At 42.6% G+C, this 72,089-nt stretch overlaps 2 protein-coding genes across 2 annotated transcripts; both read left to right on the top strand.

The window, feature by feature from the left end:
* Window positions 1–4,026: 4,026 nt before the first annotated feature.
* LOC147439527 (uncharacterized) lies at window positions 4,027–31,202 on the top strand. The gene is made up of 7 exons (XM_086485343.1): window positions 4,027–4,202; window positions 4,426–4,513; window positions 29,427–29,478; window positions 30,329–30,403; window positions 30,512–30,574; window positions 30,663–30,719; window positions 30,817–31,202. Exons 1-7 carry the CDS (start codon window positions 4,106–4,108, stop codon window positions 30,889–30,891), a joined length of 507 nt encoding a protein of 168 aa, XP_086341469.1. The 5' UTR covers window positions 4,027–4,105; the 3' UTR covers window positions 30,892–31,202.
* A 30,909-nt stretch (window positions 31,203–62,111) lies between these two features.
* Window positions 62,112–67,063, top strand: LOC147439528 (importin subunit alpha-1-like). Its single transcript, XM_086485344.1, has 11 exons — window positions 62,112–62,601; window positions 63,978–64,074; window positions 64,157–64,248; window positions 64,344–64,475; window positions 64,931–65,116; window positions 65,225–65,388; window positions 65,478–65,556; window positions 65,870–65,998; window positions 66,072–66,199; window positions 66,280–66,658; window positions 66,746–67,063. Exons 1-10 carry the CDS (start codon window positions 62,392–62,394, stop codon window positions 66,647–66,649), a joined length of 1,587 nt encoding a protein of 528 aa, XP_086341470.1. The 5' UTR covers window positions 62,112–62,391; the 3' UTR covers window positions 66,650–66,658; window positions 66,746–67,063.
* The last annotated feature ends 5,026 nt before the right edge of the window (window positions 67,064–72,089 follow it).

A 72,089-nucleotide genomic window follows, 5' to 3' on the forward strand; every position in this document is an offset into this window, starting at 1 on the left:
TGACGCCTTGCATACCTCAAGCTCTGCTTGATAACTGCCTTTGAGACATGTGTGTATGCCCTGCACACCTTCATGATCTCCTAGGCATGCTTACTGCTGCTTAGGCAAACATGGTGCCTACTAGGCACACTTTTTCTGCCTCCAAGACATAGGGGTTACCTCGAGGATGGCCCTATCATCGGTTAGGCATAAGGGTTACAACTTGCCTCAAGCAAGTGAACAACATGCTCTACAGATATGACACATGCATGGATCGAGTAGACGAGAATATATGCAACTACTAAGGACATCCCCGCATCATGCTACCAAAGCCATACCCTCCGCAAGCACACATGGTTATGCCCCCTCCGCAAGAGCCATGTCCATGTCGTACATGTAGGGTAGAAGCCATGACACACTTGCAGTGTATTCCAAAGTAATTCCAAGTGTTCTATCGTAAGCATACCATATCAAGCATACAAGGTCGTATGCCTTCTCTAGGGTCATTCCTTGTCATGCATGATATCAAAACATCTAATGTACACTGTACCCCAAGCAACACATAACTGTCTCTACGACTACTCAAGCATAACTGCTTGTGTCAAATGCATACGTGAAAGAAGAAAACATAACTTGAAAAAGTTACCTTGGCTTCCAGTCCATCAGCTTCGGGTTTTCTCCAGCAATCAAGCATGTCGAAGTGTGTGCATATGACTGACCCAAGCCTAACCAGACATTTGCCATCTTTGGATGCTGCCATTGCCCCATGCATGCATCTATGCATGGCAATATCCTTGACGTTCCATCTTTGCATGCAACGTCTCGGTGTGTGAACTCCCCGCAATACCAACAGTCCGCTCGAAGAGCCTATGACGCCTCCCGGCCCTGTTCCTCGAGCCTGCGAGTCCTCGAATGTTTGCCTCTTGATTGTATTCGACAACTCCTCGGTCCCGAATCTCCGAGTTGGGGAAAACAAGAGGTCAATCTCGGAGGGTGTGTGCCCGGGGTGGGCATGCCCCCCTTCATTGTTTTAGTTTTCAAAGGCCCCCCCCCCTTGGGCGGCTGCATGTGAAAGAACGGGGAAAAAAAAAGAGCTAAAAACCTGCACTGCCATGGCGGCTCTGCGCGACAGCGAAACCCGCTCACCACAGGAGCTCGGCATCGAAGTGGGGCTCGGCCATCTGCTCCCATCCCAGCCATCTGCGGGCTGTTTGGTGGAGGTGGAGCTTTGCTCCCTCCCCGCTCCAAGCGGTCCTTCCCACTATGCTTGGGTCTCGGCCCAGCCTTCCCCACCTGTCAAGAGGCCGATTCCACTGCCTGCTTGTCAGACCTTGCCAACAAGGAGTCGGGTCATGCCTTCCTCGCCCGTGAAGTCGTCCTTCCCACGGCCTGAGCGCCCTTGAGAGGCCATGCTGAAGTCGATTGATTGAGAGAGAGAGAGAGAGAGAGAGAGAGAGAGAGAGAGAGAGAGAGAGAGAGAGAGAGAGAGAGAGAGAGAGAGAGAGAGAGAGAGAGAGAGAGAGAGAGAGACGTTGCATGCTCCATGAAACCTTCCCCCCTTCTCCATGGCTCCTTCTCACCTAGCTCTGATACCAATATAAGGACATGGGGACTGACATGCTAATCTCCACCCAGCCATGCCCTATATAGACCCCTGGCCTTCTAAATATAGGGACCCCCTTGACTGCATGTCCGTCCTGGCCCTTGGCCCGGACCCGTGCCCTGACACCGACTCTCTACCATACTTTTGTAGGCGCTCACATAGACCATGCATTATCTACTTTTTTGATAATCTAAAATTTTCATGGTAGGGAAAGTTTAGCTAATGTTCTACTTTTGTTCGTAGTTCATCAAAGGAAAGCTTTTTGAAGTGCGTTTGAGTGCTTTTCATTTTGATTTATTATTTGTTGAAAAAAGTTCTCCAATAGTATTTTTACTATATCTTGAGAAAACAAATTGTCCCTACAAGGCCAACCAAGCAAGAGGCCATATGGGCCAACAGTCTGACAAGGTGTTGTTTGGCCTGACTCGGATACGGTCAATATATATGCCAAATGTGGTGCACTTCAAAAAGCACAAAAAGTGCTTGAGGAGCTTCATGTCCCGAATGCCGTCTCTTAGAGTGCATTGATTGCCGGACACGTGCAACAGGAGCAGGACCACAAAGCTCTCGATTGTTTTCAGTGGATGCAAAGCGAGGGACTCTCTCCAAATGCAATCACATATGCGTGTATCTTGAAGGCATGTGGCTCTACGTAAGATGTTGATATGGGCACAAAAATCCATAATTATATTGTTAGTCTGAGGCTATGGGAAAGATGTCGTGCTTGGCACTGCCTTGGTTGATATGTATGCCAAATGTGGTGTGCTTTAGAAAGCACAAAAAGTGCTTCACGAGCTTCTTGTTCAGAACGTTGTCACTTATAGAATGCAGGATCTGCGCAACAGGAGCAGGGCTAGAAAGCTGTAGGCTGTTTTTAGCGGATGCAAAGTGAGTGTAGACATATTGGGTTGGAAGAAGGTTTCATTTGGTAAGGCATCCACATTTGATACATTCAAGTTTATGCTTTGATGTGGTAGATAATCAACGCACATACTAGTGGCTTGGTGGTGGAACAATGAAAGGAACATTTAGCAATCGATCCACATCAGATTTACTAAAAAGATTGTAAAGGAATGTGACAAGGATTGAAGAACATTTTGTGATGTCTAGTACACTACGACATGGCAATTTAGAATATCACAAGCCAACATAAATCAGTGGTAATGAGTTCTTCCTTGTGCAACCGCAAGATTTTTGAAATAAGAAAGTCCTTTTAACACTGAAGGAGAAACATAAGTCCCACTTCAACACTGTAGGAGATAAAAGTGGCAGAGGAAGGGCACATTCCCTATGGTATCATTATAAATGTGGAGAATGGTGCCAACTCCACACCATACGTATGTATGGTTTTTCTTTTTTTGATGGGTACAAGCATCCCAATGTATAAAATGCATATTTTTCCATCTTTAAAAATTATTATTTGCAAATTTTCTCCTCCACACATCCATTAATGCCAAATTTTATTTGTCTTGCAAATTCATGGAACTTTCGGTAAAAATTTCGAGGAGAGATGCTATGAAACCTCCACAATAAGGAGGTGAAAGGTAAGCCTCCACAATAAGAGACACAATACTGCTACTCTTTTTGGCTTGCCCAAAGGTCTAAGGCCATAGTGATGTGTTCCCTTTTTGTTAGTGAAAAATCTCATATGTAGGTTAAAAAAATAAAATAAAGAATGTATGTTTGATTGGTGAGTGCACTACAACATTCAAGAAAGAGTTATGAGTGCTAGTGGTGGGTTGTTGAGAAATGTGAAGGATCCAATGTGTATAAGTGGACTAAAAAATATGAGACTATTTATTGGTTCACAAAGATAAAAGATACTTCTTGCAAAGAAAAGCAAATATCTCCAGACCAAAGGGAATCATTAATTTAGAAGAGCACAATAGAACTTGCAATTGAAAAATTGAAAGAAAAAATTGTCTCGACTTCAAAGGTGTTATGATTCTAAAGGTCAATGGTATCAAAATAAGATATGGCTCTGTAGATCTTGCTTCTCTGAGATTTTTCAGCTCTCTCTCTCTCTCTTCTTTCCCTCATGTCATACCCTGCTATTTGAGGCTTCGCTGGGAATAGAGTGGTACAAGGGAAATTTTGCACAGTGTCGAGCAAGGACAAGACCGCAATGCATAGAGGGAACAACGGAACAATAGTCGGGACCTTGTGGTGGAAGAGCTATGAAGCAAGGGACATCAAAAAGCTTGTTGTTGTGCATGCAGGCTGCTAGAGGGCACCGCAGGAGGCGGCATGACAGGGGGCTAGTTATGGGTGGAGAAGACCTCTTTTTCCCAAATACCGGTTCTAAACTAATACATATAACTCACTTCTAAACTAATACAACCTTGCCCTTGTTACTTGGTGCATCTCATCACCATCGGCAGACCTTGTGATTTTATCACTTGTATTTTTTTATAGGCACAAATCATTTCCATGGCAGGCCTCGTGATTTTATCACTTGTTCAATGTTAATCAATCAAGGCAAAGTAGTTGTGGAAACTCACCGTGAGGAATCGCTGCAATAAAATGGCAATGGCGCACTCAGCTCTTCCGCAGCAGCAACACATGATGGTGTGTGAGCTGGGATATAGAAGGCCCTGTACTGTCATCCGCTGCTCAGAAGGTGCAGCCCTTTGCTCGTCTGCATAAGCTCGCTGAAAATGGTACTCTCCATCGTTAACCACCGCAGTTCGCATATCTGTTTCCTCAACACTCAGACATGCACTACCACCCAATTAATGCAGTTTCGTAGTCTCTTTGTGTATGGCGAACTGCTTGTACCACCACGAAGCAAGGATTTTCGTGAGCCTTTAATACCTTCTTGTTTTTCATATTTCCACGTTCAGGTAGATTTGCAAGTAGTCCTAAAACAGGTGCAGTAGGTGCTCAGCGGCTCAAGGAGGGTGCTCTTCCTGGCACTTACTGGAATAGCAAGTAAAGCTCTCACCTTATCTTTTTCTCTCTCTTTCTCTTCTATTCCTGTGCAGGGGTTTAGAGGTGTTTATTGTGCATGAGAAGGTGTTTATTGAGTCCCGTGGTGATGTCTTTTGGTGTTCTAGCATGCACTAGGTACATTCTAGTGCTCAGAGAAGGGGAGAATTGGCTTATTGCATTTTGCGATCAAGTAATTCCTCCTTGTTACATCTCTACTGATGGGAGACTCCTTTTCTACTTTTCATGCTTCCATCAGGTGGTCAGGGAGTGCTTACATGGGGCTAGTTCTTTACAAGGGAGATCCACCTTTCTTGGTCATATAAACTCTCTGTAATGTGTTTGCATTGATGCAGCAAAGATTGCAGCCAATAGGAATTGGCTGATGTTGAGCAACTATTCCCTCCCGACATTAGCGATGTATATAGGTCATGGCAGGAAGGACTCACTTTTCTTCTCATAGGTAATCACTTGATGCTGTCTCAACGCTTCAACCCATTATTGAAGGTTGCAGGAGCGAAAAGGGATCGCTAAAAACTCACACAATCTAAAAGTCTTCCTGAAAGCTTCCAGCCCATAGATGTCATTGACAGGCACGAGACTGAAGCACAGGTGGAGAGCATTGCATCGCATACGATTTTCGGGTCAAAATCCACAACAAGATGTATTGTTATTTTCCAGCCCCTAGGCGTCTTAAGACGGAGCCGGAATCTAGCCATTTCAATATTTGCTGGGCTTTTTCAACACTGAGCATTCCTGTTAGAAGTTGGATATCATATCCCTTTGTAGCATTTGCCAATGAGCTAAGTATTGTTGTACTTGATAGTTTGCCTGTCTAAAAACTGACAATTCCAGTTAGCCTTCTCATGTCTTATGTTTTTCACCTTAAGGGACGATTAAAAGTTAAGAGAGCCACTGTCAAGGTTGCATACTTCCTGAAGATAGGACCTCCTGTAACATCTAAGAGAGGGTTCATACTGTCCATTGACAAAACTGTGATAGGGACCTGTGGCCTTCGTGGCACATGCTGGTCGAATGCGGAGGCAAAAGCTGGATGGCACCTCTCTTGAAAACAGGGAGTCGTGACTACCTTTTTAGTGCAAAACAAGGAGGGAGGTCAATCTTTGATGCACAAAGCGAGCAGCCAACTCTGTGACCTTAAGCTCCAAAAATTAATTGCAGCTTGCGCTTTCAGATTTCACTCTGTGAAAGTGTGAACAAGGAAATTAGGGTCTGATTGCACTCTTTTGTGCAATCTCTAGCCTTAGTCCCTACGCTTGTCTGGAAGGATAGGTTTATTGAGTAGTTACGCATAATGAAGCATGGGGCCATGAGAGTGGTACAACCAAGCTTGAAATCCAAGCACAAAAGATTAAAGCCTAAAAATTAACCTGGCAGTGAAGGCACCGAGGTTTGTCCTATTTGCTTAATGTATACTCAAGGAGTTGCAAGCTTGATCACTCTCAACAGTTCCATTTTGGCCTCTATCTTCCATCATCTCACCTGTGCATAGAGAGCTTGGCAAAGGATTGAGCTTGTAAAGGCCTTGCTGCTTTATTGGCATGTAGGAAAGCTTCCAAACTACTTCATTTGACTCAAAAACAGTCGATTGTTTCCAATTGCAGCAACCTGTAAAGGATTAATGTTTTGAACTGCATGCAGCCTTGGATATTCAACAGCGTACCGTTGATGCAACAATGCAGCTCTGAAATAGGGGATTGAACAAAATGAGGACTGTTGCATGGTTTGTAAGTTCTTCCACAGTGGTTACCCTTTTTGAAAGGCTATATTTTAGGACTTGTGAAGGCAACCCAAGAGTGTATCTCTCCCATTGATCTTCCAGAGGTGAATTTTTGATGAAGTAGACTGCTAGATACATATCTCAAAATCTCTGGTTATAGTTCTCTAGAGTATTGTTGAGAACCATCTTTATGTCACGTGCACATCTAACCCTATGTGTACGTGGACAAGCTACTTCATGACAAGGGTTCAGACTTCAGTTAGCTTAGGAAGTGTTCTTGCACTTTTGTGAGGCTGTTCGTAGACCGTGCATGTCTAGACACTTAGAGTAGATGCATATCCTCTGGTTGCACACAGCATGTCACGTGACACATCCAACCCTATGTGTCGGTGGACAAGCTACAGCACGACAAGGGTTCAGTCAGTCCAGTCAGTCTAGATTAAAAGTGATCTGGCACTTTTTGTGAGTCTATTCATAGACCGTGCATGCCCAGTCACTTAGTGTAGATGCATATCCTCTGGTTGCACACAGCATGATCATCAGTATTCCCATCAGAATTCATTGGAATCAGTTAGGTGATTTTTCCAGTGCATTTAGCCTATTTTTCCTATTTTTGACATTTTTCACTTATTAATTTAAGTGACTTCCCAACAAAAGTAGGTAGGGCAATTTTGCTAAGAAAATATATAAGCAAACCAAAGTTAGCACTCAATGGCAGAAGAGGTAGCAGGAGCTCCACGCTCAACAGGCAACTTCTCAGCAGACACCCCCCGGAGACCTAGCGTTTTGCAGATCCAGCATCACCTAGGGTTTTCCCCCATCAGATCAGCCTCGACTACCGCAGATAGCAAGAGCCCCAGCGTTATTGCATTTTGCAGAACCACGGCAACAGCAGGACCAAAATTCAGCCCTAGCGTTTTTGGTTGCAGATCAGCCCCGGCGTTTTGCACCTTTACCGCGACGGAAAATCAAGGAACATTAGCATTTTCAGTTTTCAGCAGTTAGTACCCGCAGATCAAGTCCCGAACCTCGCAGATCTCACCTTCTCGCAGCAGTTCCTTGCCGCACGGTCAGTTTCCGCAAGGTTTACAGTTTCAGCCCGGAAAACGCAGATTTCAGCATCTGCGTTTTCAGCGCGTCGTCGTGGCATCGACATCGCCATCGACATAGAGTCAGAATTCAGCAAATAGAAAATTTGCAGGTTTCAACCCATAGCGTTTTTGGACAGCAGTAGAAAGATTTTCAGCCCTTAGGTCGACTTCGTCATCACCGTCGTCATCGTCGACATAGCCTAGACTTGCATCAGTCCCATTCATACCATTTGTACCAGATTGTACAATCATAAGTAGACCACTCTTGCCGATGAGAGTGGGGCCTTCGGAGGAGGGTTTTTACAACGTCTCTGGTGTCGTATCTCTCTTCTCTCTCTATCTCTCAGTCTCATACACTTGCACGCACAGTGTCCATTCACTTTGTTTGTGATCATAGCATTCTCTCATTAAGAACGGAAGGCTCTCCCTTCCATAAGAACAAAAGGAACCTTGAGCACAGTTCGGAGCACTCATCTTGAGCAAAGCGCAAACATTCATTCCGCTGCACCTAACACACATGATCATCAGATTACAGTCAGAACCCATCAGGAGCATTTTTAGAGTGCACAGACCTATTTTCACTATTTTAGCCATTTTTCACTTATTATTAATAAGTGATTTTGTTGGGAAACTGGGTAGGGCAATTTGGCTAAGACAAATATAAGAAAAGCTAGCACTAGCACTTTCTGGCAGAAGAGGCAGCAGGTACCATCTAAAGAGCACCTTCTCAGCAAGACCGGCAAGAGAACATAGCGTTTTCAGCCACCAAGACCAGCCAGCGTTTTTCATCAACTGCAAAACAAGCCTAGCGTTTTCAGCAGTTGCAGATCAGCCTGGCGACAGCAGACCCCTTAGCGTTTTTGCATCAAGCAGCAGATCACCCAGAGTTTTTGCATTGCAGACCAACCTCAATGTTTTGCAGATTCTCGGCGAGACAGATTCATCATTAGCATCAACGTTTTCAGTTTTTAGCAGTCAGAATCCGTACCGTAGCCTCCAAATCTCGTAGATCTCACCTTCCCGCAGCAGATCCTCGTTGCAAGATCAGATCAACCAACGTTTGCAGATTCAGCCCGCTTTTCGCAGATTTCAGCATCTGCGTTTTCAGCGCGTCGTTGTCGCCGTCGTCATCAACATAGAGTCAAAATTCAGCAGATACAAGATTTGCAGATTTCAGCCCTTAGCGTTTTCAGATTTCAGCCCGTCTTGTCGTCGTCCTCATCGTCGGCAAGTCCATTGCATTGTAGAGATTTGTGCAATCAATAGTAGACCGCTCTCGCCATAGAGAGTGGGGCCTTCGGAGGAGGGTTTGACAACATTCTGGTGTCGTATTCTTCTCTCTATCTCTCAGTCTCAGCACCTTCATTCATAGTGTTTACCACTTTGTTTGTGATCATTTGCACTCCCTCACTAAAAGAACGGAAGGCTCTCCCTTCTGTAAGTAAAAGGAACCCTTGAGCACAGTTCGGAGCACTCATCTTGAGCAAAGTTCAACATTCACTTCCGTTGCACCTTACACTTTAAATCCCCCAATCCGCAAGTATATGTACTTCGAAGAGAGAGGTGAGATAAGTGCGAGCAAAGATTGTTTGGAAGTCTTGCCATGTCCTCGGAGCGTGAGATTTGGTAGACAGAGAACTTCACCACTGTAGAGCATCGTCCTTGATTAATGCTGCCGAATAAGAAATTTTCGATCGCTCCATGTAACGTTCGAGAGAATATTTGTTAAACGGGTGTAGAAATTGCAAAAGCTTTCTTTGTGTCTTTAACTATGGGAAAAAAGCAGAGAACTTGATTGTGCGATCACCATCCTTATGTTAGAGTTCAGGCATCTCTCTGGAGTTCAAGCATCTCTCTAGAGTTCAGGCTTTTCTTGCAGTTTTTGGACCAAGGTGCTTTTGGAATATTGTGCTTTTGAGTTTATGGCTTTTGGGGCTCTGCTTTTAGCATCCCTTTGAAAGAATAAAAAGGGTCCAAGGGCCTCACTTCTCAGAGCATCTGGACGCAGAGTTTAAGAGCAGAGGACCCGCGGGAGTTGCACTTTGATGATTGATCAAGCATTAATATAAAAGAAATACCGAAAGGGGGCGCCAGCCTTTGGGGCCAATCTCTCTGGACACGAAACTACGCCGGGCCGTGTCGACTCAATGTTTTAAAGTTGTGAAGTATTTTTAGTGAATCTCTCTCGTGTCGCGAAAGAATCTAGACTTGGGGTGTCCAAGTTTGTTACATAGGGAGTAAGGGTTTTTTTGTGGTTGTGTCCGGCCAGTTTTAAGTTGTTTTCTCATGTGGAGTTGTGTTTAGCATGTTTAGCTGAGGGTTTTGGCTTTGCTCCATGGTGAGCAAGCTGTAGATGGCTGAGACAGTCTCACTGGGTGGGAACCGGCTCCTATGAGACGAACGGTGGATCAGTTAGTAATTACCACGGCAGTTACCACAGTAATTCCCAAAGTATATAAATAGGACCCATTACATTGTAATCGGATTGGCATAGGTCGTGGGCATGAATTGAGTCATTTGTCGGCTATATCTTTGTTTAAGCTTTTGATTCCTAATCCTTAGCCCTGAGTTGTTCTTGAGCTACATCATCTTTATTGTAATCTTTTATCTGTAATTCTAAACACAGCAGTACAGTATACTCCAGTCATACATACTTTGTACTCATTCTCTCTGAGTCTGAATCTGAATCTGAACATCATTCTAATTTCTCAGTACTTCAGTCTGGTTCTCATTTCAGTAGATGTATTCCAGTTCAGTTTCTATTTCCTTGTCCAGTCTACTGTTTGAACTAACACATCACCAGTAGCTGTAAACTTCTAACACTCGAATCAGCTATTTAAAGAGATCAGCTCCAATTCCATTTTGGCGATCACGGTGGCTAGAGCTGTTGCTCGTTGACTAGAAAACTCATCTCCCAGTTGGAAGTTTCTCAGCGCAGTAATGGTACCCAAAACCAATCGTGGCTGGAAACCATCCTACCGTGTTGACCCTATTCCTGAGGAGTCAAAAAGAGACTCTGACCCCAAGCATGAGCTGGTGACTGACACTGAGGTTCAGGAGGAGCACAGTTAGGCTGATGAGGCGCAGGACTCATAGCATTCCAGTCAGTCCAGACGCAGAAGAGTAGAAAGGGAAGCACGCAAGGCTAATAGTTCTCGGTCCAGGCAGGGGGACGAGGGTGCCAAAGGCAATAAAGGAAGTCGCCATACTTCCAGTAGACATGCCAGGAAGGACACAGAAACTGAGACAGAAGCAGATATTAATTGGGATGCAGATACAGACAAGTGTAAGAAAACTCCAAAGCGGCGTCCAAACTCTAAGATGAGAAGCGGAAGGACCAACGGTGATCGGCATGATTACACATCCTCGTTGAAAATCTCTTTTCCAGTATTCAAAGGAGGCAAGAAGGATGATCCGGATGTTCACATCCAAGCTTTTGAGCAGTATGCAGAACTGAAAAATATTGATGAGGATGACTGGGGTGAATACTTTCCGCAAACGCTGAAGTAGGCAGCGAGATAGTAGTACTACCATTACTTGGCTTGCCAGCTTAGATCCTATAATAAACTACTTAAAGCCTTCAGACTGGAATATTCCGACAAACAGAGGTGATGAGGATATTCTTTGTGAACTGGATAAGATTAAGTAGAGGAAATTGTCAGTCCGAAGCTATGTTGAGAAAATCATGGAGCTGACAAGGCAGCTGCAGGAACCACCATCAGAAAAGCGACTGCAAGCATGGTTCTTGAATGGCTTTCGCAGCAAGAAGCTTAGGGAGCAGGAGGTGCCAGCACCGACGAAGAAATTCAATGATTTGGTACAGCGAGCCCTGAAGCTGGAACAACAAGCTAAGAAGGAAAAAGGTCATAAGAAGAGGAGGTCCAGTAGTAGCAGTTCTTCTACTGATAACTCTGATTCAAGCGGAGTTTCCAACAGTTTTGAGAGTAGCCCCAATGAGAAGACTAAGGATAAGCCTAAAAAGGGGTCTTGGACTAGGAAGATTGAAGAGATGGCTCGACAAATTGCTGAGATTAGCCAGACCAGACAACCAGTGAGAAGAATGGAGACTTGGTGTTCAAAATGTAAATATAAGGACCATGTTTCCAACGAGTGCCCACAGTGTACTTATTGTAAAGCCTATGGCCATTTATGGAATAACTGTGGCATTAGGATTCATCATTTCAAAAAGGGCAAAGACTTGTCAGTAGTGGCATATACCAATGCCGAACCAGTAAGAGTGGAAACTGCCAACGCTTCTCAGGAGGAGAAACCAGGTACCAGTGGTACTGGTCCAGGGCGCGGCAGATACCAAGAGGATACTGGCCGGGGCCGGGGGCGTGGTAACTTCCAGAGCCGAAGTCTGAATTGCTATACTTGTGGAAAGTATGGGCATTTCGCAGCTCAATGTCCAGACACACTTGGGACTGCGGCTACTGAGGTGAAGGTACCAGAGCCAGTTCCAGTATGAGCAGTTACACGAAGCAAAGGAGTAGTGATTGAGGAAATCCTAGAGATTCCAAAAAAATCAGCACTACTGAAAGCAGCAAATAGGCTCAACAGAGAGACGTATGGAAGGCCAAGTGTAAAGAAAAGGTGGTTGATGAATGGCAGGAGCAGAGAGAACTCGCGACGAAAATCACAGAGGATTTAGCCAAGAAGCTGCCAGAGCAGCAGAAAGTTCTGAAGCATGGGTCATTCAAAGATACCAGCCCAATCTACTGAGACAGATCAGTCAAAGCCCGGCATACTTGAGACCATGCTGGCTGCAGTACAAGGGATGATTAAAGAGTTGGGAGTTGATAGAGGAACTAAAAGCACTACAATGAAGGAATGGCATTGTGAAGATATTACCAGTTCTTTGATCTCCGACAACAACTCTGACCAGGAGAAAGAGGAAATTGTGTCAAAATCTGTGATAGAATCCAGAAACTCACTGTGGAGTTGGAAGACATTAGAAGAACTTTGCCTGAAGCAGCGAAATTCATCAAACAGCGAAGGAAGGCTGAGGCGGAGGCCAGGACAGTTGACTTGACGGTTGTCCGAGATGATGAAGTGCCGCTAACTCAAATAGATTACAAAGTTTGGAAACAATGAGAATCACTTTCGAGTGTCATCTTGGATGGAGGAGCAGGAGTAAACATCATGGGAGTACATCTTCAGCAGAGGATTGGCATTACAAATTTGAAGCCAGCACCTTTCAAAGTGCGGATGGCAGATCATCGAGTAGTGCAAGCTACTGGTATGATCGAAAATATGCTGATACGAGTGGGCAAGAAGTTCAAGACGAGTTTTCTAGTTCTCAATTTGCAAGGAGCATATGGAATGCTACTAGGGCGTCCATGGTTGCGAACGGCATAGGTTGTTCATGACTATGCTAATCAAACTCTGATTCTACAAGGGGCCAGTGGCAGAATGCAGATTCAAACAAACAATACTAGAAGCTGGAGAAAGGAGCTGAGACCTAAAGAACTATGCCAGAAGTCTAAGATCAAGAAGATTGAAAGGATGTTAGCAGCTCTAAATATTTTTCCCTTAGCAGAAATTAATCTCAATGCAGTTCTACTGAACAAGGAGCAAGCTGACAAACAGAAGCAGCAGTTTCCAGACCAGTTTATTGAACTCAATTCAAGAAAACGATGAGTTCAGTCAACTGGAAGGCCGGAAGGATCAATTGAATCCAGTACGCCAGATGAGCCAGCACATTCTGGGGAGGACACGGCAAATCAGAACAGTAATTTGGAACTCAAAGGGCCGTCTTGGGATTACGCTGAAGAGTCAACCAAGAGAAAAGGCGACGGGCCTAACTGGTTACTCCCAAATGACCAAGAGATCGAGGAATGGAATCTAGGCTCTGAAGACAACCCTAGAATGATCAAAGTTAACAAACATCTCAACCCAACAATGAAGGAGAAAGCACGCAAAATGTTCCAGCATTTCAAAGATGTTTTTGCCTAGGAACACATTGATCTGAAAGGGGTGGATCCAGAGGTCTGCCAGCACAGGATACCACTGAAGCCAGATGCCAAGCCAGTAAGACTGCAGCGGTACCGAATGAATCCCGATTATGCTAAGAAGGTCAAGGAAGAGATTTACAACCTTCTCAAAGCTGGGTTCATCACTGAAGTAGCCAGTAGCGATTGGTTGTTTCCTATTGTAGTTGTTTCCAAAAAGAATGGGAAGTTGAGAGTATGTGTGGATTATAGGAAACTCAATGCTCAAACCATCAAGGATCCATTTCCATTACCTTTCACAGATATGTTGCTTGATGAGATTGCAGGGTATGAGATGTACAGTTTTATGGATGGATATAGTGGCTACAACCAATTACAAATTGCTCCTGAGGACCGGGGGAAGACCACTTTCATTACAGAGTGGGGAGCATTTATGTATTTGGTAATGCCATTTGGCCTATGCAATGCACCAGCCACTTTTAAGCGGTGTATGATGGAGATATTCAATGAGTTTCTTCATCTGTTCCTCGCCATATTCATGGACGATTTCACTGTATATTCAGTTGCGGGACAACATTTACGATTCCTAGAAATGGTTTTAAAGCGCTATCAAGAGAAGTGGATTTGTCTGAATCCATTTAAATCTGTTTTCCTAGTCTGGAAAAGATAACTACTGGGACATGTAGTATCCCGCAATGGAATAGAAATAGCCAACAACAAGATCCAGTGTGTTCAGCAGGCCAAGGCGCCCAGGAATGCATCTGAGTTAAGTTCTTTTTTGGAATATAGTAACTTTTACAGAAGATTTGTGCATAAATTTGCCTCCCAAGCTTTACCCCTGTATGAGCTCACAAAGAAAACCAGCAGGTTTAATTAGACTGCCGAATGTGAGGAAAGTTTTCAGAACTTAAAAAGTGCCATTATCAGTAAACCAGTACTTCGGCAACCAAATTGGGATGTTATCTTCCATGTACATGTGGATGCTTCGGGGCTGGCGATGGGGCAATACTAGCCCAGCCATATGGAAGGACTGACTATCCTGTCTACTTCGCGAGTCGCAGATTCAGTCAAGCTGAACAAGGTTATACAACCACTGAACGAGAAGCTCTAGGGATGGTTTTCAGTGCTACAAAATCGAGGCATTATTTACTAGGCAAATTGTTTCATTTCTATGTGGATCATCAGGCTCTCTTATTCTTGATTAATAAAGTCATTATTCAAGGCAGGCTAATACGGTGGATGATGTTCCTTATGCAATTTGAATTTCGGATTTTCCATAAACCTGGCAAGAACCACTGTGGCGCTGATTTTCTCTCTAGGAGTACAGAGGGCTATTTTGAAGTGTCTTTAAGAGATGAACCAGTGGATGCTGAATTATTTCAGCTGGAAGCGGCAGAATTAGTTGATCCTGAATAATATGAAGTATATCAATTTCTTTCTCAAGGTGGTTTCCCAAATGATTGGAAGCAATACCAAAAGAAGGCTCTGGTCATCAAAAGCTTAAAGTTCACTATCATCGGGGGCTCACTCTACCGATTAGGTGTTGATGGTATTCTTCACCGATGTGTGCCTATGGAGGGGAGAATGCAAGTTATCTCAGAGGCGCATAATGGAGAATCTGGTGGACACTTTTCTACTGATGTCACTTACAAGAAGATTCTGCAGGCTTGTTTATGGTGGCAAACATTGATATCTGATGTCAGAAGCTTTTACAAAACTTGTGACATATGCCAAAGAATGGGTAGACCCACAGTTGCAGACATGACTCCCTTAACACGAGTACAACCACTGGGGGTTTTCATGAAATGGGGTTTGGATTTTATGGGACCTTTCAAGAAGGTTACTCCCAAGAAGAATAGGTATATAGTGATAGCTACCTGCTATGTAACCAAGTGGGTAGAAGCTAAGGCTCTTCCTGACAACACAGCCAAATCCACTGTAAGATTTTTATTTGAGAATATTGTCTATCGCTATGGATGTCGTGTGGAGATTGTGTCGGACCAAGGGACACACTTCATCAATGACACTATGGAGATCCTTTTGGATATGCTTTCAGTCAAGCATCGGAAATCCACACCTTATTATCCTAGATGCTATGGACAGGCCGAAAGCAGTAACAAGACCATTAAGACTATTCTCACTAAGATTGTGCAGAAAAAGCAAGACCAGTGGGATTTGAAGCTTCAGACTGCTTTATGGGCATACAAGACAGCGTATAAGGTCACTACAAGATTAACACCATTCCGAATGATATATGGCACTGAAGCTGTTGTCCCTATGGAGTTCGTTATTCCAAGTCTCAGAATGGCTGTAGAATATGGGTTAGATTTTAATCACAATCTTAAGAAGCGACTGGAGGAGCTTACCCAGCTAGATGAACTGAGACAACGGGCTATGCTGGAACAGGAGATTGTTCAGCAAAGAAGGAAACACTGGCATGACCGAAGGATTAAGGTCCGGGAGTTTCAGAAAGGAGATTTGGTACTCCTTTATCAGTTTAGATTGGGTCCTAAGAAGTCGGATCTAAAGATAGCCTGGGCAGGACCATTTGAAGTGGATTGGTTTTCTCCAACGGCACGGTAAGACTGAAAGACTTATCTGGATTACTGCTGCCAGGGGTGTATAATGGAGCTAAAATCAAGCTCTACTATTCAGAAGTTAGAGCCCCTTGCCAGGAACAGGGTACTGAGGATTTGGGCACTGAAGACCAAGAAACAGAATCAGCTATCTTGGGGCTTTTTCATGTGCAGCTAGTTCCAGTTCCAGAACTAGTTTCAGACCAGTACCAGCGCGACCAAGCCAGACTTATACCAGGACCAGAACAGTGGGGACAAAGTTATCAGTTTTTAGGGGACCAACGGTCAGATGGAATATCAGTGGTAATCGTTTCAATGACAGATGAAAGTCTTGTCCAATGCATGTCTGCCACGTCAGTTGCGATGCACGGAAGTCTAGGAACGGTAAGTGGTGGAGCTTTTATGACGCGAACGCGTATAACAATAAGACGAGTAGGCGTTTTTCCTCGCAAATCCCTTGCGCTACAATTAGTAATTACCTCATGTTGTCCACTCGCCATCGCTGAGCTCTGAAGTATCTTCATTGCAGCCGCAAACCTCATCCTTTGAGGAGACCGTGGATTGTCGTCTGACTTTGCCAGCCACACCTGGGTACGGTTTCGAAGAATCAAGTTAAGTCATCTTCTTCTTCACTTGCTTCATCATCTTCACGGTGCATGGGTAGGAGGAAACTGTTAGAAAGAATGCAGGACACTATCGACGAAACCCAAGCTCTTATTACTGCTACAAAGGCAACTCTTCCACTCATCCCGTATAGCAAAATTCAGCGTTATGTGTTTACTGAGCGAGCTATGGCTCTACTCCAACTGTGGCACTTGCGTGTGGTTCTGCAAGCCACAAGGATTGAGTTTGACACAGCCATCATAAGGCAAGTCTTGGACTCTTTCAATGCTAAAGATGGCAATGCTGTGATTTATGGCCAGAAGGTGTCTGTCACACCAGAAAGCATTGCTTTTGCATTCCGTATGCGAAACGGGGCCAAGCCGTTTGTGGCAACTGCAGAGCAGATCAGTGCAGCTTTGAAGGAGGATGATGTTGCCAAGGTTGTTCTCGTCCGTCGGACGGAACAATGCGTTCGGTGGCGTCCGGTCCGGTCAAGGCATCCGTTGCGTCCGGTGGTTTTTTAGTACGTTTGACCAGTTTTTTAGTCCGTTGACTGTGCTTTTTTTTGGGAGGTTTTTGGGTTACCTTTTGGCATAGGATTCCTCCCACCTAGCCTAGGATCCCCCTCCCCCCACCTCCCACATGCCCTGAGCCTCCTCTCTCTCTCTCTCTCTCTCTCTCTCTCTCTCTCTCTCTCTCTCACACACACACACACACACACACACACACACACATTGCTTTGGATTCCATTAGACTGCTCTCTCTCATTGCTTTGGTCCTTCACCTTGGATTTCATTAGGCTCCTCTCTCTCTCTCTCTCATCCATCCTCTCATCTAGCTCTCTCTTGTTCAAGGGCAAGTATCTACACTCTAAATCTATATATGGATGCCCTCTTTTTGTTCTTCTCCATTATGTTCCAACTCAAGGCTCAAGCTCACGAGTCATTCACAAGCTCTCTCATGAGTCATGAGAGATTGCTCAATGGCCCAACGAATCCAGGATAAGCCCAGATTCACCCTTAAAGGAAAGTGCAAGGTATAGACCCATGGTAGTCACCCACAAGACAATATAACCATCAGCTCCATCATGCATAGTATTGACTAAATACCACGACATCCCCACTGTGATAATCAATTGTCTAATTGTCCCAAGTGTAAAATCTAGGGTTAAGAATTGCATGTTTTTATTTTTGAACGTACGTAACCATGTCGTACGACATAAAATTTTCTAGTTCGATGAGTACCATACGTCTTCGTATGTGGACAAAACGTACGTGACCGTACGAGACCATCCTGGATGCTGCTAAGAAGAAAAGGAAAGCCAGTGCGCAAGGGATTCCAGTTTTGCAGGACTGGAAGCTCCCGCTGCTTATCGATTTGTGGCTGAAGCTGTGAGTATGAAGAATAACCCGACATATGTGTCAGAGAAACTTTTTGCCATGCTTTTAGCAAAAAGACTGGATTGCAACGTCTTCATCAACCTCTGTCAGATATTGTCGCACAATGTGCTTCAGCAAACTGCCAAGCTGAAATCTCAAAGTGTATTCAAGGCTTGGTATGTTTGGCAGTTTCTGTACTGGGCAACTACTCCAGACACCCATGATCAGGTGAGAATGGCTTGGAGTTAGAAGCCGTTTCCACTATCCAAAAATATCGACTTGTCATCGGATGAAGAAGAGCGAGAAAGTCAGTCAACTTCTACTGGACTGAAAAGGAAGGCTAAACAAGATGAACCTGGCAGTTCAAAGAAACCAAGGACGACACTGACTAAGAGCAGTGCTCTCCTGAAGCAGCTGGAAAGTCAAGTCAAAACAGTGTCTATTGAAAGGACTCCAATTAGCCAGACTGAACAACAGACTGACCAGACCACTGGTGGATTCAACCAGTCAGCAGGTCAAATTTCAGCAACCATCAGTACTAGCCAAGATCAGACAGAAAAGGCTAGTCCTGAGCGATCAGCAGACCAGGTTGATAAGGGCAAAGGCCCAGCTTCTCCAAATCCACTTGGCCGAGTCTCCATCCCATACAGTGAAGAAGCTCTGCAGTTGACCAAGAAGGACAGGTTACAGCAGCTGTAAACTCATCCACTCAAGGGGCGTCTCCTATTGGAGAAATATGATTATGTTGTATTACCTTATATGGCTCCTGTCACAGTCTATGAGCCAATTGATTCTGACCCAGCAACAGTTAATGATGGCTGTTCAGTACTCATTTAGTCATCCTGGAATACTATTGTCAATTGTATGGGACAAATGCTGGATGCTGCAGGGTCAGAAGATTAACTAATTAAGGTAAAAACTGAATTGAGAGAGACTGAGGAGTAGATTGAAAAGCTGGAGCAAGGGAGAGCAGCCCAGAACTTGCGCCACACTCTCCTTGAAGCTCACTCAGATAGGACCATTCAACAGTTACAAAGTAAGCTAGCCAATGTAGAGTCTGAGATGCAGACCATGCGGGAAGAAAAGGCTGAAGCACAACGAGCTGCTGAAAGGTTTAAAACCATGTTAAGAATGAAGCGAGTTGAGTTCAACTCTTTACTGATCCGCCACAATGCTCTGAAGACCACATTAACAGAAAGATATATCTATAATAATCTGGCCGAGATCTTGAATCCAGCAGGCAATGTTGTTTTCGACATGGATAACTTGAAGTCTCTTATGGAGACGATGCAGAGTGATTTGCAGGATAAAGTTATTGATAACAGTGCTCTGATAAATCAAGCTATTCTTGATTACATTGAACAGCAGACTACCATTGAAGAAGGTGAAGATAAGGAAGAAGTAGAGAAGGAGGAGGATGAACCATACGAAGGGCATAATGATGATGATGATGATGCCTCTTCTCCATCTCCACCTCCACCTCCAGGACCTGGTACTTGTGGTACAGGGCCAACTGGAGGAAATCAGTCACAGGCAGACCAGCCAGACCAGCGTGAAGGGCAGCGGTCGAGCAATCAGAAGCTAGAAGAGCGACAACCCAGCAACATTGGGAATTCACCAGCACACCAATCACAACACAGCAGGGATGTTAAAGGGAAAGGCAAAGCTGTGACTGAGGGACCAGCAGGTGATGAGCAACATTCATTACAACTCATCACGCTAAACAAGAGATTGAGACATCAGCAGGCTCCTATAACCAGGCGGTATCTGGAGGATGATGATCTAGAACGCTTCCAACGACTGTATGTCGGAGCCAGGGAAATGGTTGAGCATTGGAAATCAGCTGCTTTCTATGATCAAGAGGCCTGCCAATTACCTGCGCATCCCAACACAATACAGCTGTTGGAAAGGGTGCCTAAATGGATACTAACTGCTGAAGAGAGAGTAACCAATCCACATTGGCAACGATAGTCTACTGCAGATTGTCGCTCTCTGGCTATGGAATTAGAGCTTCTGCCGGGAAACAAGTCAACATATAGATGCATGAAGGATGTCAGGAATCAATTGAAAGAGGTCTTAATGCAAATGCAGATTGCTAGGGGAGTTCTGGATCAAAGGGTGCGGACCATTCTTGAAGACCAAACTGCCACCAGCAAGGGACCTCAAACTCGAATGTCAGTGGGAGAACATGCAACTGCTCTTCGACGACTGTTTCAGCTGGTTAGAGTAACCAAAAAAATGATGCAGCAAGAGAACCAGGCTGTCCTTAACTTCTTAGAATTTGTGCCTGATTTCCCAGTTCTCTTGTATGCTTTACCAGCAAGAGAGGTAGAGTTGCCAAGATTTTTTCGAGCACTTTACCCTCAACATCTAGAACCAATCGATCGGCTCACATATTTCAAGATTACTGATGATCTGCAGGATTGGTATGAGCGATCGACTGTGGAATGGAAAACTTCGCAAACACTGTTCAACGACGCTCTCCAACTGAATGATCTCCAGGAGCTGAAAGAGGAGGTACAGAGGATCAAACTGTGTATGGGTCAGTGGAAAATTCAGATAAGAGGCCTCACTAAGATCACCAACCAACTGCTGCAACTCACTGTTGAGTCCTCTAAACTGCCTGAAAAGGACATTACGGCTAAACCAGGCTTAGGACCACAATATAGAGAGATGGTTGAGATTCTTTTTGAAGCTCGGATCAAAACCAATCAGCTTCTCCCAAAAGGATGGATCCATACAGTCTCGCATTGTCACAAACTGGCTAGAACTCGGATCACCAAAGGCAGACGCACGCTCTATGATCCCGACACCAAAACATATCATCCACCAAAACATATCATCCTCTCACGCCTTATGAAATGGAGATGACCACAGAAAGGCGGGATCAGCTTAAGCAGGAGGCCATTTACTGTTGAGCGCAGGGAGTGTGCAAGAGCAGGAGGAAATGGGCACACAATGCAGGAAGAAGGATGCGCAGCAGATCGAAAGAGAGAGAGAGAAGGCTCAAACATAAGAAACCCACGATTGTGTTTTGTGAGGGTTCTTTGTTTTATTAAGTACACTTATAAGTTGGACCGGACACTTAATAAAAATGTGTGTACTCACTTATAAGTGAGTTTTGAGTATAAGTATGTGTACACTATACAAGAGGGGGGCCACAGGGGGCCTTTACCCCCAACAACCTCCCACTTAAAGGCCCAATGTGGTACCTTTAAGCAACTCCCACTAAGAGTATGCGATGCTCATGTTGAGACTTTGCAAGATCTGTGGACCTTGACTCGAAAGCCAAGATCGATTCTTCGTGATTGATCGAATCTACAACGAGGTTAGCTTCGCTAGAAAAAGCATCCACTAACACATCATCCTTGTGAACGATCACATCTTCTTCATGCAACTCATCATGCTTGGGAGAAATCACATCTTGATCATGCAAATCATCATGCTTGTCATTGTCATCCAAATCATTATGCAAATCATTGGCATCCAAATCATCATGCTTATCATTGTGCTTCAAATCATTATGCAAATCCTGTGTATCATGCTTTGGAGAAGAAGAGACTGGTGCATCTGTGCCTGAGCTGGAGAAAAGAGTCGCAAGCGCTCTTCCCTTCTTGCTTTGATCTCGCGATCAAATTCTGCTTGTCTTGCTTTGTTCGCTGCTTGTCTTTCTGCTTCGGCTTCTACGTGTCTGCGTTCCATTTCTTTGAATTCACAATCAAATTTGGCTTGTCGTTCTTTGGCTTCCAAGCGTGCTTGCTCGTACTCACGCGCTATGGCTGCCATTCTTGCGGCATGTCTTGCTTTACGTTATAAAGTCTTTTCCATAAACAGCAGCTTCAACTCCTCCATTGGAGTTAGTGCAAACGTTGTCGTAGATGAAAAAGGGGGAGGGTCGGAAAAACCTCCTGGTGTGGAAAATTCTTCTTCGCCTCTCTCATGCTCATCACCTCCAAGCGAAGTATCCATTCCGCTTTGAGTGATGACCATTCTGAAGTCGTGGGTTCTTGTGGGTTCTTGGGTTCTTAAGTCCACGAGGAACTTGGGTTCTTGGGGGTCTTGGGTTCTTAAGTTCACGAGGAACTTGAGTTCTTGAGGTTCTTGAGGTTCTTGAGGTCCTTGATTCGTGAGAATCTAGGGTTCTTGAGGTTCTTGAGTTCTTGGGGTCCTTGATTCGTGAGAATCTAGGGTTCTTGGGGTTTTCTTTCGCTTGCAAATCGTGTTGGAGAAGGATCTTCTCTTCACCCGAGTTCTACTCTTTTCTGCGGTGGGCGCACCCCTTGGCGGCCTTGCGCTCACACCAAGTTTGCTTTTTCCCGCCTCACGTCGATTGGCCGGCCGCTAAGTGCACGGTCCGCTCTCAATGAGTGAAAAGAGACACAAGGGGAGGCTGGACAAGCCCTTCTTTCTTGGGAGATCAAACCATTGATCTAATACCTAGAAGCACGTCACCAAACCGGCCACCTTACCGTGTGAGCCGAGCACAGAATGAAGAGATTATGAACCAAGTGAAAGACCTCTTGGAAAAGGGTCTTGTCCAGCCTAGTACTTCACCGTATTGCTCTCCAATGTTGTTGGTTTTGAAGAAAGACGGATCTTGGAGAATGTGCATCGATTATAGCACTCTCAACGAAATCACCATCAAGAACAGATTTCCGATTCCTAGGATCGATGATATACTCGACAAGTTACAGGGATCCTCGTGCTTTAGGAGGATTGACTTGAAGAGTGGGTTATTTGAGTTTTTGGTGATGCCTTTTGGCTTAACCAATGCTCCTGCGACATTTAACCCGATGATGGACAGGATTTTTCGAGAGTGCAGGCTATTTGTTGGCACTTTCTTTGACGACATCATTGTTTTCTCGAAGAATGAGGCAGAACACAGAGATCATCTGCTTCAAGTCTTTCAGGCATTACGAGATCACACGCTAGTGATTAATGCAAAGAAAAGTGAATTTTTCCTACCAGAGATGCACTTTTTGGGACACATTGTGTCAGCAGCAGGAGTGCAAATGGACCCGGCCAAGATAGAGACTATCCGTGATTGGCCCGATTTGAGGAATGTCCATGAAGCTAGAAGCTTCTTGGGACTGTGTTCGTACTACAGGCGGTTCATACGAAAGTTTGCAGAGGTTGCTTCCCCTTTGCATACCTTGACACAGAAAGGAGTACCTTTTTCGTGGGGACCCACAGAGGTGACTGCCTTTCAGATATTGAAAGAGAAATTGACTACGGGACTTGTTTTGACTTTGCCGGACTTGCAGAAGTCATTTGAAGTATTTTGTGATGCTTGTGGTCGTAGTCTAGGTGCGGTCTTGATGCAAGAAGGCCATGTCATAGCTTATGAGAGCCGTTTGTTCTCTAGGCCGGAGATGACAGCACAGATCTATGAGAAAGAGCTTTTGGTGGTTATCCATGCTCTTACTCAGTGGCGGCACTACCTACTCGGAGCGGATTTTACTGTCTTTACAGACCATCAGAGTTTGCGCTACTTCTTGTCACAGAAGCAGCTTTCGGAAAAGCAGATGCGGTGGGCGAACATCTTGTCACAGTTCCACTTCTAGATTGTCCATGTGCAGGGACAGAAGAATGTGGTGGCAGATGCTTTGTCTCGAAAACCGTTGGTTCTGGCTATTTCCGCGATACATCATAGGAGCTTCGAGGATATGGTCGATCAGTATGCCACAGATACAGATTTTGCAGATATTTTCACACGGATACGGGATGGGGAGACAGTAGCTGGATGCTCCCTTCGGGAAGGCTACTTGATGAAAAAGACTATGTTGTGCGTTACACAGCCGTTGAGGGAAAAGGTTATGACTGAATGCCACTGTCCACCTTTTACGGGTCACTGCGGCATTGCTACCACCATGAAAGGGGTAGAGAGATATTTCTTTTGGCCGAGACTCAAGAAGGATGTGGAAGAGTTTGTGCGCAGTTGCTTGGTATGCCAGAAGGTCAAGTTTGACAGGCATAAGGCACAGGGATTGTCACAGCCTTTACCCATACCCACCCGCCCCTGGGAAAATATTGAAATGGATTTCATTTTTTTTTATCTCCCGAGAACACAGAATGATCACGATGATTTTCCGATTACATGGCACGTCTGAGACGATTCTATCCGACAGAGACCCCAGATTTATGAGTTTGTTTTGGAAGGCAATTTGGGAGAACATTGGCACGCAGTTGCAGTTCTCGTCATCGTTCCACTTGCAGACTGACGGGCAATTTGAGGTTGCCAATTCAGTAATTTTAGATTTATTGATGTCTTGTATCTCGGATCAGAAGACTCAATGGAAAAAGAACTTACCTTTGGTGGAATTTGCCTATAGTAACACAATACACTCTTCGACGGGGAAGACGCCATGTGAGATTGTTGAAAGTGCTGCGAAGGTTCCATCCTTCCTGAGCACGAAAAATTAGATATTTGAAGCGGATGAGTATTCGCGAGATTTGGATACGGCTTTTGCCAAGGTTCGCGAGACTTTGCAAAAGTCTCAAGAACGACAAAAAAAGGCAGCGGATCGCCATCGTCGCTACTTGAAACTGAAGGAGGATGATTGGGTGCTCTTACTTTTGAGAAGGCACGCCTAAGAAAGAAAAAGGGAAAGGATAGGCTTTTTCCAAAGCTTAGTATGTGATACTACGGACCTTTCCAGATTACTGAAAAGATAAATGATGTCTCCTTCCGATTGAAACTGCCAGATACTTGGAGGATTCACAATGCATTGCATGTGAGTCTCTTGAACCCTGTTAAGGGTGATGTGCCTGATGATGGGGAGCCTGATGAGCAACCCGCAGTGGAAGAAAACGAGGAGATGCTTGTTCCTGAACAGATTTTGGCACATAATGATACGAAGACAGGTAAAGTCCGAAGGCGGTTCTTGGTTAAGTTCAAGAACTTTCCTACATTTGATGCGAAGTGGATGGAGGAGGAGGACCTAGCAGATATTGCTCAGATTGTGAAACTTTACCTCGATGTTTTGGTTTAGCATCATCTACTCCAAACGGAACCCAGAATTCAGCTTGGCCAGAGATCTGGTGCAGTGGGATGCACAAGAGGGGAGTCACTCCGCTCCCTTGTCAACAGATACCTTGATTTTGATACTAAAGTCACTGATGTCTCTTTGAGCTTCAGGGATACTGAGAGCTGACAGTATTCTGCTGGATGACTTTATGAAATGGAATTCCTGATTATGATACTGATTTGTTCTTGACTTCTTGTGAGTGCAGGAATTGATAGCCGAAATGACTGCAGCATTTTGGTTTGATTGATCTCGAAAGACATGGTTGCAATAGGGGTTAGACAATCGGACATCGTTGAGGTCCCGATTGGACCTAGATGTGATTGCTAGCTACATTGCCGATAAATCATGGTCTAAGATCCGAATGAATGTTGAATGTCATGTGATGTCCTGTGATGTCGTGTGATGTGACTGTCGATTTTGTACATGTGCTAGATGTGTGTTCCTAGTACGTAGGTACTAACAGTCAGTGTCTGCTAAGACGGTTTATGGCTTTTGTCGGTTTTGCAGGCGTAATCGCGGTCGATTACAATGCTTTCAAGAGGGGGGTATGTCACAAAGTGATGACGTGGCGGTTAGTAGAAACCCTAATTTCTGCCAGAAACCCTAAAATTCTTGCAAACCCTAATTTTTGCCAAAAACCCTAATTTTCAGAAATCGCGGAGGCGGAATATTAAAAAAATAAATAAATAAAATTATTTTTTTTTTGGGGAAATTTTGAGCGACGCAAATCTCAGCTTTTCGCTTTGATTTGGGAGAAAGAAAGAGAAAAAGAGAACTTGCTTTTTACTGACTCTCATTGAGAGAGAGAGAGAGAATCTACTTTTGCTTTCAAGCTTTTGGGGCTCTACTTTTGGGCATCCCTTGTAACCTTTAAATTAGTGGTGAGGGCCTCACTTCTCAGAGCATTTGGACGCAGAGTCTTAAGAGTGAAACCCTAACCACTCTCTTGTACTTTGATCTGATTAATATAAAAAGAAATACCGAAAGGGGCGCCAGTCTTTGGGGCCAATATCTCTAGGCACGGAACTCCGCTGGGCCAGTGCAAATCTATTGTGATCTGTGAATTGTTTTGAAGTGGTTATTTGGTGCTGTCACGGTCGATTCTTGACTTGGAGTGTTCAAGTCTGTTACAGTGGCAGCAACACTTGTGACGCAAGGGACAGTGGCGGGTGCAGTCGGTGGCCGAGGGCAGCAAGCTTGGGGCGGTAGCCTGAGGGCTGGCATGCGATGGCGGGAAATCGTTTATGCTACACATTAATTTTTGGTTTATTTGATGACCCAGCTGAACCGCCCAAACCACACCTTTTTGGCTTGTCCAAAAGGGTTAAGGCCTTAGTGATGCCTCCCCTTTTTGCTAATGAAAAAGGAAGATATTTTACTCGTAAATGCACTATTTTTTCATTGGTTGGTGGAGACAAAAGACACTCATTAGAAAGATAAAAGATAGTACTCATTTCAAGGATTGAGGACTTAGTAGGAGGCCACGATTTTGCAAAATGATAATGACGCGTAATATATCGAGATACCCAATCACTTCTCTCTCTCTCTCTCTCTCTCTCTCTCTCTCTCTCTCTCTCTCTCTCTCTCTCTCTCTCTCTCTCTCTCTCTCTCTCTCTGTGTGTGTGTGTGCCAAGACCAAGGGCCTCTATATGGCAATGCATGAGGAATACACGATAACTGAGCGCTCTCTCTCTCTCTCTCTCTCTCTCTCTCTCTCTCTCTCTCTCTCTCTCTCTCACACACACACACACACACAAACAAACGCCACTCCCTCTTGTTTCACACACACGAAACCCCATAGTTGCTTTTCTGCTATTGTTCGTCGTTGTATGTGAGCCCCTTTTTGGGGGCTTTCTATGATGCAGTTGCAGAAACTTAGGTGATTATAAGATTGATGAAGGCTACATCCTAATTTAGAGGAGCTCATGGCCTGGGATGCATTCCGCCTATACAGACGTAAGTGATGATGCTCTACGAATGGGAAGGCATGGCAAAGAGGCGTGGCCGTAGATGTTGAGGTGAACTCAAGCCCGGGGTAGATACATGCAGGAAGCAGAGGAGAAAGCCAATTAGAAGCATGAAGAGGAAGGGAGAAGGAGGGGGAAAAGAAGAGGGAGGGGGGGCACTTTCAAGAGAGGTGGGAGGGTTATGATTGCATCGAAGCTGCAAAAGTAAGGAATTTACTTTTGTGCTAGCCAGTTTGCACGATGTGTAGTTGTAGAGCGGAATTAATTATTCTCTCTCTCTCTCTCTCTCTCTCTCTCTCTCTCTCTCTCTCTCTCTCTCTCTTTCGCGTGAGGACGAAGTGCAAGCAGCAAACCCTAGGTCGGCCTTCAATAAGCAGAGCTTATCTATCTCTTAACGAAGGCATATATGAGAGTTGTTTGATCGCTCTATGCGTAAGCTTCTCCCTTGAATGGAAGTGAGGGAGATGAGAGATCTACCCACACACGGATTGGGTCTCCCCTCCACAATTACCTACCTACATAAACCCTTTGGCTATTGAGCTTTTTGCTTGCATGAGTTGTTAGGAAATAGGACGTAGCCAAGTAGAAATTAGAGTAGTTTACTTAATAGAGAGAGATAGTCTTCACACACAAGAGATTATAGAGTAGAGAGAGAGAGAGAGCACACACGATATACGTGGTTCACCCAATGTGGGCTACATCCACGAGAAAGTGGCTTCAGTACTTCAAAGTAGAAGTAAGTTACAAAGGGATTATACCCTTAATGGAGCTCCCACCTTGCTTCACTCTCACCACCTCACATCAACTTCATAATGCACCACAATGCATTTTGTGTGTAGAAGAGGCCTCCTTTTATAGGCCAAAAGGGTTGCCCTCTCTCATGAGAGGCAGCCGTGTGTAGCCTCCCTTGTGTGGACAAGTCCAAGTTGGACTCTCCAATGCACCCATGTGTGGCCACCCTTGAGAAGAAAAGTCCGCCTTGAAATCAGCCACCGGCCATTGAATTCGGCCACCGGCTCCTCTCTCGCTAGTAGTGTCACATGCCACCCTATACGAGAGTTGGGAGAGCGTGTCAAAGCTAGGCCATCTCGGCCCCATGAGCTCTAGTGGTTTTGTGCACGTCGCCATGTCATGCATACGAGCGGGAAGGAGGCTCTGATAGCAATGTTAGTCCCTCACTGGATCCGTCCTACACACATGATATGACACAAGCCAAACTCACACCTAGACACACGTAGAGCAGACATCAGGCTCACCTCCCAGCCATAGAGCCAATACGGGCTCACTCCTGAGCCTAAGAGCAGGCAGCCAAGTGGGCTACCCTCTGCCACAAGGGCCGGTGTCCCATACCACTGAACCCACACCGATAGAGGTGTGTGGGTAGAGCTGCCAAGGGCCAACAGTCCAAGTGTGGTGATCACACGACATGTCTCACAAATGAATTATGAGACTCAAGTCCTATTTATAGATCAAAGGGCTAGGTTCACATTCGCCGGACATAATTGCAGGCACCCATCCTGATGTCTGGGGACGTAACAGTCCCTCTGGCTCTCTTACAGTATGGTTGTGTCATAGGTCTGCATCCCTTTTTGGGGTACAATATTAGAACCTGCTAGAGTGGATGTGGATGATTTTGGAGGCACAGCTCAGGGGTTTCATAGTCCCTTGTCTTTTGTGAGCTGCTACATGAGGCTTTTTACAACGGATACTTTATATCAGTCAGATCGCTAGCACTAGACATAGTGGTTTTTGCTACAGCGCCTGAGGCGGTGGTTTGTTTGGGATCTATCCCCTCTTATAATTTGTAAGTTCAAACTATTCTGGCCTCATGAACTTATATCCCGTGGTTTGTTTAGGATTTTTCCCCATGATCTTATTGTATATCTTTTGGGGTGTTTACCATATCTCTTCTATATGGACCTATGGTCGTTTTTTATGTAATGCAAAGGATCACAAGCCCCATTTTTTGCTGAGAGAGAGAGAGAGAGAGAGAGAGAGAGAGAGAGAGAGAGATGTGCAAATTGGCAGAGTGGTACATGATGTCCAAACTCGAAGGGGGAGAAAGGCTCACTTTCAAGTGAGGTTGAGTAGCCTAGAAAAAATTATTAGATGCTGAATAAGAAAACCAATTGAAGATTCTGATCCCACAAAAAACAGACAGGTCAAAAGTTGACCTACCAACATACTTTGACCACAAGACCGCTCCCTAGTAGATAGGAATCTCACCTCTTAACAAATTTAAAGGATCGTTCTTTTAAGTAGAGGGAAAGCATTATTTTATGTGATGCAAGATTTCTGTCATGTTTATCATCCACTGTGCATGATATTGAGGGTTGAATGTTCGTATTGAAACATTTTATTCTTTGTCCACCTTGATTTGGCGTTTTATGCTAGCGTTTATCCCCTTGTTTAGTTAGTAAGTTCTGACTTTTCTGACCTTATGGTGGCACATTTGTGTTTGTGTGTGTGTGCTCGCACGCGCGACAATTCAACATAGTTGAACAAAGCTGTATACTCACAAACTACATCTTCGAAGTTCTAACTTAGTTCATCGTTTACGGTCTATTTTCATAATTGCAGCACCAAATTTGGTGATGAGATCAAGGTGGATTTCAACAAAGGCTCAGAAACAGTAAGCGCTCATTTATCATTAGTTTTAGATGGGGAGTACTTATGTGCCCTTTGCTTTTGTCATTTTCCTACACATCATTTATTGTGACATTTGTTTCTTCTTTTCTTATGAAACTTTTGGTTTACACTCAGCCCCAGTTAGTTAGTGTCAACTCTCCTACTTTCTTGCGCAGTCTCTCCTTCAGGGCTTTTTTAGGGCTTTTTTCACATCTTCAATAGCAGGTAAGGAGGTGCTTATGCATGCAGCATTCTTGAAGAACACAGGCACTCTGCCGCATATTCTTTTCTTCTCAGACCACTTATGTAGTGCAATTGGGCGAGAAGTTTCTTGCATTTTGTGGTGATTAAACTATTATTCCTGTAAAGTACTACTTGGTTGTTGAATAGATGGTGTATTGAATCTAGTTGTAAGGATTGATGTTTGCATTAGAGGACCTTTCTCTAGATGCTCATACTTGTAGTTGTTCTTGTGCTTGATCCGTATGTTTTACATCGTCTAAACTTGCAAATGTTGGTCGAGGAGTTGTCCAAGTTGCTTACCTAGGCCTGTCCAACCTTATTTCCATTTACTCACCTTGAATATGTGGCTGAGTACCATGGGTCTGCCCCAAACATGCCCTCAGAGAATGGGAGGTTTCTTTGAATATCCTGAACTAGTGCTGTAAACTTCATTTTCTCATTAACTCATGTGAATGGTGTCATCGGATGTAAAGCAGCAGGGATTTGAAGATGCAAAGTGTTCCTCTGCTGAAAGTAATTTCGGTTTAAGTCTTTTGCTTGTGCATCCGGTGTGTGTGTGTGTGTGTGTGTGTGTGTGTGAGAGAGAGAGAGAGAGATACATTTCCTTGTAGGTGACAGCAGTAGCCAGAATTGGAGAGAACTTATTGAGGGTCGCAGAACGCTGTAAAGTGATGTTACCGACTTCTGTAAGACACTCTCTCTCTCTCTCTCTCTCTCTCTCTCTCTCTCTCTCTCTCTCTCTCGTATCGTATCGTATGTTCTGAGTATGTCTTTTTACAATTATATCAATGCAGGCCTTCTGTTTTGAGGGTTCTTGCTATCACTGCGAAATGGAAGTGGTGGGAGGAGCATCTGAGGTGTGCTTGCAGTTTGGCCTGTGTGCCTTCCTCTCTGCTTTTAAGTGCTCCAAAACTGTTTACTAAGCTAGAAAAGGGTGTTGGTCAGGTTGGCCCAAGTGGGAGTGGGAGAGTGGATGAACTTGTGAGAAGCTGCATTTGTCCTGTAAGCTCTTTTGTTCCTAAGGTTTTACTACTCTTCAAATTATGAGCTTTTTGAGTGGCTTTCCTTTGAATAAGAAGCTTGTGATTTCTGCATCCAGGTACCTTCCAAGAAAGGTGGTATTGAAGTAAATATGGTAAGCGAAGATGATGTATGGGGTGAACGAGTTCTGTGACAGAGAATGCTGAGGCGTGTGAGACCCCGGCTTGCAAAGGTTTCGTCACCAAACAGAGCTTCAACCGAGTCTGGCTTGAATTTGGCCAAGGGAAACTGTCATTCTTCTATAAACAAGGCGTGTAGGGATACAGGTTCACACTCTCTTTGATGGAAGTGTGAAAAAGATGTAAAGCACAAGATAAGACTGAGCACCTTATGTTCTTGGTTCGGTGCATGAGCGCCGTTTGTCTTGAAGCTCTTGTTATATGGTGGCGAGAGTGTAAGAAGATGTAATCTGCTGTTTGGTACTTCATGACCGGTGTTTGGGAACTCTCCATTTCCTATTAATCCTCTATGTTGGTATGTCAGGATGAGATTGAAATAATCCTTACAGGAGCAAATAGACGCAGGGTTGAGTGCCTTTTGAACTATTCTTTACTCCATTCAAGCTGGGATTCCATGAATTCCCCTGCTGTCAAGGTCAGGGGTCGGGGGGCAGTGCCTCCTGGCCGTACATCTACTGGCGTTTCCTCAGCGGAATGCAGCTATGGAGTCGTTAGATGCACGCTACATCAGCAGGCAGAAGTTTATTCACCTTGTTCAATGACTTCGTGGCAGGTAAGCAGCCAGAATCTCAACCAGCGTGCTACAGCTTATTGCACAGAATTTTCAGAGGTGCATGCAATCACTGCGCAACAAATCAGTAGTCAGAATCTCCGCTCAATGTAAGCATGGCCTGCAGCTGAAATCTGCGCTCAGTCTCACTGTCACCACCATGTGGCGCATGCCTATTGGCCCTCCTCCCATGAGCCTCGACGGTCAGGAATGGTCCCCTGGTGACCACCTGCAATCCCTGCTCCCCCATGGCTCCTGGCCTCCGCCGGTCATCAAGGGGTCACAGCATTCCCTACCCCACGATGCCCCATCATGTTGGAGGCAGCTCATAGCCAAGTCTCAGATAATCAAACTCCTTAAATTCCCAATTTGTCCATTCTCTTTCTATCTTTGCCTTGACAAGGTATCTTGAAGTCCCTATAGTGGAGGATGGATATATATATATATATATATATATATCCTGCAGGTGACACCAACCAAATGCTTTTGCATCCTCCAATAAATCCTTTGGAGCGTCTAGTTGAAGGGAGCCTGAAGCTTTGATTGAGATCTATGCATCTATGAAAGCATCCTCTTCATTGTTGGAAGTTCAAAACACTTATTCAACCTCTCCCCACTATAAGTGTTGATCAGTAGGGAATCTATGCAAAGAATAGTAGAACAGTAGCAACCCCCTTATAGATACACCAATGCAAGAAGAAGAGACTCCATGGTGCAAAATGCAGCCACCGTACTCCTTGCTAAGAATGAGTACTCTAATCAACACCTCCTCATGCTCAAATTTGTTCATGAATGCATATGCCAAGTCTTTTGCTCTAGACGTGGTTCAAACATAGGCATCAAATTCAACAATTGTTATCACTTTAGTTTATCTTTTGCCTTTTGCAAGTCATCATAATGCTTCGGTAGGGCCTCTACCTGCTCTATTGATGCTTTATTCTCTTTCTAGGTCTCCTTTTTGCAATGGAGATTTAGTGTACAATGTTTTGGAGAGAGTTAGGGCTTCTCATCATGGTTAGGTTAGAGTTTCCAATTATACAAAATTTCTGTATAAGCCATGTCTCCACAATCTTTCTCTTCACCAAGGTGAATCAAGAGTGATGTGGGAGTGGAGAAAATGATTTATACATTGAAAGTTATGATAGCTAAGTGTAATTTACTTTTATCTTGCATATTTTGGATTTTGATAAAGCTAAAAGAGAGATTTACTTGGAGATTGACATGTTTGAGTAGGGTTGCCTCCAATTCCTGTCATCATTGAGACCACATAGAATGTCTTTCACGTAAGGCATCGTCACTCTAGACCCATGTATTTTTAGAAGTAAAATTACAACGTTCTTTTCAAAATATCTTGTAATTGTCATTTGAGTTCATGGCTTGTGCAATTTTGTTGGGGGAAGATCATAGTAAGCATGGTGATAGTAGAGAAAATTAACTAGGTATAACACGAGAGGGGAAGAGAGAGAGAGGGAGGAAGTAAGGAAGGAGAGGAGGGTGCATGTGTGCAGATGGTGGAGTGAGATGCTCCTTAGGTTTAGGGTCAATTAGAATGGAATTTTTTCATGTAGCATTGGTTAAAGGATGAGAAAGTAGGTAGCTCCTTAGAGGTAGCTTTCATTATTTTTATAGTTTTGGCCATAACTCTGGGCATATAGTAGAGAAACACTACAAACTTGACAATGGAGAGAATCAAAAAATTTGATTACTAACTTGATACAATGTAATGGCGCTATTTACCTATGCGCTCTCAAGGTAGAGCTTATATGGCGCCTTAAACAATTTAAATGAATGAGCAAGGCCTAAATATCCACACCACATGATGCTTTGGCTCTTCCTCACCTTGACCGTTCTCTCGCCTTTTGGTTATGAGTGTTTGTGAGGGGGGATCCCCATTTCCTCTTGACTTGTGCTGTTACACTTGGTTTCTCTATATCAACGGAGATCACATCGATAAGCTTTGCAATGCTTGTCTTTTTGTCTCTTCGGCGACTTGCTCCATAGTTGGCCAGGTGACGATCTTTGCAACGCTTAACCGCTTGAGTCCACTGTTGATTCCTTTATGCACAAGGGTGGAGAAGAGGGATTGCAAGGATTTGCAACATAAACAAGTACTAAATTGTATTTGAAATTTATCCAAAGAAGCCAAAATATTGTGATCCATACGTACCTTTGAAAAATTAAATAAGCCACTCTTCAATAATCTCTTGCACATAGAGAGATGCAAATGAGTTCCATCACATGCTTAGGGATGGAGAGTCACGGACGCAAGCACGAAGGGAAACGAGTTGTACATGTTGTGCTAGATATAATATGGTAACAATAGCATCAAAAATGGTTAAAGAACAATATAAATTGCATGCACGAAAAAGGCACACCTGTCATGACTACGTTGTAGTAGTGCTACGCTATCACAATGAGAATCAACCAATGAATGTTTTTTTTATTGGATTCTTACGCATCTAGAAGTGAAGGTGTTCCATTTAGTTACTCTAGAATGTGGCTAAAATGAGAATTCTTGGAGTTTTAGGATTTTTTTTTTTTGGACAATTTTAGGCTATTTTTGTAGTTTTTGGACACATATATAACATAATTTTAAAAGAGCAATAGAAACTTTAAGATATAAAGCTCCATGCTAATAAAGAAAGGATTTTGAGCTAATTTTAGCATTCATGCAAAAAGCAACCGCTTCTGGAGAAGTGTAAGAGGTTCACGAGTTCATCTTTGCCGATCGCAGTTTAACAAGGCAAATAGCACTCCGGGCATAGAAAGTGGAGAAAGAGCGATCCAAGAGAGTTTCCAATAGGCATCCTAAAGTTTTACCCTCCATTTGAAGCCAACAATGCGGTCAAAATCTTCATTAGAGGAGTAATCAAACGTTATACTCTGGGGACTCTTTCGTATATAAAGAGATGGGAAGGAGACTCCTTGGAGGAGATAGATTGGAAATAGGTTTTGGTTAATCAAAAGATTGGTTTTGGGATAACTTGAGTCTCTAGTCTCCTTCATCTCTCTCTCTCTCTCTCTCTCTCTCTCTCTCTCTCTCTCTCTCTCTCTCTCTCTCTCTTTTGGATATAAAAGGGATTTTGAAGGCGACAACGTCAATATTGCAAGCAAGAAGAGCAAGTTGCAACAATTAGGGTTTTGGGCTCTAATGCATGCTCCATTGAGCACACATAGAGATAAGGGTGTTGTGACTTGAAGCTTGTGATTAGTACAACTACTTTAAATTTTTTTAGGTCAATTGTGAGTTATTTTCTTGTTCAAGTGTATTTCACCCCCTCTCGACTTCACGTAGCCAAAGGTCAACGAATACTCTTCTTGTGTGAAATTCGTCTTGTCGCTACATGTGGTGAACTCAATGCAAAATAGCCAAAACATGAGCAAGAGAGCATATGGTCGATGTACAAGCACCATATATTCTACCAATGATGTACAGATTTATCACTTTTTTCAGCAGACAGCAAGGAAAATATGATTTTGTTGAGACTATGCAAAGTGCTTTGGCTAGAGTAAAAATCCAAACAGTAAAGCAAGAAGCAACAGATGATATACTTGTAGAAGCACTGGATGCGGTATATCAGATAGAATTATCTTTGATGGATATGATCTTGAAGGTTACAATGATTGTTATGAAGTAGAGATGTTGCTTTGAAGGATTCTAGAAGACAACATGAATGCAATGTTCGAGCAACTAGTGATTTCATAGCTCAATGAGAAAATTCAGGTGTTTGCAAAAGATTTTTCCAACAATTGGGATGACTCTTCAAAAATGGTCATAACAAAAGGATCAGATTACTTGGCTTTGGAAATAAACGATATGTGTCTAGAGATGGAGATTTCATGCAGGTGGACAATATTTTGAATGGTCATAACAAAAGGATCAGATTACTTGGCTTTGGAAATAAACGATATGTGTCTAGAGATGGACATTTCATGCAGGTGGACAATATTCCAAAACTGCTGCAGATGTCGAATGAAGCTATGGAGATTCAAAATTCTCAAAGTGAAGGCAAAAAAATGTTTTATGAGTGCTATAGAGACTGAAATGGCACCAAATGATGAAGGAGAAGCGCAAGAAACATATTCAGGTTTGGTCTATGATATGGGTGATATTTTGACTTTATGGGAAGGTGTAAACAAAGATGCTTGTCATGTAGTACTATAGGGTTCTAAGGGCTTGCAGACATTATCCGAGGCATGAATGGATTTAGGATCTGTGTCACAGGGTGATTATAAGCAAGTTTATGAGTAGTTATCTACTATGAATGGGATTTAGGGTGTGTGTCACATGGTGATTGTAAGCAAGTTTTCGAGCAGTTATCTACTATAGATTGGAAGGGTAAACATCATGATTACTCAAAGTAGGAAGAGAACTCCAAGCCTATGCCAAAGCCAAAGCTATGGGATAGGAAAGATGCTCGAAGGATTAATTATTGAAGACAATATTGATGGAAGTGTTCATTCAGAGGATGCAAGTTGATTGACAGTCTTTTATAGCTCTTGCAGAGTATTATGGAGCAAAGGTTCAGAGATGGTGATTCAAAAGATGGTGAGCATATTGAGGAGAGGTTTGTAAGAGGTCTAGAGCTTATTCTTAAGGGTTCTCTAAAAGATGAGAAGGTATATATAAAGGATGCTTTTGGGAATGAAGCTGCAGACCTTATGGATATTTGAATGAAGCTTTAGAAGGATTTTGAGCTACCAATGAGTTGATGGTTATGGTGATGATATGGACAAGGAAATAGAGGCTATTTTTCATAAGTATGCAAAGTATTATAATTCAAAAATACTAAGATATTTAAAGTATGGCCAGGGGGTTGAGGAGCAAAGGGCTATATAGTCTTTATCCATGTTATATGTGACGATGATACTTTGCAGCATAATATAGCTAGTTTGGAAGTGTCTTTTAAGAAGGAGGATGTGAAATTTATGTCAGACCTTCCCAATGAAGGTTTGTGCTAGATGGAGTTTCTCTTCATGTTCATAGAGTTTTTTTATGAATCATATGATGACACATATACCATGAGGTTTCAAGTGAGGACTAAATGGTTTGTAGTAGTTTCTATATTGCTTGTGAATCATATGATGACACATATACCATGAGGTTTCAAGTGAGGACTAAATGGTTTGTAGTAGTTTCTATATTGCTTTTATCGATGTTATGGATATAGCTTTATTTAATAATTCCCTATGATCTAGGAGCCACTGAAAGGTGCAAAGAGTTTTTTAGAATCCAACAAGTTTCAAACTGGATACAAAGGTTCTAAAGGTTCTCCGAGTTTCAAGGATTCTCAGAGTTCTATGGGTATGATTCAGGCTGTTCAAATGCTTGTGCTCAATGAAGACCAAGTTTTTGAGCTACCATATGATCCTGGAGGTGGCTCTGGGATGACAAGGATATAGTGGATGCAAAAGGGTACCAAAAGGTTGGCACATGCTAGAGGATGTGTAGGTTTAGCACTAGTGTGGTAACCTAATAGAACATAAAAATGTTCATTCAAGGTTTTGGAAAAAAAATCCAGAACCATAGTAGATCCACTCATTTTGAAAAATCCTTTCATGAGCTTATAGTTCAAGGACTACTACAACAAAAATGAGAAACTTGTAAAATTCCTCATCTCTTGGTCACAACAAGCCTCCAAAGCTGATGGACCAGTGCATTTTGCCCAAAACAACCATTTCTTACGGTTGATTGCATATACATAAGAGTGGAGATTTTTGTAGGACATGAGATAAAATGCCTCGTTAACTTCAATGGGTTGATGATCAAAACATATGGTTGCTTTTGCCTCACTATTTTTTTTTTGGGGCAAAAAAATAGCTATAAAAAAGTTGCATTTTTGCCATTGTGCGGACCTATCATCAAAGTTTCTATAGTCACGCTCAATATTGATACTATATACATGTTTTCTTAGTTCCCTTTGGGCCTTTGGATTCAAAAGGAGCCATGGAGCATGTCAAAAGAATAATGGATCTATTACTAAGTGGAACCTTGGGGACAATGATGAAGTGTTAAATACAGCAAACATGACAAAATTAGGTTTAGCATTATGACCTCTAGAATCCCATAGAAACTACTCAGTATCTAGCCAAATTTTAGTTTATGATTAAATATGGTTACTACCTACAAAATACACACAATTGACCTAAGAAACTAGAAATGTTGAGAAAGTTATACTTGCTACACTAAAATGTCTCCTATTCTTCAACAATCAAAAAACTCGACCATCATTGTATACTATGGTATATAACGTATTAGGTCCCCCAAAACTCAAGGAAGACTAGCTTTATGTTATACATGCCACGCATACAATCAAAATTGCATTTTGATATCAAGAAAGCTACCAAAAAAATCATAAAAGTGCTAATTTTTTTGGCCAAAAACAGGATTATGCAATTCTTGTAAGTTGGTCATAACTTTCAATTTTAACGCTTAGTTCTTTCTAGAAGAATAAAAACATGTTGATAATGATGAGGGCTTATCCTCTAGCAATCTAAACCTCACAAACATGAAGTTTAGAGTGGTATAATTGCAAAAAAAAATTAAAAAAAAACTAAAAACAGAACTCGTTTTTTCACACAGTTTAGGTTCAAAAATGTTATGCAAGAGTAAGGTTAATGGTGACATTGATATTCAAAAAAAAAAGTCAAGTTTTTTTCAGCTCATAAGGCAACTTTGTGTATATATCGCACCTAGAAATTCATTTTCATAATCTTCAAATAATTCAAGCAAAATGGTCACTTAATAGGACACAAAAGTGTCCAAGGACATAAAAGTGTCCTGTTACCATTTTAGTGTTAGAAGGGGTGGATGTAATACTGCTACACGATCACGATAAGAAAGAACTAACGAATATTTTTTTGGGTTCTTATGCATGTGGAAATGAAGGCATTTCATTTAGTCACTTTATTTTTGCAACAATAAAGTGCAAGGTCCGTGCAAGAAGAGCAAGTTGCAACAATTAGGGTTTTGGGCTCTAGTGTGCCCCACATTGAGCACACAAAGAGATAAGTTGTTGTGACTTGAAGCTTGTGAGCAATACAAGGACTTTGACTTTGTCGGGGTCAATTGTGACTTATTTTCTTTTTCAAGTGTATTTTTCCCTTCTTGACTTCACATAGCCAGAGGCTCGACACCTGTCTAGGTAAAGTAACACCCTTTTGGTACAAGATTTGTCTCATCACTACAACGTAATAATTGTTGGACTATTTCGAAGCCTATCAGCACTCCCTTGGAGCATGTGCCTTCACCGATACGATCACCATTTCCATCTCCACTCCATGCAAACAATTTGTAGTCGCGAGTCTTTGATCAACATTTCTTTCACGTCCATCACCATATGCGATCATTGTGCATAATCAAGAGCCATTTTCCTCCACTTGGGCACCTTTTTGCACTCACCTACATCCTTTTATAAAAGGGTCTCTTATTGTTGATCCATGAGTACCAATACAATACAATGTCAAATTGTGCAAAGTGACATGCAAATGAATGGGGTGCACGCCTCTCAAAACTAAAATAAAGAAAAAATTGAAATAAAGAGAGATACTACACATGGAGAAAACTCTACGTCATTTGCTTCATATTGTCAGGGTTCAAGCCAATTTCTAGGACGCCCATGTTTCTTACCGTACTAACATTATCTCTATTCACTGGTATTATAGACCAATAAGGAGTAGTGAGGCATTCTAATCCTCATTGACAGCTCCGTGGGAGATTAGCAGAAACAAGTTTTCGCAATTGCATTTTTGGCCATATTTTTTTCACACAGACTCTGATTTGAGCAATCCAAGAGTCGTTTGGGGGTTTTGACACGTTCCAAACACAATTGTAATGTCCATTTGACCTAATTTTGATCACATTTTTTGCAGCAATGTGCACGACATCAGTATCCTCTATGCACACACACACACATCGGCGTTGTGCTTTTGAAAACACACACACAGTTCTTCAACATTGGAGTAGCGACATCATAACTTTGGATTGCAGCATTGACATCAAATCTACAAGCTCGACAACTTTGGCATATATATATATATATATATATATATATATATATATATATATATACACACACACACGCACACACACACATACATACATATATATATATATATATATATATATATATATATATTATAGAATTATAGAGAGAGAGAGAGCATTGGCTTTCTCGGCATTCGATATCGACGAGGCGTTTTTCATCTAATGGCAAAAATCGGCATCGTTATCTAGCAGTTTTTTCTCATCATCGACATCAGCACCAGATTCAACATCAACATCGACATCAAATTCAACATCAATACTATGATTTTTTACTCCATCGTTAGAAAGATCAGTTTTGAGTCATTGCTTGCCTTCTTAGTGCTCTATTTTGTATAGATTTTTTAATGTATGCCTACTATGGTTCGGTTACGTGATGCTTAATTGTTAACGGCTCACGGGTCACCAGTTTCATCAGTTTGGCAAACTAACAGGTTTACACAGCTATAGGTTTTACAGATTTTCTTGGCAGACTTCCCATTTATGTCTATCATTCTTACACTTGGCAGGTGCTAGTTACAGTATGCATAGCATCTGTATTTTGATTTTTACTAGCCTCGTTGGCTAAAGTTGACATGTTTTGTCATTCACAGAATCCAAGTTCAATGGGAGATTTTTGACCAATGATTGCTTCTCTTTTGGGAGTTTTATGCGTATGGATATACGTAATGATCACCTTCTGTGTGCTTGAGCTCTGTTGAGAGCAGTTTTTACTCCTTACAGGGAGCTCACTTCGATCCAAATTTTGCTTGCATCTCATTGGTGCATGTTTGAGTGTGTGTCCTATGGTTTTGCAGTGATAGTTTCATGTTTTTTATGTATGTTATGTTGCAGATACTACCATCGTATATAGTTGTGGAGCCAATTTCGACTTGTTTTGGTAGTCCCGACCGTTTCTAAGACTTGGTCCAAAAGAGCCCTTTCTGAGACTATGGCTAGTCGAATCTGCATATGAAGTCGCGAAGCGGAGCGTAGATCGACTCACACACACAGAGATACACAGAGAGCTTACACAGTACGTAGAGAATCGTTGAAGGGTTATATCCCAAACCTTATTATCCACAAAAGTATAAGTGAGTATATACAAAGAGTTAGTGATAAGTGAGTTAGGCGGGCGGGCGGCCATATCCGTATAAGAGGCCACTTGGGCTTTAATCCCAACAACCTCCCACTTAAAGTCCAATGTGGCACTTTAAGTAACTGAAAATCTATGAACATAAATGTACAAAGATTTACATGGCTGCCATCTATCCAATGCCCAATAACTCATGACAATGCACAAAGCCCTCTCTTGGAAGTCCCTTTGTGAGTAGATCAGCAGGATTGTCCTTGGTGTGGATCTTCATTAGTTGTATCTGCTTGTCTTCAAGTACTTCCCTAATGAAGTGATATTTCACATCAATATGCTTAGTCTTCGAATGGAACACTGGATTCTTTGCCAATTGTATAGCACTTTGACTATCACAATATAACTCTGGCATATCTACTTTGATTCCAAGTCTGCTACCAATCTACCAAGCCAAATAGCTTCTTTGCATGCCTCATTTGTTGCAACATACTCAGCTTCTGTAGTAGACTGCGTAATACAATCTTGTAATCGAGATTGCCATGATATGGCACCTTCAGCCAATGTAAAGACATAGCCTGATGTAGATCTCCTCTTATCCAAGTCTCCTGCATAATCTGAGTCAGTGTGTCCTCTGACACTCAAATCCTGACTACCATAGCATATGCGCATACTCTTTGTATGTTTTAAGTATCTCATGATACCTTTCACTGCCTCCCAATGTTTCTTGCCGGGATTTGACATATATCTGCTAACCACTCCCACTGCAAATGCAATATCCGGACGTGTAGCAATCATTACATACATCAAACTCCCACATGCAGACGCATATGGCACCTTATCCATTTCAACCTTTTCCACCTCAGACTGTGGGCAATCTTGGTTGCTTAATTTCACATATGACGGCAATGGTGTCATCAATGCCTTTCCCCTGTCCATATGGAAACGTTGCAACACCTTGTCATTATACTCTTCCTGAGATAAGTAAAGCAGCTTCTTTGACCTATCTCGCTGGATACGCATACCCAGTATATGACTTGCCTCACCCATGTCTTTCATGTCAAAAACCTTTGCCATTTTTGACTTAAGAGCTGAAATTTCTGTCATTTGTCTACCAGCAAGTAACATGTCATCCACATACAAGATGAGGATTATCAAGCTACCATCTGTAGCTTGTCGACTATACAGGCAATGATCTGTCTCACTTCTCTTGTATCCTTGAGAAAGCATAAATTGGTGAAACTTCTTGTACCATTCTCTTGGTGCCTGTTTCAAGCCATAGAGACTCTTTCTCAAACGACATACCAATTTCTCTTTGCCTTTCTCACATACCCTTCCGGCTGCTGCATATAAACCTCCTCATGCAAAATCTCCATGAAGAAATGCCGTTTTTACATCCATCTGATGTAAACGCAGATCATGTTTGGCAACCAAAGCAGGTACACTTCTCAATGTTGTCATCTTGACAACCGGTGAAAAGACTCCATCAAAATCTATTTCGTGTTCTTGCTTAAAACCCATAGCAACCAACCCTGCTTTGTATTTTGGTTGTCCATCATGAGGAGTAAGCTTATACCTGTAAACCCACTTACAAGGTAGAGCTTTCTTGCCCTCTGGCAATTGAACCAGATCCCACATTTGATTCTTATGCAGAGCCGTCATCTCTGATTGCATGGGCAACTGCCATTTTTTCGAGTCAACCACTTGTAATGCCTCCTTGTAACAAGATGGTTCTCCGAAATCCGTGAGCATGACATAATTTAGAGATGGCACATAACGATCAGGTGGTTTGGAGACACGCTTAGAACGTCTCACCACAACTGATTCTGCCTCTCTAGCCACTATAGGCTGTTCCTGAGCCTGACCATGCTGTCTTGATGTGCTAGCACTAGGTCCATCTTCCCTAAAGACAACTCTTCTGATCTCCTCTGTCTTCTCTGGCTTAGCTGAAACTTGGCTTCATTGAAATGCACATCATTGCTACGAATAACTTTTCTGGACTCAGGATCCCAAAGCCGGTAACCCATCTCGCCCGATTCTTCGTAGCCAAGAAATATACACTTCTTGCTCTTTGGTTCTAACTTATTCATGAACTCCTTAGGAATATGACTATAAGCTTCACAACCAAAGACTCTAAGATGCTTATACGAAGGTGCTTTGCCTATCCATAGCATCTCGGCCACTTCACTCTTATCCAGAACCCTACTAGGAGACCTGTTGATCAAATGGACTGTTGTAGTCACTGCTTCCGCCCAAAATTCATCAGGCAATTCAGCATTTGACAACATGCTTCTGACCTTCTCTTGTACGGTCCTATTCATACGTTCTGCAACTCCATTTTGTGAAGGATTGTATGGTGCAGTAAGTTCCCGCTTTATCCCTTTTGCTTCACAAAAGTCTTGGAAAGCCTTGGAAACGTACTCTCCACCATTGTCTGTCCTTAAGCACTTCAGCTTCTAACCACTCTGTTTCTCCACAAGCTGCAAGAATGTCTTAAAGACCTTGAGCACCTCATCCTTGTGCTTCAAGAAGTAAACCCCTACTTTGTGAGAATAGTCATCTATGAATATACAAAAGTACGTTGCTCCCCCTAGTGACAAACTAGGCATTGGTCCGCATAGATCACTGTGCACAAGAGCTAACCGTTTGTCCCTACGATTCCTCTTTGATCTGTGCGGTTCCTGTGTTTGCTTACCATAAACACAATGCTCACAAAACTCGAAATCTTGAAATGAAAAACCAGGTAAATAACCATAATGAGAAAGTATTTCCATTCCTCTTTTTGACATATGTCCCAGCCTACGATGCCACAGTGACACCTTGGCTACTCAATCACATTAATTACATGGTTTTTAACCTTTGAAACATGTAAAGTGTACAGAGTTCCTGACTTGCTGCCATGTGCTACAGTCATCGAATCTTTGGAAGATCTTCCAAGCGTTGTTCCCAAAAACTGTCACATAACCCGCATCATCCAACTTCCCTATATTGATCAAGCTCTTTCGGATTGCTGGAACATGTCTGACATTCTTGAGCCATAAAGAAGAGCCATTCTGAAACTTCAACTGCACATCTCCCACTCCAAGTATGTCACAAACCTGCTCATTGCCAAGTATGACATAATCTTTAGTAGTCACATATGATGTAAACCACTCTTTGTGAGGAGAAACATGTAAAGATGCCCCTGAGTCGATAATCCAATCACTCATAGCATGTCCATCCTCTGCAACCAAGAAAACAAAATCAAGATTGCTTGTGAGGAAGATGTCACCAGCTGCTATACCAGAATCACTGTCTAAACAGATCCTGTGACATTCACCTCTTCAATCTTCACTAAACTCTTCTTTTCATCTTGCTTAGAACTCTTTGTTTTGCCTTTTTCTTGTTTCCACTTCGTACAGTCTCTCTTCATGTGACCCTTCTTGCCACAATGGTAACATTCTATGTCATCCTTTGACTTCGAGTCACGAGACTTACTTCCGTTTTGTGCCTTCTTACCCTTCTTCTCTTTAGACTGTTGTCTCCCTCGAACAACCAAAGCACTATTGCCTTTGCCTTTGTCAATGTTCTTCCTGTTCACTTCCTCTGTGAGCAAGCTGCCTTCTACATTGGCACTTGTAAGACCTTCTTGTGCGACAGAATTACTTAACAATGTACGAAAAGTATCCCAACTGTCTGGCAAAGTGATTAAGAGAAACATAGCCTTCACTGAATCTGGAAAGACTATCTCCTGTGTTGTTAACTGGCTGAAAATTGTGTGAAATTCATTGAGATGATTTGACATGGCTGTCCCTTCCTTCATCTTCAAATCCACCAATTTCTTGAGCCAGTAAATCTAAGAAGCAGCACTTTGTTTTTCGTACATACCACATAGCTTTTGCCATACGCCATACGCTGTAGTCTCTTCTGCTACGTTGAAGTAAACATTTTTTGCCAGTGTCAGCATGATTGTGGAACAAGCTAACTCGTCAAGCTCTTCCCACTGATCTTCAGCCATACCTTCTGGTCTCTCCCCTTTGAGCTTCAGTGGCTTCACTTGTTTTTTCTGCACCAAAACCTGCCAAATCTGCTTCTTCCAGAATGGAAAGTTTATGCCATCCAGCTTGTTTATGTTGTAAAGAGTCTCACTTTGAGAAGATGCCATGTCTGTCAAACTGTTTACTCCTAGGACAAATCGGCAGAGTTTCCCCTGTAAATTGGCCTCTGTACACAATAAACAAGCTGTAAACAACAAGCTGGACACCTCTCCTCAAGAACTGTCAGTATTTTGAAAAACTTTGACCGAGTCTCCGCTGTAAACTGAGCTCTGGAAACCAAAAGATAGCTCAAAAACAACCATAAATAGCTGACCAGTGACAAATCTAAAAAACTATGTAATATGCTATCCTGTAAGCATACACTGTCTCCTGTCTGGGCAATGACAGAACCTGTATCTGTCTCAAGACTGAACCCTGAACAATGCCTCAACGGCCTGACGCATAAGATGCAATCCAGTGTCTACACAAAGTCATACATCCTATGGGATAAAAGTCGTTGAAGAGGATGTGTGTAGAGGGGAACTCCAGCAACCTAATCGACCTCACACTGGGTAACCCAGCCTCCAGTGCTTGGCTTTAAAAACCTCACACACGACCCTCTCAGATGGCTCAGCAAACTGCCCAGAACTAGCATAACATCCTACAATAGACCAATCACTGTCCTATGACCGCTGCGACGGTTTGTCTACTAGCGTGACTCACAACGAGCAGACCCACAATCACAGTACATCAATCTGCAATACATGCCAGTGGTGTCAAGCCGTCGTATGGCCACACCTCCCTGGAACCTGGCAAGCACAAGAAGTAGCAATGCACACTGCAATATATATATCTGATGATATATATGTGTACCTGGTCTATAGATGATGCTTTGAAGACTAATGAGGGATGTATGTCGATGCCGACCACCTCCTGCTTGCCAATCTACACAAGACAAGTTTCTTTGCGGTTGAAACCTATCTTCTGATGTAGTGCTCAGAAAGAAATTCTGAGGGCATAAACAGCTTCGAAAGGGGGGTAAAACCACAGGTTGCCTACTGGAAATACTCCCGGAACACCGAGTGTGAATTTCCAAGCTCCGGATCTAGAATCTGCCTGAAAAGTTTGCGCATGCTCGATTACGCAAAACCGCACTGCACATCGCTCTGATACCAATTGAAGTCGCGGAGCGGAGCGTAGATCGACTCACACACACACAGAGATACACAGAGAGCTTACACAGTATGCAGAGAATCGTTGAAGGGTTATATCCCAAACCTTATTATCCACAAAAGTATAAGTGAGTATATACAAAGAGTTAGTGATAAGTCAGTTAGGCGGCTGGCCGGCCATATCCGTATAAGAGGCCACTTGGGCTTTAATCCCAACATCATAACCTTTTACAAGGGTCAATGTGTGAGGTTTTTTGAAGCCAAGCAACCGGGGCCGGGTTACCCAATGTGAGGTGGATTTGGTTGCTAGAGATCCCCATTCATGGGGCCTCGCCTTAGAACATGTATAGATGGGTATAGGTGCTTTGACACCAAGTTTGAAATCTTTCAACAATTTCTTTGAGTAGTATATGCTAGTTTATGCCCAATCAGCACTTTTTATTGGTTTATGCATTGTTTTTTGCTCAGTTTTACTTGAGGTTTTGATCTTTGTACATAGGAGACTCTGTCAGATTTTCCCCATGAGTCCTCTAGTTTGCCTTTTGCACTCTTTTACATTTGACATTGCATTGGTTTTTGTTGAGTTTCTACTTGAGATTTTGATCACTGAGTAAAGGAGACTCTGTTGAGATTTTTGTAGAAAATTTTCCAAGATTTTTTAGTGTTACTCTCTTGTAATTAGCTCTTGTTAGTATAGCTAAATCTTCTGACAATGAAGATTATTACATAAAGACGTTTGATGGCACAAACTTCACTATATGCCACAAATTTCAACATAATATCTGCTTATAGTTGGGCCATATACATTATATTGGAATCTTTTGTATGTGATGATCAATTAATTTTTATTTATATGAAGAAATTTTTTAACTAGACTTCAAATTTCTCTAAGTAGACACCACGGGCCTCCATGAGCTCGCTTCAATGCTTCCCTCTCTAGGAAGCGTACTTCCTTTTGCCATTTTCCACAAGTCCACGCACTCGATCATAATCTTTGAATTAAGGAGGCAAAATTTGTTGACCCCTTCTCATAGCAATCGACCCTCGACTCTAGTTGCTTCCTTGATTTGTGCTTGTCTCTATTGGGTTTGTGGCCTTTGGCCTAACGCCGACAGTTGGTGTGAGAACCGTCTCTTGTACATTAAGTAGTCTAGTAAAAGCGAGTAAGTATGTGAGGGCACATGGCTTAGCATATGTGGCAGATGAGTTTCACAAGAGTCCAAACTACCATCCCAGTCAGCATGGGTTTTCCACACTTTATGGAGCCACTCATGACCTTTGGAGAGTTGCCCCTTGACCCTTGGGAAAAGGCACCTGTGACCCTTGAGAGGTGCATCTAGCCACTAGCAGCTACTATATAAGTAGCTAGTTTCTTGTACATATTTCCACCCCATTATCATTGTACGCATCTTGTCAGTTTATCATAATCAAGTTATGTTTTGAGTCTACTCTCTCTCTCTCTCTCTCTCTCTCTCTCTCTAATTACTAGAGTAATTAAGCAATGATATCACCACCATGAATGCTAGTCTTGTCAATCCACCCTAGCTCAACAAGTGGTATCAGAGCTTTGGTGCGATTAGCATTCTCTAATTAGTTATCCTAATTACACACTTGATTACTCTTTTTTTCATCAAGTGTGAGTAGGGAATAAAATACACAATTGTGGTGCAATTCTCATGGATTTTGGGCACGTTCAAGGTGAGCCACTACCCTCATCCATGAGAGGAACTCACAATTAGTGTCAATTAGTGCATTAGCATTTAATTTTAGTGTGCAATTTTGCATTGATTGTGTAGAATTTGCATCTTCAATTAGTCCTTTCAACTTTGCAATTGCCAAACACTGTTCATTCCCTTTCAAAGCTTTCTTTGCAAGCTCTTCGAAGAGCCTTCAAGCACACCGATCTGACACAGGTAGCCCATCCAATTGATTTTTCTATTATTGTGTGTGTGTGTGTGTGTGTGTGTGTGTGTGTGTGTGTGTGTGTGTGTGTGGGCATGTGTGTGTAGCTTCCACCTACAAAACATTAACTCAATTGTATGTGTGTGTGTGAGGTTTTTGATCCTTCACTGCCCAGCTAAGGCCCTTTGGTCTCATAAATTTTATTTTGGAGCTCACATATTTAAGGTTCTGGTGAGAATCTCGCACTTTAGGAGGTCAACCCCTAACAAGTTTGCAATTAGTCCTTTCAACTTTGCAATCGCCAAACACTATTCATTCCCTTTCAAGCTTTCTTTGCAAGCTCTTCGAAGAGCCTTCAAGCACACCGATCTGACACAGGTAGCCCATCCAATTGATTTTTCTATTATTGGGTGTGTGTGTGTGTGTGTGTGTGTGGGCATGTGTGTGTAGCTTCCACCTACAAAACATTAACTCAATTGTATGTGTGTGTGTGTGTGGCTTTTGATCCTTCACTGCCCACCTAAGGCCCTTTGGTCTCATAACTTTTATTTTGGAGCTCACATATTTAAGGTTTTGGTGAGAATCTCCCACTTTAGGAGGTTAACCCCTAAAAAGGGGGCACTCACACTCTATTTGCTACTCGGCCCCGTGAGCTAGTGATCCCGTGATTTGTTTTTGCACCATAAGGCACACTCTCACAAGGATACATTCCACAGAACTACAAGGGCTCAAGAGCTCTAAAGCCATTCAAACCAAGCAATTGTTCCCACATGCAGATTTTCGGCCTTTCACACCAACAGCTCCTCAAGGCTCTCTTCATCGAGCTTTTCAAAGCTTCATCAAGCACTCAAGGAGGAATTTCCAAGCATCAATTTCATTGAACTTCAAGTTTGAAGAACATTAACGGCTTCTTTGAGCATACGAAACAAAGCTTCAAGGAATATTTCTCTCTCACATTCTCATTCAAATTATTGTACTTCAAAGCTTAAAATCTTTGCATCCATGGCACAATCCACCGCAATGTATGCCATAATTATCATCAAGGACATGAGCATGTGCAATTCTACGGAGTCCAAACACTGGCTTTGGATTGAATATTCAAATGCTAAGACCGCTCCAAGGCACATTGGGAGAGAAAAATGGAAAAGGCAATCTGCAAGGGGAGGCACACTGCCAATCTGCATTGCATCTAGTTTCTCATTTTTTGATTTTTCATTTAGATTTTCATTCGATAAAAGTGACAAGAATTGCTACGAGCCCGAACAATTCAAGGATTATTGGAGTTTAAAAGCATGTAGCAGCAGCAACAGCATTCAGACAGCAACATTGTAGAAGAGGTGGAAATAAAGCCAGTGGCCTGTGACTTGGCAGTGATAGTGGCGACCTACTTCTAGTCAGCGTGACTATCAGAGTGTGTGAATACCTAGTATGTGTGACTACTAGCATGTGTGGCCTTTGGCCTAACGCCGACAGTTGGTGTGAGAACCATCTCTTGTACAGTAAGCAGTCCAGTAATCAAGTAAGAATGTGAGGGCACATGGCTTAGCATATGTGGTAGATGAGTTACACAAGAGTCCAAATTGCCAATCCAATCAGCATGGATTTTCCACACTTTATGGAGCCACTCTTGACCTTTGGAGAGTTGCCCCTTGACCCTTGGGAAAAGGCAACTGTGACCCTTGAGAGGTGCATCTAGCCACTAGTAGTGGGCTAGCAGCTACTATATAGGTAGCTAGTTTCTTGTACACATTTTCAACCCATTATCATTGTATGCATTTTGCCAGTTTATAATAATCAAGTTATGTTTTGAGTCTAATCCCTCTCTCTCTCTCTCTCTCTCTCTCTCTCTCTCTCTCTCTCTCTCTCTCTCTCTCTCTCTCACACACACACACACACACACACACACACACACACACACACACACATTACTAGTGTAATTAAGCAATGCTATCACCATGAATGCTATTCTTGTTGATCCACCCTATCCCAACAATCTCCACTTCTCACACATTTCTTTGTGGGTTGCTTACGAGGGTGCAACTATATTTTTGGTCATCTATTGATACATGCTTTACTTCCAATGAAAAAGGTAGAAACGCTCCCAACCATCCATCACATTGTCCTAATTGCTGCCATTGAACACATCATTTTAATCTGCCTACGCTTCATCTGCCATGAAACCAAGAAAATCTGCTAGCTCACAACCATATTTGGCCAACATTTCATTGAGGTAGTCCCAAAAGAGTCATTGTAAATCCATGTCCTAGCGCAAAGAGGGTTTGTACATTGATGATCAGTGGGAAGAGCTTGATGCTCGTGCCATGGCAACTATTAGGTTGCATCTTGGGGAGTCTATATTCTTCACAATTATGGACAAGACCAATGCTAAATAACTATGGGAGTCTTTATGCTTAGCACGGGATGGTAAGAGTTCATGGAACAAAGTGTTTCCGATGAAGAAGCTCATGCGTCTTAACAGGAAAGACTATAGCAGCGTCAATTCACACTTGAACAAGTTTAACAACGTGTTTACTCAGTTGACATCAAAGGACTAAATTTTGATGATGAAAATAAAGTCATTTTCTTGCTATGTTCTTTGCCTACATCATGTGATACATTTAGCACTATGATTAGCAACTCCGCCCCTAAGGGCAAGCTCGTTTTTAGTGATCTTAGTAGTGCTTTGCTCACAAAAAAGATTCGACATCAGTCTCTTGACACTAGCACGTGAAACTCTATCTTTGCAGAGTTCTATGCCTGCTGAAATCCTTGTTAATGGTGAAGTATCCCATACATGGATTCTTGATTCGGGGGCTTCATTGCATGTCACACCTTATAGGCATTGGTTTACTACATAAGAGGAAACCATTGGCTCTGTTACACTTGGTGACAATTACTCTTGTGACCTTGTTGGCGTAGGTGATATTGCCATGGATATGGAAAATGGGGTGAAGTTTATCATCCATAATGTGCATCATGTTCCAACCTTGACACGCAATCTGATTTCAGTTGGACGTCTTGATGACTTGGATCACAAAGTCACTTTTCATCAGCAGTCTTGGCGTGTTGCGAAGGGTCATCTTATTATAGCCCATGGTTCTAAATTTGGTTCACTTTATCCTCTTTAAGTATCTGATAAAAACAATGTTTTTTCTATAACCGAGCTGCCAACCATTGCTTTGTGGCATAGCCAGTTAGGACATATGTCAAAGAAGGGAGCGGAGACACACTCTCGTTTGGGCTACTGTCGTTTTTTTATTTTTCCTTTTGTGAGCACTGTCAATATGGAAAGCAAACAGGGACACATCTTTCCAAATAGGGACACATCGTACACATTCTTTTGACAAAGAAAGAAAACCCTTAGAGCTTGTGCACAGTGATTTATGTGGGCCTATGCCTTCTAAATCCAATGGTAGTGCATCCTATTATGTTACATTCATTGACGATGCAACACGGCATGTTTGGGTTTATGCCATGAAGTCTAAAGTTGAGACATTTGTTTGCTACAAAAATCCTTGAAGTCTATGGAGATATATTCTCCCGCATTGACAATGCGTAAAGCCTTAAGCTTCTTTCCCGATTGGTTCTCAACTAACGCAAGGAATCTCTGAAAAGTAGAAAAGACTTCGCCTTTTCTCTTCAAGAGATAGACCCACACCTTCCTAGTAGAGTCTTATATGAATGTTAGGAAATATAGTTCCCCCTAGAGACTTATGTGGCATAGGCCCACATAGATCACTATGTACCAAGTCCAAAGAGTTCCCTAACTCTTCATTTAATGGCAAGGAAGTAGTCCTAGTTTGCTTTCCATATATACATTGCTCACATAACACATCTCCATGCCCACTAGAATCAAGAGATTGATGTTGTATCTCTTCAATAAGAAAAGTGCTAGTAACATCACTGAATGCAAGTTTCCTGGCAAAGAGCATAGCAAGGTTTCATCTCATCATCAAAATTGAGTCCCTTCGAAGTAAGCTAAGTAAACAAGCTATTGAACTCATTCAAATGTGAGATGTCACTGGTACCCTCGTTCATGTTTAAACATATAAGTTGTGTAAACAAGCTACTGAACTCATTCAAATGTGAACTGTCATCGGTACCCTCGTTCATGTTTAAACATATAAGTTGTGTAAACAAGCTATTGAACTCATTCAAATGTGAATTGTCATCAGTACCCTCGTTCATTTTTAAACATATAGGTTTCGTCATAAGAAACACTTTGTTTGAAGCACTTTTACTATCCCATGCCCATAAATCCTTTGCATTGGTCTTGTCCATAATAGTGAAGAATATGGATTCACTAATGTGCAAGCAAATAGTCTCTCTAGCACGAGCATCAAGCTTCTCTCATTAATCATTAGTGTATGCATTCTCTTTCCGCTCTTTCAACAGTGCTGCAAGACCCTTATTGATCAAACATGTCTAACATGTGTCGTTTCCAAATCGTGAAGTTTCTGCCATCAAACTTCTTGATGTAATATTCATTTTTCTCAGAAGAACCAGCCATAGTTGCTAAGAGAAAATATGGAATCAAACTTCGAATTTATGGCAAAATTTCTGCACAAATTTTTGCAGAGATTCCTTTACACGGAGAACACAATCTCAATGAAAAGCTTAGCAATATATATTGAGCGAAAGATTATAAACTAGGCATAAACTGCAAGTCTCACTAACAAGTGTTTACATGGTGTCGTCAAAGCACCTATACCCCACTATACATTGATTGTGGTGAGGATACCCAAATAGGGAACTCAACAACATGTATCATTGAAAGTATCTCAACATTCAAGAATACTCGAGCTCAATAAAACCTCACACAGAACCCTCCAAAAGGCCAAGCAAACACAAAACACTAGCCATAGTCTTAGAAAGGGTTCTTTTGGTCTGAGTCTCAAAAACAGTCGAGAAACTGCCAAGAAATGTTCCACATGATATACAATAGGTAGTGTGCCGCAACTCAATGTGTATGAGGGAAGAACTACGCACAAACAAGCACCAAAAATTGATGCAAGAAATAGACCAAATCCCTACGGGGATATTTGCTCTCACAAGAGCTCAATGACACTCTTAGTGCTAAAAAAGAAACTCATTTGTCAATGCATAACATTCCATAGTGAAATTTCTACCAAAAGTGCTTGTGAAAACATTGTACCTGTATCCAACAAATGTGTAATCCCTATGCCCAAAGTGACTGACACTCTGGAGGAAATCAAGATCTATGATGTCTCAATGAGAACCCACACATGTATACATGAGTGCCAACAAACACATGTGGCAATATAAACCGCTCTCAACATGCATAGATAGCACAATACACCTGTGTATGCAAAAGTAGTTGTCCTTGGAAAATAAACTCCACTTGTAAAGTGGTTGCCAAAATCTATGCCTCATCCAAATGGAGACCTCAGTTAGAACTCCAATGCTAACGCCACCTATGATGCCGATGCAGAAAACTCCACCTTCAAGCAATGTTGTTTTGGAAAACAGTCTCTTGGGAGACTCTATTAGAGTGAAAAGTACACTCCCACTGCAAAACTACACTGCAGTACCCCTCAAACACTCCCTAGCACTACTCGTCGACGTTGGAGAGCGTGTTTGTATGCCAAAACAAAATTTAGGGTGTTTATATGAAAATTACATGCAAATGTGATGTTGATGCCGTATGATGATTGTTGGAGGTAGATAGTTGATGGCAAGGACATGATGTCAGGACAAGGGTAGAACCAGTCCTCATGGCAAAGGGCCAGGATGGACATGCACTCAAGGGGGTACCTATATTTAGCAGGCCAAGGGCCTACATAGGGCATGGCTGGGTGGAGATTAGCATGTCCAGTTCCCCTGCCCTTTCACTGGTATCAGAGCTAGGGGAGAGAAAAGCTATGGAGGAGGGAAGGAGAAGGGTCGATTTGCTGCTTGCAGGATTGCATGTTCTCTCTCTCTCTCTCTCTCTCTCTCTCTCTCTCTCTCTCTCTCTCTCTCTCTCTCTCTTCTTTCTCTCTCTCTCTCTCTCTCTCTCTCTCTCTCTCTCTCTCTCTCTCTCTCTCTCTCTCTCTCTCTCTCTCTCTCTCTCTCTCTCTCTCTCTCTCTCTCTCTCTCTCTCTCTCTCTCTCCCCCCCGAAGTTCCATGGATATGGGTCGTGGGCAAGTTCCCTTGGAGGAAGGAGCAACCGGGGAGGAGACGGTCGTGTGCAGGCCTTCTTACGAAGGGTTGAAGCCAAGGGAGACAAAGGCATGGGCACGGGGTCTACACAGGAGGTCGAAGCCGGGCTCTCGTGTGAAGAATCCCTTGCTAGGTGGAGAGGCAGAACCGAGAACGGCGTGTGCAAAGGAGCTTAGCCGGGGAGTGGGTGGCATCGATTTGAATGAAATCGCACCGTTTTTGACTTGCCGGGTTTGCGTCGCAGAGGTATGCAAAACCCGACACACCAATATGCGCCCTAGCGGCCTCTGATGAGTGCAAGGAAACAACTCTGTTGCGTTCGCTACCGCCATCGCTACAGCTCGTATTTATTTTTTTTACGTTTTTCTTTTGTTTCTCCACTTTGGCCGCCCAAGAGAAAATTAGGGTTAAGGGGAGGTGCCTACGCTCAGCCCGCCGCTTTCTTCTTGATTGCCCAACAATGCTACTACAATTCTTCATAAATTCCCAAGGCACGGGAGCACTTGGGGCATTCAAGTGGAAATTTTGGATTGTAGAATACCAAACTCTTGACGTTTTTGGGATTGTATGGCTAATGCTCAATGGTCGGCAACCATGGTTGCACCCAACTATTCAAGTTCACTAAGTGTGATGACCATCAAGGTGGCATGCATTGGCCATGCACAGACAATTACATCACAATCCACAGGGCTTGGCACAAAGCACTCAAGCTCGATAGTAAGGTCTCAGATTCTAGTGCTAAGAGCCATCATCGTAGACCATCGTTACAACTACCCTCAACAAGACCAGTTGAACAATGGTTCACGCCCATCGCTTCATGTCTGACAGAGGTTTTTGATATAGACGTCTTCGATGGCCGGTAAGTACCATGACCTGGGGATTAATGTTTGAGATTAATGTCTTTTCTTCATTTATTTTTTTCGCTAAAAGCAAGATTTGAGACTCTTCCTTATGATAGAAGGGGAGCTAGTTTCCAGGTATATTTGTCACACAGATAAATATCATCCTGTTCAGGCAAGATCTGTGGCATACCAGTACAGGCCAGAATCAATGCAACATGGCATGCATTAAACAAATGATGCAAAGATAAGTATTTGTTGAATGTATACGTTTACTATGATGCTACTGGCATACATTTTTTCTCTATCGCCTTGACTTGAAGCACAACTCGTCAGCAGTTCAATGGATTACACGGGAGCAAGGCTCGTCAAAGATGCTCATGGGTATGGTTTGTGTAACACCACTAGAGCATTGCAATTGCTCACAAGCTTCCCAGTTGCTTGCAAATCGGGCAAGGCCCTTGGCACCACGAAATCAAACCAACTAATTCGATTCTTACAACGACCATTTCATCGGAAGCTGTACTTCATGAGGTACGCGGTTGGTATTTGTTTATTGCACATATAATTCTCTTTTTCCAGCAGATCTACAAGTAGACAAGGTCGATTTTTTGTGCATCATCGACAAGGTTGAGTCTCTTTGCTATGACATTTCTCGTCAATAGCATTTGTTGGAAATAAGGCTAGACATAATTCTATGAAGCAAAGCTTCAATTTATACATCTTGCATTGAGGCTGGTCCGTTTGGCATATGCTAGGAGCATACAAAATTGGGCAGGAATAAGCAATGTGTTTGCAGGTTATTTCCTACGCAAGTTATTTCATTATGTACCAAACGGGTGTATAGGATATACGAGGGCGTCTGTGTAGATATGGCTATGAGCCGTTCGGAATGAGGTTTTCCTTCCAAATTTCAGGATAACTAGTTGCACCAACAACTATCACGTTAGCCAAGTTTTAGTTTTTCTTGTTTTTTCCTGTTTACACTTTACTTGGCAATTACTGTCATTGTGCAAAGCAAAGCGCTTTGGCAATTTTATAAGAAGCCCGGCTTCAGGGAACTTGCAAAATAGGGGATATCAACTCATAGAATCCCTACCAGTCTAAATTGTGCAAGGTACTTACAGTTTTGGTTCTCACGGTTGAGGCCATCACTTTGCGCAAGGGCTTACCATTCTTTATGCAAGGCATGCTAGTGAAGTGAATTCAATTCTGCCGCTTCATGCATTACGCTTACGCTAACACACTCGCAACTCTGTCAAGAACAGAGTACGGATGGATTGTTGGTTGCTATCAACACTCAACAATACTAAAAAGAACCTAAAATTTCGACTAGATTCACCGACAAGGTGCCCCTTTCAAGTCATGTTTTCTGTTGTCTCTCTCGATGAGAGCGTCATACAGACAGATCGTGGAATGCTTATAGAATAAGCTGCAAGTCGGGCATAAGATGTCTAAGAGCACACATTCTGGGCACACACTCTACAAATTTAAGGAAAGTTCCTTAGCCCAGCATGCTCTTCTTCTTATTTCTCTCAAGAATAATGAAAACTTTCTAAGAATCTTTTCATACATGTTTTGTTTGGGAGTCAGCATGAGCCAAGGTGCTCTAACACTCAGCCAGAAATGGGCCAAGATGCCATTCACATTAGTTTTCATCGGTTTATTGATTGAACATTAATGGCCGTAAGAGCTAGGAGCCACACACGAGCTGACTAAAAGCCGTTGTCAGATCTTGGGTAAGGCCCAACTATTGGCATTCCTTGGGTGATTGTTCTTAGGATCGAACAGATTTGCCCAGTGGAGTACACATCGAACATATTGACGTTAATGGACGAGCAAGAGTCTTGCTATTTCGGAGGATTAGGGTGTCATTTTTGCACTATATGTTTCTATTGCGATGCTCAAGTTGAGTTTTTGATACGCTTACACTTACATCAGTTAATCTATACCATGGAGTCTAGAGGCAGCAAATAGTTGAGACAGCATGGCTGTCGACACGAGCTAGGCATCTTACTTGTGTGGATTTCTTGCTCTCTCTATAGCACTACCAGTGTTTATGGCATCACTGTTTTGGGGTAAGACCCGGCGGATGATTGCTACATCTCCCCGTAGGCATTGAGGATCACAGTTTGATCTATCCCAGTTCTACTTTCAAGGAAAGAAGCCAGTAATCTACCATGGGGTAGCGGACAAATTCAACTTTTTAAGTTGATTCTCATCATTCTGTACACGGTTGGTTATCGTTACCTGCTAGTTGCGCAGTTCTACAACGGGTCTTACCAAGGCGTTTGACTACGTCGATTCTAATCCAAGGGCTTGGATTGCAAAGGCAACATCCAAGGTTCCCAGTGCACTGGTGTTTGTTTTTTCAGATAGGGGACGTGCTCCTCTCCATTTGAATACGGGTAAGTGAACATTACGTTCAAATCTCCAGGTACACATCTATTGATTTGGTGTTATTCCATTTTTAGTATGCTTTGCTTGGTTTTTCAAGACGTCTAAGTACGCTTGAATGTTACAGAACCATGCCAAGGGCATGTCGGCACAAAATATTTTGGGCCCAATGTCCAATCTATCTTTCTGCCTTATGCTGTTACGAACCTACTTGTAGGGTTCAATTTGGCACATGTTGTCACATGGGATACAACATGGTTTAGGAACTCAAGGAGTTCGGTTTAGCCAGTGTGGAGCAATGAATGAGGGTCTCTCACTCTTGTCACAGAGTGTTTAGAGTTACCTCCACACACAAGTACATCTTGTACTTGACGGATGTTCTTTTTTATACATCCTCACATGAGACATATTCCACATGTGGAGAATATGAGTCTCTGGACTGACACTGACTCCATTATTTCACTTATGTGTCACGACAAAGTCCAACTAGGTGCTGGTCAAGTCTGTTTTCTAGACCAATTTTAGGAGCAATTTTAGTGGCCAAACAAATTGGTGGATACTTAGAATGACTTGTTCAGCTACAAGTATTGATAAACAACATTCCAGATGGTTGTTTATACATATAGCAAGGCTATAAATTGTTAATGAAAAAGTTTCATTTTCTGTATCTAGAAGTGATCAATGTTTCACCTTCTATTGTGATTTAGACGTTTTAGCAAGGCTTGCAAAAGATTGCAACTGAAAGTATTTAGTTTCTTTTCAGAACTATTTACATTCCATTTTAATGTGTACTAGGCGCATCACATTTGCCATAAGTATTGGCAAGGATTACCATGGATATACAGGTTCGGATCAGTTTTTTGCTAAATGCATGCACACTAGGTGTTATGGGCCCTAGTGTTTAGCAAAGGCTGATTTGGAACCGCATGCATATTCCTCAAGTTTTTGTTTATGAAACATTTTTGCACTCTATGTGCACTATCTCTATGAGATTCCTTTTGGGTCTACTAATCACCAAAAGAGGTCATGGCTCGGTTTGGGTGTTTGTGGATTTTTCAAGTTAACCACGATGGTTATTCCGGACATTGTTGACTCCTTAACAATGTTATACGCTATTGTGATTCCCCGTTTACCAGTCGTCTGGGAAGATTGTCTGTAAACCGTGGGGGAAACACACCTCAGTACTGTCAGTTATCCAAGGGGATAGGTAGATTACAAAGTGTAATCTGGTGTTGAAGGATATGCACAATGCGTATGTTAGCACCAAGCGATTCAATCAATAAGCATTTATTGCTCTACTTAGAGTTTGCTTACTATAAGTTAAAGCATGTGGTGTAGTCTCTTCATGTATAACTCAGGTTCTCAACCTTGCATACTCGTTAGGGTGGGGTTGTTTACTGATGATGAAAATTGAGAACAAGTCAAGGACTTAAACTTGGCTGATGAGTTATGTCAGCAAGTTACTTTCATGGAAAGTGACAAGAGGTACTCTTTTTGGTACACCTTTGTTGTGATAAACTCATTTACCATGCTAATGAGCCTTCTAAATGGAGTCTACACACTATATTTGGATAGGAACTAGTACCATCAGATGGTTACAAATGGACAACAATGTAGAAAATCAAGATGTTACTCTTGATTTCATTGAACCTCCTACTGAACCGGGTTCCGCTCAAATGAACCGTTGGATCCATGAGGGATGTTATGGTAGAAAACATTGGTGTTCTTATGAAGATACCATCACTTGTGTTTTCGTGGACGAAAACGCTTCTCCAAGGGGGGAGTAATGTCAGAACAAGGGTAGGACCAGTCACGGCCAAGGGCCATGATGGACATGCAGTCAAGGGGGTACCTATATTTAGCAGGCCAAGGGCCTATATAGGGCATGTCTGGGTGGAGATTAGCATGTTCAGTTCCCCTGCCCTTTCACATGAGGGGTGTCGAAGATCAACAAGATATAGGGAGGTCGATTGTCAAAAATTGAATCGATACCGTAAGCCGAGAAGTGTCGAGGGTCGAATCTGATGCCAGAAACGCCGATTGGAAACTACCTTCTACTATGCTTCTCAACTGAAGATTTTGAGGGCAGAAACAACTTTGTAAGGGGGACAAAACTGTAGGACTTACTAAGAATACTCTCAAAACGACGAAGAAGCTGCAACAACAACCAAAACTAAAATCCAGCCTAGAATTACGTGCGCATGATGCATGCAACGCGAATGATAATTTCAGCTCTCTCTCTCTCTCTCTCTCTCTCTCTCTCTCTCTCTCTCTCTCTCTCCTGTTATGATCTCTCTTCCTTGAGCTTTGATACCACGTATGAGTGCGTGCGTGCAGTGAGTGTAGGAAGGAGAAGACACACAACATGTGGTGGAGCATAGGATGAGAATAATACTCTTCCACTCCTTATTGTTTTATTAAACGAATAAGAAAATTATGTTAGTGATGGGTTAGTCGGTGTCTAGCCTAGTTGGCCTGATGCCCGGATAGTTGGGTCCTTAGGGCTAGGGTTGGCCTTGAGGAGCTCCTCCCGTTGAAGCATCTTCCCCACCTTAGACAACATGTTGATATAGATCACACCATAGCATACCGCTTGCACCTTAGCAACATCTGTATCTATTTGGTAGCTCTTGTGGAAGGATGTTCCAAATATATTCTATAGAAATAAACCCTTGGATATCAAGGATAATTCCTTGCTACGTACGTAGGAGCTTGGTCCTTGATTTCCCACTACATTAATTGCTTCCAGATTGATATGACACCTTGTAGCCCAGCTACATCTCCACTCACACCAGCTCCATCCAACCCACAATTATTACATCATAAAGGCACCTATGTAGAGCAATTATTTAAACTGGTATGATGCTACAATGACATTATATTTTGAATTGGTCCGGGTGCCTATGTACAAGGTCGTGGTATATGGCAGAGCAGGGCTCTGTGAACATTATGTGCACTTTTTGCTCATCTAATTAAATTACTCGTGCTTATGGTTTAAAAAAAAAAGAAAAAAAAAGTGGTATGATGCTATCAAAGAGATGAAGAAGAAAGTGAGGATAAAGCATTCCTCTGCTAGCTTCTCTACTATGTAGAGCACCTTGAAATATGCTTTTTGATATGAAGGGTTCCTTTGATGGCTTCTCTACTATGCATTTTGATATGATTGATAGCATACCTCATGATGTTTTTCTCTTTGTGGTTTGAACTTATCATTTGCAGCATTACTGTGTTGTGTTGATGCCAATTTTGGTATTCATTTCTATGAAGGCTTTAACTGTGACTTCAAAATTGTAGGGCACAATGACTTGTAGGGTCTAGAACCAGGTTAATGCCTTGCCCTCAAGGATAAGACCAAAAACTTAGATCACTGTATACAACCACACTAACTTCTTGTCTAAGGTGGGCAACTTGTTGCAAGGTGGGACAACTTGAAATTCTTTATGGTAAGATCTTCTCACCCAAAGTCGAGAAATTTAACATCCAAGGGATGAACAATGAGGTTTGGAGTGCTTCCCTTTGTTTCACAAACCATAGAAGTGGCCTTAGTTAGTTTAGGATCCTTGAGTCCACCTGTGGGCTACATGGTCAAAGGAGACATGGCCCTTTTTTGGTCTTATCTTATCCTCATTAATCTAGCCAAACCCCCCTCTGAAGACCCACATTCTTTTCAGATGGTTAGGCGTGGCTATGGATTGCAATTCCTCAAAAGGGAAGCCATCAACATTGTAGACCCTCATTCCTTGAGAACATCAAAATGCCATGCAAGGTGTGCTCCATAAGAGTAGAGGAGTAAACCAAAAATATTCAAATCCTCATACTTAATGTTGCTAGATTCTAGTGTGCACTCATATATAATACACTCAAGAGGGTAGCGTCAAGCTCCACGATTGATAATCTTGAATACCCATCCTAGAGCAGGTGGACACCACCTTCCAATCCGACCTCAATTGGGTAGGGAAGATTAAGTGGGAGTGAATTCCGGAACGTCTTAAGCTAGACAACAAAAAGGTGGCCCTCATAATATAAAAGACAAGAACTTGAATCTATTATGTTACGAGACTTATTAGTTGATCACAACTACTTGGACTACATGATTGACGTATGTCAAAAGATCTGAGTGTTGCAAGAATAATACACGTGTATACGACAAGAAATATGAGAGGCCTTACCTCGTAGGAGCCTCACGATTATTGTAGGCAAGACTAAAGCACTTATAGCCAAAGATCTTAGTCATGTTAAGAGGGACACATGGATGTACTATGAAAATGAATCATAGTATACCATCCTTCTGTGAGTGTCTCCAAACCATAGCACAAAGCTTTACGACCCAACCCTCCAATAAGCAAAGGTGGCACATGCTCATAGAGGGTTTTCTTGAAAAAGAGGATTAGTTCACCCACATGCAAACACAAGCCAATATAATTGAAACTACCACATGATTCTTTCTTACATCGGTGAAACATGTTGAGATAGAAATCCACGTTCCTCTCTTGCAATGTAACTGATGTTCTCTATTCGAAGATAACTAAAACACATAGAAATCACAGTAGAGAACAAGAGATATTGAAACGCTCTTACAACGGTGACAAAGACCAAAAGAGTATTTCAAGGGACCTGTACTGAACAAAAGTGTCATCGAGGTAATGAGCAACAACCCAAGCAAATAGTCAAGCAGCCATTCAAGAATCAAGGGCCTACCCTGATGGAATCTCGATTATAGTTTCAAGCATATGAGAAGAGATTCTATATCAATAATCTCGATTATAGTTTCAAGCATATGAGAAGAGATTCTATATCAATGCACAAGAGATGTTGATTAGAAACAGGAGCCATGAACTGCAATACACAAGGTCAAGTGTTAAATTAGGGGAAGGAGATCCCTCATGAGCCCAATTGCATAAATGTGATTCGTGAAGTAAAGAAAGGCGAGTGTTCAAATTTTAAAACCCTACTAGGCCTAACAACGGCTATGATAAAAACTATGGGAAAGAAGAGGGTAAATCATATAAGCTATGGGCATTGCCACTCCACCTTGATTCTCTTCTGGAGGGCCCAAGGGCAAAGTGGGTAGAAAGAAGAAGGAGGAAGGAGGAGAGGAGCAGCTCTCTTCTCTTCACCTCTGCTGCTACGCGCAGATACACTCAGCCCAAACCCTAACCCTAGCCCTGGCCTGGAAGCCTCCGTGTTCAGCCCGCCGCCCCGTTCGATTTGACACCCAACCCAAAGCGTTTTGTGGCTCCCTAGGGCCTTGCTGCATATACAGTCCCTCCCCGTTTTGCTAGGGTAGTTTTTCTCCTCAGTCACCATGTCTCTCCGCCCCAATGCCCGCACAGAGGTGCGCAAGAAGGCCTATAAGGTTGCTGTTGATGCAGATGAGGCTCGCCGCAAGCGCGAGGACAATCTAGTTGAGATTCGAAAGAGCAAGCGTGAGGAGAGCCTGCTCAAGAAGCGCAAGGAGGGGATGCCAGCCCAGCAGCTCAGTAGTGCCCCTCAGCCCAGTTCCACTGAGAAAAAGGTAGGCCTTTGCTTTCAATGAGGCTCCAAGGATCCACACTTTGCACATGGATTTTACAGGTTTATTTTTTTCTTATCTTGTACTGTTTCTTTTGTGATCTTCTTACTTTGGTCGTTAGAATGAAAACCTTCATTATTGGCTTAGTTTCTTGTTTTTGGCAAGGTGATTCGTTCTGTAGTCTAATGTTCATTGCAGAGAATTGAAATTACTTTTGTAGATTGCGTCCATGTTTTCCCATAGTTATCTTTGAGATTTGTTCAAGTTTGGATTATAGTCGATGATGGCTGTATCTGTTTGTTCTTCATGCTCCTTCCTCTGTTCTTTTCTGATATTGAACAAGTAGATACAGTTTACGAAGTGATGGATATTTGGTGAAAACATTATTCACAGTGTTCTTTTCAAGTCCCGTTCTAATCGATTCGTCCAGTGTGATCTATTGATTGTATTTGCTGCCTGCAAAGTATTGCCCCCGGTGGAAAATGTTTCATGTTTTATCTTCTCAGTAAGCATCTGAGGAAAAATGGTTGTTGTTCACTGGTCTAATTTAGTTAGTTGAATGTTGGGTGGGCCTGTCTTAGTAAGGAGTCTATGAGTAACTCATTGCATCCTATCAGAATGTTCAAAGTGATTTCCTCGAGGGTCCATTGCCTTTCTGTCTCCAACATTTTCTCCTAAAGGCAAGCTAGCGAAGCTCTAGCCCCTTGTCAGTCTCTGTATTTCATGAAGATGTCTTCTTCAAGCCAAGGTCTAAACAAAGAAAAGTAAATGCTCCCTTCACTTTGTTTTTCTGGACTTACATGCATTGGAGCTCTCTTTGGAAGATTGGGTTTTAGTATTTTTAGGGTGTTCTTCCTGCAAATTTTTGATGGCAACACATTCATCATTTGATTAGGTTTCTTGAAATAGTTAATCTTGAAGTTTAACACAGAGATTTGGAAATGTGCAATGTGTTTCCCTTTACAGAAGAATCTGGCTACTTTGTGAACAGGCTTTTGCTGAAGTAGCTGAAGAGTATATTTTTTTTAAAGATTTAACACAATGACCTTTGAATGTAATTGGTTTGACTCTACTTCTATAGAATAATAAGGTACATTTTGAAGGAGCTTTTGCTAAGCGTTTACTGTGTTTTGGCTATAAGGGGGCCATACTCATTGACTTATTACACATGGTTCTTGCACTTGCACTTGTTTTCAGTCAGGCTGTTATTGATCTGTAGGACTTGAGATACAGTTTTCTCATTTGTCACTTGTTAGTTCGATTTCAAAATTTAAGAATTTGTGGTTGTTTCTGTCATCTGGCCAGTATTTTTACTTGTTGTGCCTTGGGACAGTCATAGGGCTTTAGTATTTGTTGACATTTTTTACTTGCCTTGACAGTTGGAAAGTCTGCCGGGGATGATCTCTGGTGTTTGGTCTGAGGATCCTAATACTCAAGTGGAAGCTACATACCAGTTCAGAAAACTACTGTCCATAGGTATTTGTGACAACCTGTTATCAACAATTGATTAATTTTGTAACTGATAGCTGAGCAAAAGTGTCTTGTTTGTGTGAAGCAGAGCGCAATCCTCCCATTCAGGAGGTCATCAATGCGGGAGTTGTTCCACGCTTTGTTGAATTTCTCCTTCGAAGTGATTTTCCTCAATTGCAGGTTTGAAGATGATGGCTAGGTGCATAGTAAGCTATTATTGAAGTAAGGATTTTTCTAACTAGATTTCGTTGTCTGACTTTTGATTTCAATGCCAGTTTGAGGCAGCATGGGCCTTGACCAACATAGCCTCGGGGACCTCTGATCATACCAGAGTTGTTATAGACCATGGGGCAGTCCCCATCTTTGTGCAGCTGCTTAATTCTCCTGGAGATGATGTTCGGGAGCAGGTACTATCCTATTCTCAAATTCAGTTCAGCAATAGTATCTTTGTGTCACATGAGAAACCTGGTAGGTTCGGTGCATTCACGTGTTTCTGAAGCTGCCTTATTTTTGGCATGCTGAAAGACGTACAATTTCTTTTTGTGCATTTATTAAGAATGGGTTTCCTCGTTACATGTGCTTTTACATTTTTTTTTTCTTGTTTTAGTATGTAACAATCTTCTTGTGCATTTGTTTAGGTAGTGAATAGATTCTTCATGAAGGGGTGACATGTAGGTGTATGTTTTGTTTTGTTGTTTTAGAATGCTAGTATGTACCAATCTCCTTGTGCATTTACTTAGTTAGTGAATAGGACCTACATAAAAGGGCCACATGTACCTTTATATTTGTATTATTGTTTTGGAATGCCTACGTGAGGCTTCACCTTGTTTCTGCTTCATGTTATATGTGACAATCTGTGCAGGCTGTTTGGGCTCTGGGAAATGTTGCAGGCGATTCTCCAAAATGTAGAGATTTGGTTTTAAGCCATGGTGCAATGATGCCACTTCTTAGCCAGTTGAATGAAAATGCTAAGCTCTCAATGCTCAGAAATGCAACATGGACTCTTTCAAACTTTTGCCGGGGGAAGCCTCCACCTCCCTTTGAACAGGTATGGCTTTCACCATTTTTGCTGTAACTTGTTTTGGCAGCTCTGACTGCTGTGAGAGATTAAATGGCTCTTATAGGCATGTGCAATTCCCTCTTCATGCTTTTGCAGACGAAGGTTGCCCTTCCTGCTCTTGAACGGTTGATTCATTCTAGTGATGAAGATGTTCTAATTGATGCGTGCTGGGCACTTTCATATCTGTCTGATGGCACAAATGATAAAATTCAAGCTGTGATAGATGCCGGAGTATGTCGCAGGCTTGTGGAATTGCTTTTGTAAGTCTCTATTTGAATGACATGTTGGTTGTTGCTATGAACTTGATGACCCGTATTAATGAGCACGATCTTTTTTATCTTTGCTTCAGTCACCCTTCCCCATCTGTGCTGATTCCTGCGCTTAGGACTGTCGGCAACATCGTTACTGGAGACGACGCACAGACGCAGGTGTGTTTGTTGGAGTTTCTATTAAGTGTTGAATAGCAATGGGAGGTTTACATTGGTAGGACTGCTTGTCTATGAAGGCAGTTAGAAGTGCTCTCTCTCTCTTCTCTCTATCTACCTAGATTTATTTTCCTTGATCTCCCACATGCGCGCGCACACACACATGCACATTTTATGCAATGTTTCTCAAAGACCTGTGCAAAAGTTGCTCATTTATGTAGTGCTGGAGCTTGTTTGTATGCCGCTGTGTCTATGTGCTTGTAGTCTCTGCTTAGCGTGCTTGCTCGTGATGTGATCTTTATTTGTGTTGGTGCAGGTTATGATAAATAACCAAGTGCTCCCCTGCCTTTTAAGTTTGCTCACTCACAATCATAAAAAGAGTATCAAGAAGGAAGCCTGTTGGACGATATCAAATATCACCGCAGGAAACAAAGAGCAGATTCAGGTATTTAGCTTCTAGTTCTTGTTTCTCATGATCATGATGATATGCTTTACTGAGAACCATTTGCACGTCTTAGGCGGTGATAGATGCAAACATCATCCCTCCTCTGGTAGCTTTACTGGCAAATGCTGAGTTTGAAGTAAAGAAAGAGGCTGCATGGGCCATCTCTAACACCACCTCTGGAGGGACACATGACCAGATAAAGTAAGGCCTTCGATATTATAGTTGATGGTTGATCGAGGATGAGTAGAGGTATGACGTTTTCCACGTTTGTACATGTTCAGGTATCTTGTGAGCCAAGGTTGCATCAAGCCACTATGTGATCTTCTAACTTGTACGGACGCTCGAATAACCACTGTGTGTTTGGAGGGGCTCGAAAACATACTCAAGGTTGGAGAAGCGGAGAAGGACCTTGGCAACACGGGTGGCATTAACCTTTATGCCCAGTTTATTGATGAGGCTGATGGCCTTGAAAAGATAGAGGGTTTGCAGATGCATGACAATTCAGATATCTACGAGAAAGCTGTAAAGCTACTAGAAACTTACTGGTCTGAGGAAGAGGAAGATCAGAATGCTCCTGGTGCCACTAGCCAAACAGCCTTCAACTTTGATGGGAACCAGAATGTCCCAAGTGGAGGTTTCAACTTTGGCTGATTTTACCGAGTGAGTCATGGTGTCTTTCTTTTCTTTGTTTTTTGGAAGTGAGGCAGGATTCTGATGCCAAGCAATTCTGCCTTGTGGGTTTGCCAGGTTGAATCACGCTTTTGCTCTTGGATTCCTCAAGCTGCTTATTGAGGTGTAGCATGCACATACAAGGCCCCCAATGGCAATGATTTTCCATCAAGTACATCATTAATCTGGTGATGTCTGTGTCATGCTCAACATGGTAGAGTGTCCCGAACTGCCAGCGAGTTTGCACATCCTTTGACCTATCCTTCACTGCCAATCAATGTATTCGGTTGATTTTCCTTCTTTAGGTAGATTATTTATTGGGCTATGGGTTTTCATTTTGTTACATGAATATGTTGGCAATGCTTAATAAGTGGAGCACATGTCTCTTTGTTGTTCGCTCTTTTCTGGCAGTCAGGCTGCTAAAATGCATGGTTGCTGTCTTTCGCATGGGAATCCCCAATGTTGAGATTTTTAGTTCACGTGCCCAAAGTTGGGGTGTGTGAAATATGTAATGTAAACTTGTTGCCTATGTGTTAGAGGAGTGTCTTGTGACTTTATCTGCACTAGTGGTGGGTTGATGTATGTGAACAGTTTTGCATTTGAGTCCAAATATTTTCTCGCTTGAGATGATGCTATGCTCGATTTGCGACCCTATGATGCTATGCTCTTTTTTCTACTGTCTTGTCTACCTTTTGCTGTACGGCTGAGAGGGTGATAATGCAATCCGGGGTTTGTGGCAATCTTACCAAACTAATTATGGTTTGCATGCAAAGTATAAATGGATTGGCATTTTTGCATTGGTGACATTTGCTACTCAGTTGGAAGGTCTGTCAGTTTTTTCTGTATGCCACTTAAAAGATTTAGTGAAGTCCAGTAAAGGAAAATGGAAATCAACTTGTTGTCCAGAAATAGCTGGCTGTCTCCACAGTTTGGTGGAGTAAAAGCTGGTAGTCTTTCATGGTGGAGAGTAATTGCAAAATGAGGTGTGCAGGGATTCATGTGAGCACACAGCACACTTGAAACAGTTGATAATAGATACTGGACTGCACGTTGACAATGGATTAACCTGCTAAAAATGCCCATGAAGAGGTGCTGCAAGAGGTTAGATAGAGGGTGGCGAAGGATTCTCCTGGAGTAGGGGCAAATCACAGCTCAATCTTGCATTGGAAAGTAAATGATGGTCCAGGGGGGGTTGTACTTTGAAGTTATAAGAGTCATGTATTTGTGCCCCTATTGAGTATATGATCCGCTGCTCAGAGTTGCTTAAGGTTACTGCAAGCGCCTTAAGCTGATTGTAACTATCTCGAGGTTTTTCATAGTGGTTATTTAATTTAATGCAGTGTTAGGCGTCTGATTCAAGCTCTTGCCCTCAAGTATTAGGTTATTTTGGCTTGCCTACATGATTCAGGGTCTTGACAAGTCGGGCTAGTTCAATAGCGTATGCACACTCAATTATGGTCCTTAAGTTGTAGGTCTCTGGCCTGCATTTAGGTTTCAGTCTATTTTGCATTTTAGCATTTCGAAAGATGGGTGGTTTTGAATTTACATGTGCTGGTGTTGAAGGTGAAAATTCAGGGAGTTCGATGAGTGTACATAGATAGTCTAAACTGGACTAAAACCATCACTTTTGTTAGATGAGTGAAAATGCAGCTATGTTTAAGTTTACCTGCTGAAATTGACCATGGAATGGACAGTTTTATAAAATGAGCAGCAGCAGAAAGCAAGTTTCCAAACTAAAATCCAAGGTTATCTTGCTGGATGCTTTGCAAATTGTAATATCCTTGTGTTGAGTGCTCTCTCTCTCTCTCTCTCTCTCTCTCTCTCTCTCTCTCTCTCTCTCCACTATTGAAGTAAAGCAGGGATGCCCCCTATCCTCGACTCTTTTTGGGATGTATGTGGATGAGTTTTTGGACTATGTAGAGCGTGAGTGGGACAGGGGGGCTCAGCTAGCAGGGACATGGTTTCCGTCGTTACTGTATGTCGATGATATTGTGCTGATTTCTGCCTATCCAGAGGGGATGGAGCGTCGTTTGGATGCTTTGTATACATTTGCTTGTCACAGTAGATTGCCAATTTGGGGAAAACCAAGGTTATGGTGTTCAACACCACATTACAGTGGGTCAGGAGGTTGGCACCCTCGTTTATGTATGGCCAGGAGATTGTGGAGTACAGATGGTGGACCGGTGTTTTCACTAAGGAGAGCATCAGAGACTAGATTGACGAGAGCATATGCAGCTTTGGGAGAACCGGAAAAGATGTGTTCGCAGGTTCAGTTTCAAGAACCATGAACAAAGCTTTGGCTTTTTGACACTCTAGTGTCTCGAGCTATGCTCTATGGAGTTCAGGTATGGGGACCCTCAGGAGACCACCATGGGAGATTTGGCAACACAGATGGATGGAGATGTATGGAGAGGCCCCTGGTCTCTATGATCGCTCGGATGATTCGGGCTAAGGCCATGCGATTATTCGAGCTGAGCTAGCCCCCCCCCCCCTCGTGGTGGGAGGCATTGACGAGATCAGTTTCCTTTATGCACGGTCTATGGGATCTCCCCAGGGATAGATCTCTGCTTGGAGTCATCTCGACAACTAGCTCTACAAGGCGATACAACATGTTGGAATCGACATATGACATCATGGTTTCAGTCACATGGTCTCAACATGGATAGATTACCTCTGCTTCAATACTCACTGGATGCACCCTCCCTGTCTCTCACACAGACAAAGATCACCAGACCAGATTAAGACTGACCAATTTCAAGGGGTGCCGGTAGGAGCCAGAATATGTCACCTATGTAACTTAGAGCCAGAGATAGAGCTGCACTACACATGTCACTGCCCGGCATACTACAAGATACGTGGCCACTTCCACTGCTCGTTCAAAGAAGGGTTTGGACCTTTTTGTAGAGTCATGAGATGCAAGGATCAGAGGTGTCTCGGATTGTTCCTGCTAGAGCTGCGCAGACTTAGGGAGAGCTTGCTGAGGACATCAGGGGAAAGACAATCTCAGAGACGAATCATAGATTTCTTTACACCAACCAAAGGGGAGCCAACGGAGCAGCAGATTTCAGAGCCTACTCATACTAGAGGTACACTGCTTGACTGAGCTACTGAGCTTGGCAGATCTAGACGTCCACGACCTCGGGGGGTCTCCCACTATACCGACGTAGGTTGCAGAAGGTACAATCACTCTAGCTCCACGGACAAGATGCACAACCAGAGTACTGATCACGGAGGAGGTCGATGGGATTCGACAACGACCGATAAGAGATTTCATCTGAACCCACCAAACCCCCCCCCCCCCCCCCCCCCCCCCCCCCTTTCCCTTTTTAGTGTTTTAGTGTTAGTTCTTTGTAACTTTGTAATTTCTGTACTCATACATGGTATCAGATTCACCAATTGTAACTTTTTGGTCTCATAGGTCATTTTGGCCATTTAAAGACGCTAATATAACATTTCATTTCATTTCATTTCTCTCTCTCTCTCTCTCTCTCTCTCTCTCATTCAAACCTACTACCCCCCTCCCTCTATCTAGTTTCAGTTCTAGACCAGCTTCAGATTCATTTCCTTAGTGTTTTAGTTTTAATTTTTAGTTCTTTGTATTTTTCGTAGTCAGCCATGGTATCAGATTCACCAATTGTAACTTTCTGGTCTCATAGGTCATTTTGGCCTATTGAAGACGTTAATACTCTTGGGTTTACTCAAGGCCAAAATGTGCTCAAAGTTCGGGTTTGAATGGCCGTCTGACATGAACAGCTATTGCACTTGGCTGGTTATTCACTAACTTTGTGATGGTGCGTATAGGGGTACGGTGACGGTGACGCCGGCTCTGTTATGTTTCTCTTTCCACCAATCTTATATATAAACGAAATGGGAATTGATCTGGCTACTATTATTCCTTGTCTTGCAAAAAAGCAGGGGCTTAAGCTAGTTTTAGAGCTTATTGCAAATTTGCAAGGTCACTGACTAACCAGGTGCACTCTCTCCCATGTTCCAAGGCATTTCTTATGTTTAATTTGAAACGTTAGTTGATGAGGAGCTTCGGATGCAGGCTCTACATGTTTAAAACTTGGGAGCTTCCAAAGCACCATAGTTTGGATCATTGCAAAAATATGCATATATATGCCAGAAACTCATGAAGACCAAATGTCTTTCTAAACGCAGTCTTGTGAAGAAAAAATGTACGGCATTTAAATTTTTGAAGTGAAGGGTGATAGTGTAGAAGATGAAAAGCGGTGGAAAGTCAAAAGACTTTGTACTCTATGTAAAGAGGGTGTCTAGAGTGTATGCAATGTGTGTTTACCTTTCCCTTATTGCTTTCTTCTTCTTCAAAGTTGCCTTTCACTATGTCACATGTATGCGTCGAATTTATTTTTAGGAAGCTATTAGGACTTCTCTCTATATTGTGCAATAGCCACAACTTCTCTATTTTCTTCGAAGTTTATCTCCCATGGTTCGACAGATAGGTTCTTTATTGCTTGCTAATATTCAAGAGTTTTTTCTTCATCCCAAATATTGTCGGGACACAAAGAGATCAGTCGGCTATGTGTCAACAGGGCTTGGGAAACATTTTTTGTGGACCCGGCTTTGGAACCTTTTCACACGCATATGAGCAGGCTAACACCAAATTTGAGAGGGATAATCACACAAAATCTTCTTGCCCAAATTTGAGCCGGCTATTTTTCATTTTGAACAGGCTTTGGATAAAGCGAACCCATCTTTTCCAAGCCTTGTTGTGTGAGCTTTCTTAAAAGGTGTGGCATAGTGGACACTACTAGGTGAGACTTTGGAAATGTTGCTATGCGTCTCTCTCCTTCTACACATCTTTCTAAATACAAGTGAGTCTCAAGTGCAATTAATCACACTCCAATAAGATACCATATGATGGAATCTATCATACAATGATGCATAAGGAGAATTGGTCTAGCCCCCTTAACAAGATATGGAAAAAACAATGGCCGGAGGAAAGGTGGGAGCAAGTAATGGAGAACATCTGGAAGCCAAAGGTTCCGCAACACATGAAGGTATTTTTATGGAAGGTAATTTGGGGGGCTCTTCCGATGGGGGTTGAAGATTCAGGAGAGAGGGATTGGATCAGATCGATGCTTGGGGTGCAGGTTGGCTAGTGAAGATCTGGCCCACCTATTCATGGGATGCCCAACTATCAAAGGCCTCTCAGGGAAAATATGCAAGTGGGTCCAAGACTGATCTATTCCTTGGAGGTAAGAATTAGGTAGTCATGCCCTCCTCATCAGCACTCAAATCATCAGGTACTTCTTTTTACATAATGTATGGTAGACAAGGAACTGCCGTGTGTTTGAAGGTGGATCTGAGGTGGCAAGCTTCGCAGAAATTATACACAAAAGCAAAGTGCTAATATGGACGCTCGGGTGCAAGCAAAACTCGGTGGATTAGTCTAGGACTA

This window comes from Adiantum capillus-veneris, chromosome 16 (genome assembly GCF_014529385.1).
Source record: "Adiantum capillus-veneris isolate H3 chromosome 16, ASM1452938v2, whole genome shotgun sequence".
NCBI classification, from domain to species: domain Eukaryota; kingdom Viridiplantae; phylum Streptophyta; class Polypodiopsida; order Polypodiales; family Pteridaceae; genus Adiantum; species Adiantum capillus-veneris.

Bases quoted from the DNA above. Each gene is read 5' to 3' on its own strand.
- LOC147439528 (XM_086485344.1), top strand. From the start codon at position 62,392: ATGTCTCTCCGCCCCAATGCCCGCACAGAGGTGCGCAAGAAGGCCTAT. The intron at 62,602-63,977 runs GTAGGCCTTTGC...TTGCCTTGACAG, and splicing joins CCAGTTCCACTGAGAAAAAG to TTGGAAAGTCTGCCGGGGAT. The intron at 65,557-65,869 runs GTGTGTTTGTTG...GTGTTGGTGCAG, and splicing joins GAGACGACGCACAGACGCAG to GTTATGATAAATAACCAAGT.
- LOC147439527 (XM_086485343.1), top strand. From the start codon at position 4,106: ATGGCAATGGCGCACTCAGCTCTTCCGCAGCAGCAACACATGATGGTG. The intron at 30,404-30,511 runs GTAAGACACTCT...ATATCAATGCAG, and splicing joins AAGTGATGTTACCGACTTCT to GCCTTCTGTTTTGAGGGTTC. The intron at 30,720-30,816 runs GTAAGCTCTTTT...TTCTGCATCCAG, and splicing joins TGAGAAGCTGCATTTGTCCT to GTACCTTCCAAGAAAGGTGG.